Genomic DNA, 52,723 nt, shown 5'->3' with positions numbered 1-52,723 from the left:
GTCAGATGTGGATACTAGTACTTAAAAATTCTAAGGAACTTTTGGACAATTTGAAATCACAAGACTTTACAGAAAACAACAGTTTAAAAACTTACGACTTTTCAACTTTACACACAACAATTCCCCACGACAAATTAAAATCCAGGCTTTTTGACATCATTGACAGCTGCTTCTTCAATAAAAATGGAACTCGTAAATTTACATACCTCGTCATTGGTCATTTGAAAAATTATTTTGTAAAAGAGATTCTGATTGCACACATAAGTACTCCGAAGTTGACATCAAGAAGATGCTTGAGTTTCTGGTTGACAATATCTATGTGGTTTTTGGAGACCAGGTATTCCAACAATCTATTGGAATTCCCATGGGTACAAATTGCGCTCCGTTATTAGCAGATTTGTTTTTGTATTCATATGAAGCAGAATTTAGGCCATAATAAAAATATTCCTAGATTCTCATCCCCGCCCGCCCCGATTTTATACCCCCGCCTCGATTTTTTTTATTTCTGTTTTTCTTTGTCTTAATTCTGATCGGGATCAATATTCATCTACCATTCTGCTTTCGTTTTAAATCCCGCGAAAGTTGACGTGATTTTGACAGCTGAAAAGATGGTATTTGGTGTAATACATGCGTACATAGTTTATACATGTACAAGGGTCATTGGTTGAAAAAATAGTGATAGATGTGAAGTAAGAGATAATTGAACCTTTACTATGACTTTTATTTGGGTATTGTAGAAAAAAATTACACCGACTGACCAAGTCATTAAAAAATCTGCAAAATTGAAAAAATAAAAAATATAAAATATAAGCCGCCCACCCGCCCCGATTTTTAAAAAAATTCGGATGAGAATCTAGCAATTTATTTATTATGGCCTTATGCAAAATCTTATACGTGAAAAGAAAAAAACACTTGCTGTGGCCTTCAACTCGCAATTCAGATATATCGACGAAGTATTGTCAATTAATAATGATAATTTCCATTCCTACGTCGATACGATATATCCTGGTGAGCTTGAGATAAAAGATACCATAGAGTCCGACACTTCTGCTTCATACTTGGATATTTTACTTGAAAAAGACACTAATGGTAAACTAACAACCAAGCTATATGATAAACGTGATGACTTTAACTCTTCTATCGTCAACTTCCCTTACTTATGCAGCAATATACCTTCATCACCTGCATACGGAGTATATATATCTCAGTTGATTCGATACGCAACAGCATGCTCTACGTATGAACAATTTCTTAAACGATGTAAATTATTGACAAGCAAGTTGATGAAACAAGAATATCAACAATTTTGTTTAAAGTCATCATTTCGGAAGTTCTATAGTTAATTCAATGACCTTGTCAGCAAATACAATTTATCATTGAGTCAAATGCTGACTGACGTTTTTCATGCCAATTGTTAGTCCATTATTTATACACTGAATTGACGACGGATTTTTTCCGTTATTTCCTGATCATGACAACGAGCACACGGCGGGTGTGACCGGTCGGCAGGGGATGCCCACTCCTCCACGGCACCTGATCCCACCTCTGATGTTTCGGAAGTCCGTGTTTGCTTTGCTCTTATTTTGTATATTGTTTAATGGACTTTGAGATTGAATACTGTTCGTTATCTCCATATCCTTCCTTCATTGGATACCAATAACCTGACCCTTTGGCCTTGGAGATTTCTGTACTTGTGAAATAACTTTTACCTTGGCTAAAACTTTTGAAAAGTAAGTGCTAGGGTTTTCATACTTCACATATGTAATCCTTGTGATAAGCCCTTTCATTGGATATCAAGTCGTTTGACCTTTTGACAGTAAGAGATCGACCTACTTTTTACAAACTTTAACCTTGGCCATAACTTTTGAACGGTAAGGACCAACGCATTCATACTTCCCAAATGTAATCTTTGAGACATGGCCTTGTTCAGAAACCAATAACCATGAACTTTGACCTTGACCAGGGGTTTTGTTTTACCTTTAAAAACGTACCCTCCCGTTTTTTTTTGTGTGGGTGGGTGGGGTGGAGGTGGGGTATAATTAAGGCACGATATAATTGAGTATGACCCAAAGGAAAGCACTAGCTCCAATTATAGGAACCTCTTTGCAGTGACATTATCAAAGCAAAGATTTGCTATTGATAACTGTAATTAACAAGATTTTCTGTGAGCAGTGAGTGCGTTCTAATAATACCCCCGCCTCCCATAAAAATATAGTGGCAAAGTCAATGCTTTGCTATGGGAAACCCAGGATCACAAAGTTAAACAAGATGTTTTTGTCAGACACTGATACCCCTGTATGGCAACATAGCAAAGATTAAACTTTTCTTAGTGCAAATTTAATATATTTGTACCAAAAGAACGGTTTTCTCACTAAAAAAACAATTGTAAAATATTAAAGTAGGCCAAGATTAAAGTTTTTCACAAGTAGGGAATACTTCAAGGTCAAGGTCATTGATATCCAATGAAAGGCTTGCCACAAAAATACATATGTAAATTATGAAAGTCATAGACCTTACCTTTTAGGTGTTATGGCGAAGGTTAAAGATGCTAAAAAGTAGGTCAAACTCCAAAGTCAAAGGTCTTGCTATCGAATGAAACGCCCTGTCACAAGGATTAAATATGTAAAGTATGAAAGCACTTGGCCTAACCCTTCAAAAGAAATGGTTAAGGTTTACTTTTTAAAAGAAGGTCAAACTGCAAGGTCAAAGGGTCAAAGTTCATAGTATCCAATGAAGGATTACATAAGTGAAGTATGTTATCACTAGCCCTTACTGTTCAAAAGTCTTGTGACCTTGACTGTGACCTTTATGCTAAAAATATTTTTTTTTCTGCAAACTTTTACATTCGCCATAAATTCGCCATAAATTTTGAATCATAAGAGACTTCATATTTGGTATGCATACACCACTGGTTAAGCTCTTTTAAATGCCACCATGGCCAATGACCTTGTCACCTTAACTGTGACCTTCAGTGTATACGCTAAATAGTTTTTTGTCGGCAATTTTAACCTTTTAACTTTTTAAGCCATAACTTTTGAACGACGAAAGATAGATACACTATTTGGAATATATACTTCACTAATGAAGCACATTCACATGCTACCAAGGCCAATGACCTTGTGACCTTGACTGTGTCCTATATGCTAAAAATAACTCGTTTGGAACCATGAGAGCTAAAAACTTCATATTTAGTATGCATGCTTCACTATTCAAGTTCTTTGTGACCTTGACTGTGACCTATATACTATTAATATGTTTTTTTTAACTTTGTTGCCGCCGGGCGCATAGTGTTTCAAAAACGCATCTTGATCATAAGTATAAAAATCTCCATGGTCAAGGTCAAAAGGTCAAGGTAACTAGTATCCAATGTAATGTCTTGTCACATAGAATACATACTGAGTATGTAAAGGATGGAAGTTTTGGCCTTTACCTTTCAAAAGTTATGTACAAGGCTAACAAAATTAAAAGTAGGTCAAACTCCAAGGTCAAGGTCAAAAGGTCAAATTTGGTGGTACAAAAAGAAAAGTCTTGTTACACGGAGTACACACGTGAAATATGAAAGTCATAGCCCCATTAAATCAAAAGTTAAGGACAAGATTAAAGTTTTTCACGGCCAAACAGACAGAGATGCAACGGACGGACACGACAAAAACTATATACCCCGAAAACTTAGTTTACGGGGGCATAATGAGGTGCAAACTGGCAATATATAATAAAGATTCTGTGATGGACTCATATTTTTAACATCGAAACTTTGCACTTTTTAGAGGTAATAAGTTTTTTCAAACGTTAAACTTATGATGTGAACTTGTAAATAATATTACCGGTATATAATATAAAATGTATACATGTGCAAATATTTTCCATTAAAGTGAAAAATCTTATGCAAAAATAAAAGAGAATACTAGTAATCATTATGTAAACTGGTAAATAATATTTAATATAATATTTATACATAAGGAAATGTTTCCCATAGAAGTGAAACAAATTCTTATGCATAAAAGAAAAAGAAAATCTGGTAATCTTATTGTTTCTGTGGCCTTTCCAACTTTAAAAGGTCATTTGGGTTGAAGAAATAAGAAAAAAAAGGAATTAAAAAAAAATTAAAAATTAAAATGCACAAAGCCGGTGTCGAACTCACGGCTCTTTGCTTGTAAGGGATACGCTCTGAACACTACGTCAAGAGTTCCAACTTCCTGGTTGAACAAGATAGTAATCCGCACTAAATAGTTTTGAGAAATACGATTGGTGTATAATAAAATTGCAGATTTTCTCCAAAAACAAATTATTTCGATTTGCTTAAACTTGTTTAAACAAATCGAGTTAAAAATTGAAAGCCTAGGATACAATAGAACTGCCGTGTCTATACTTTGTTTACAAATTTGCGACAAATGTCGCGTTCAGTTTGACAGATTATGTTAAAGTTATAGGTGACAGTCATTAGATATGCATAAGCCTATAATAGCTGACCGTTTAACAATATACAATGATGAAAAACATCAAAGTTCAGGTTAGCTAACTGGACCCTTCCAGCCCCAAGGACCTTGCAGGAATCTGTCAAGGGATACCCCCTAAGGCCCCCTACCCACCCCCAGTGTTAGTTTGTTCAGGAGGCCGACAATGAATAAAATATGAATGCTAAAAATATGCCCCACGCACTTGGCACCACTTGGTGGTGCCACTACAGCCCCATTCTGAAAGTGGCAAATGATAGCCCTAGGGCCCCTCTACCTTACCCCAATAATCATTTGATGAACACTTCAAGGATAAGGCGTATAATGGCTGCCCTTTTCCCGTTTCCCAATGTACAATGATGAAAAACATCAAATTTCAGGTTAGCTAACTGGACCCTTCCAGCCCCTAGTACCTTGCAGGAATCTGTCAAGGGATACCCCCTAAGGCCCCCTACCCACCCCCAGTGTTAGTTTGTTCAGGAGGCCGACAATGAATAAAATATGAATGCTGGAATTATGCCCCACGCACTTGGCACCACCAAGTGGTGCCACTACAGCCCCATTCTGAAAGTGGCAAATGATAGCCCTAGGGCCCCTCTACCTTGCCCCAATAATCATTTGATGAACACTTCAAGGATAAGGCGTATAATAACTGCCCTTTTCCCGTTTCCCAATGTACAATGATGAAAAACATCAAAGTTCAGGTTAGCTAACTGGACCCTTCCAGCCCCTAGGACCTTGCAGGAATCTGTCAAGGGATACCCCCTAAGGTCCCCTACCCACCCCCAGTGTTAGTTTGTTCAGGAGGCCGACAATGAATAAAATATGAATGCTGGAAATATGCCCCACGCACTTGGCACCACCAAGTGGTGCCACTACAGCCCCATTCTGAAAGTGGCAAATGATAGCCCTAGGGCCCCTCTACCTTGCCCCAATAATCATTTGATGAACACTTCAAGGATAAGGCGTATAATAGCTGCCCTTTTCCCGTTTCCCAATGTACAATGATGAAAAACATCAAAGTTCAGGTTAGCTAACTGGACCCTTCCGGCCCTCAGGACCCTGCAGGAATCTGTCAGGGGGTACCCCCTAAGGCCCCTTACCCATCCCCAGTGTTAGTTTGTTCAGGAGGCCCACAATGAATAAAATATGAATGCTGGAAATATGCTCCACGCACTTGGCACCACCAAGTGGTGCCACTACAGCCCCATTCTGAAAGTGGGAAATGATAGCCCTAGGGCCCCTCTACCTTGCCCCAATAATCATTTGATGAACACTTCAAGGATAAGGCGTATAATAGCTGCCCTTTTCTCGTTTCCCAATGTACAATGATGAAAAACATCAAAGTTCAGGTTAGCTAACTGGACCCTTCCAACCCCTAGGACCTTGCAGGAATCTGTCAAGGGATACCCCCTAAGGCCCCCTACCCACCCCCAGTGTTAGTTTGTTCAGGAGGCCGACAATGAATAAAATATGAATGCTGGAAATATGCCCCACGCACTTGGCACCACCAAGTGGTGCCACTACAGCCCCATTCTGAAAGTGGCAAATGATAGCCCTAGGGCCCCTCTACCTTGCCCCAATAATCATTTGATGAACACTTCAAGGATAAGGCGTACAATAACTGCCCTTTTCCCGTTTCCCAATGTACAATGATGAAAAACATCAAAATTCAGGTTAGCTAACTGGACCCTTCCAGCCCCTAGGACCTTGCAGGAATCTGTCAAGGGATACCCCCTAAGGCCCCCTACCCACCCCCAGTGTTAGTTTGTTCAGGAGGCCGACAATGAATAAAATATGAATGCTGGAAATATGCCCCACGCACTTGGCACCACTAAGTGGTGCCACTACAGCCCCATTCTGAAAGTGGCAAATGATAGCCCTAGGGCCCCTCTACCTTGCCCCAATAATCATTTGATGAACACTTCAAGGATAAGGCGTATAATAGCTGCCCTTTTCCCGTTTCCCAATGTACAATGATGAAAAACATCAAAGTTCAGGTTAGCTAACTGGACCCTTCCAGCCCCTAGGACCTTGCAGGAATCTGTCAAGGGATACCCCCTAAGGCCCCCTACCCACCCCCAGTGTTAGTTTGTTAAGGAGGCCCACAAAGAAAAAAAAAAGAAAGCAGGAAATATGCCCCACGCACTTGGCACCACCGGGTGGTGCCACTACAGCCCCATTCTGAAAGTGGTAAATGATGGCCCTAGGGCCCCTCTACCTTGCCCCAATAATCATTTGATGAACACTTCAAGGATAAGGCGTATAATAGCTGCCCTTTTCCCGTTTCCCAATGTACAATGATGAAAAACATCAAAGTTCAGGTTAGCTAACTGGACCCTTCCAACCCCTAGGACCCTGCAGGAATCTGTCAAGGGATACCCCCTAATGCCCCCTACCCACCCCCAGTGTTAGTTTGTTCAGGAGGCCGACAATGAATAAAATATGAATGCTCGAAATATGCCCCACGCACTTGGCACCACCAAGTGGTGCCACTACAGCCCCATTCTGAAAGTGGCAAATGATAGCCCTAGGGCCCCTCTACCTTGCCCCAATAATCATTTGATGAACACTTCAAGGATAAGGCGTATAATAGCTGCCCTTTTCCCGTTTCCCAATGTACAATGATGAAAAACATCAAAGTTCAGGTTAGCTAACTGGACCCTTCCAGCCCCTAGGACCTTGCAGGAATCTGTCAAGGGATACCCCCTAAGGCCCCCTACCCACCCCCAGTGTTAGTTTGTTCAGGAGGCCGACAATGAATAAAATATGAATGCTGGAAATATGCCCCACGCACTTGGCACCACCAAGTGGTGCCACTACAGCCCCATTCTGAAAGTGGGAAATGATAGCCCTAGGGCCCCTCTACCTTGCCCCAATAATCATTTGATGAACACTTCAAGGATAAGGCGTATAATAGCTGCCCTTTTCCCGTTTCCCAATGTACAATGATGAAAAACATCAAAGTTCAGGTTAGCTAACTGGACCCTTCCAACCCCTAGAACCCTGCAGGAATCTGTCAAGGGATATCCCCTAAGGCCCCCTACCCACCCCCAGTGTTAGTTTGTTCAGGAGGCCGACAATGAATAAAATATGAATGCTGGAAATATGCCCCACGCACTTGGCACCACCAAGTGGTGCCACTACAGCCCCATTCTGAAAGTGGCAAATGATAGCCCTAGGGCCCCTCTACCTTGCCCCAATAATCATTTGATGAACACTTCAAGGATAAGGCGTATAATAGCTGCCCTTTTCCCCTTTCCCAAAGTACAATGATGAAAAACATCAAAGTTCAGGTTAGCTAACTGGACCCTTCCAGCCCCCAGGACCCTGCAGAAATCTGTCAAGGGATACCCCCTAAGGCCCCCTACCCACCCCCAGTGTTAGTTTGTTCAGGAGGCCGACAATGAATAAGATATAAATGCTGGAAATAAGCCCCACACACTTAGCGCCACTGGGTGGTGCCAATACAGCCCCATTTTGAAGGTGGGAAATGATAGCGCTAGGACCCCGCTACTTTGCCCCAATAATCATTTGATGAACACTTCAAAGATAAGGCGTATAATAGCTGATCTTTAATGGCGTTTTGGGATAAAATGCAAAACAGACAAAGTTCAGAGTAGATAACTGGCCCTTTCCGGTCCCTGGGACCTTTTGAAACGTTGACAAGGGATTCTCCCTAAGACCCTTAACTTAATCACGAATAATTGAGGACGAATGATTGCTTGAAATATGACCCATGCACTTGGCACCACCTGGTGGGACCACTAAAGCCCCTTCTGATAGCAGGAAATAATAATCCTTTGACCCTTCTATCTTGTCCTAGTAATGTTGATCACTTTATAAATCATGGGTATAATACCTGCCTGTAATATCAAAAATGCTTTTGGAATCACTTGGTTGCACCACCACCACCACTTATTACTGATAGTGGTAATTTACAGTCTTATAGATTCATTAAGTTGTCCCAGTAATAATGTTCGAAACATACTTCAACCTAATTTACACTTGTGCCGTATTTCGGTTTACATCGTTATAATATTAATCAAATTTCAGGTTAGCTTATTGGCCCTGTCATAATCTTTAGGTCCCTGAAGGAGTTTGAAAGGGGTTCTTCCTGAAGGAGTTAACCATTTCCTTGTGCTTGTTTGTTCAATTGGATAAAATTATAAAGTAATTTATTTATTTTTCGGTTTTAAAAAAGCAAAAAAAATTTGTTCAGGTGAGCCATACTGCCTCTGAGTATCTGATTTATTATGTAATTAATTGTTGCATTAATTTTCTAATCATTAACCATTAATTATCTGAAATACCGTATTAAAAACAGTACTGCGTCTGAGTACTCTCAGTTCTTTGATGAATTTCCTTATTGGCTGCTAGCTTCTTCGCGCTTAGTGGCTGCTGTTATTGGCTGCTAGCTTCAGCCTGGTATTTAATTGACAGTGAAGACCCACCTATCCAATTCTTAATTTACCCTATTAGTAAACAGTCTTTGAAAACCCTGGACCTATTCAACTTTTCCTTCCCTCTTCATCACCCCACAAAGGCTACTTACATCTCTAATTGTTATTTATAATTCTGCAGATGCAAATATGTTGCATACATGTATGTAATTTGCAATATTGTTGAATTTATATAGATATTTTTATTGCAACATGTATATGTACCAACCTTAAAATTTCTCTTTACATGTTTGATAGGAATATATTCAGGTCCAGTACAATCAATAGATTTAGCTACGTAGGTAGATTTTTAGAAATAAATAACTTTGGTTGCTAAATAAAGCTACATCAGGTAAGTAAATAAAGCTAACTAAGTACGGCGCATCCATTTACCCAAATGGACCCAAATGGAAACACAAATGGAAATCAAATGGAATATTAAATATGAATTATCGTATTTTTATACTTATTTAAAATGATGAAAATAAATGAACTTAGAGTTACAAATGGATTTTTTATTATTAATCTCTAATATTGTATTTTGAAATATGAAGTTTATATAGCATTCTATATACCAGCAAAATTATTTGGGGGTAGGCTTTGGGGTTGGCATGGCCGCCCCCAACCCCAAATCCTACGGCCAACTATCAAATACTTCAGTTTTGTATTCAATTATGTTCAATAGTTATTACAAATAGAATTAAATCGCATTTTAAAAAATACAATTGAAGAAAATAATGATATTAAAATATTCTCTTTCTTCTTTTGATTTCATTCTTTTCTATATTTAAATAAATAACAACTTGAGAATACGATATTATATATATATTTTATACTCCAAATGTTTCCAGAAACAGGACTTTACAGTATAAAAACCTCATATATTTTTTAGCCTTATTAGAAAAATATGATTTAAAAGTTGTACAATTTTCAATTTTTCACTAAATTATGTGTCCTGGTAGACAAAAAATGTTGTTTACATATGTAACTAAATACCCCTTCTTTAGTGAGAGAGGCACCTATTTTAGCAAAAATATTTCAATTTTGGAAAGAAAAACATTTTTTGTGTTAAATTAATCCTTTAAAGTTGTATTGATAAGTGATATCAATATTATAAATTTAAAAAAAGATCATTTCATAATCATTTAATTTCACAACAAAATGTCGCGCATTTAAAGCTCTGAAAATTGTCGTCACGCGCTAAATCCCCCATGGGAATTTTCAAAAGTTGGCATGTATGCATTTGGGTCCATTTTAGTTTCCATTTGGGTCCATTTGGGTAAATCGACGCACCCAACTAAGTAGGTATATCAAGCTACGTAGCTAAATCTAGTGATTGTACCAGATCTGATATTGTCTTGTAAAAAGTCTTCTCTTGTATATAATCAAGTCCCATCATCATTGTTAATTAATTAATTTTTTTTTTACATATCAATGTCTTTTTTATAATGTACATAGTATTATAAACCAAGATCCAACTACATGTACCTGTTTCACTTTCAAATTCAAACGTTGTTGATTCGGTATCATCATCACTACATCCGTCTCGCTACAAAATGAATGTTCGCTGTCAGAATCATATTCATCAAAATCAGAGCCAGAATCTGAAAACTCGTTGACAATCCATGCACCTGAACCTTTTTCCGAGGACGTACAAAACGTCGCAGAAGCCACAAGGTTAGCTTTTTTAAAACAAGAGGCCCATGGACCACATCGCTCACCTGAACACTAAGGATAGGAAAAAGTAGAAAATGGCTTTTTATTGTAAAGTTTAAATCCAAAAGTAGTCACATGACCAATCATGGATTTGCTATTTTTTAGAAAATGATTTTTAAAGAATTTTCCTATACATATCTTTAAAAACTTTGATCGGCCATTTTGGCCCCGCCCTACCCCTGGGGGGTCATGATTTGAACAAATTTGAATCTACACTACTTGAGCATGCTTCCAAATAAATATGATGAATTATAGCTTTGTCATTCTTGAGAAGAAGATTTTTAAAGAATTTTCCTATATATTTCTATGTAAAACTTTGGTCGGCCATTTCGGCCCCGCCCTACCCCGGGGGGTCATGATTTGAACAAACTTGAAACTACACTACACTGAGTATGCTTCCATATATATATATATGATGAATTATGGCTTTGTCATTCTTGAGAAGAAGATTTCTAAAGAATTTTCCTATATATTTCTATGTAAAACTTTGGTTGGCCATTTTGGCCCCACCCTACCCCCGGGGGTCATGATTTGAACAAATTTGAATCTACACTACCTGAGCATGCTTCCATATAAATATGATGAATTATGGCTTTGTCATTCTTGAGAAGAAGATTTTTAAAGAATTTTCCTATATATTTCTATGTAAAACTTTTGTTTTGGCCATTGTGGCCCGGCCGTACCCCCCGGGGGTCATGATTTGAACATACTTGAATCTACACCACCTGAACATGCTCCATATAAATATGATGAATTATGGCTGTGTCATTCTTGAGAAGAAGATTTTTAAAGAATTTTCCTATATATTTCTATGTAAAACTTTGGTCGGCCATTTTGGCCCCGCCCTACCCCCGGGGGTCATGATTTGAACAAACTTGAATCTACACTACCTGAGCATGCTTCCATATAAATATGATGAATTATGGCTTTGTCATTCTTGAGAAGAAGATTTTTAAAGAATTTTCCTATATATTTCTATGTAAAACTTTGGTCGGCCATTTTGGCCCCGCCCTACCCCCAGGGGTCATGATTTGAACAAACTTGAATCTACACTACCTGAGGATGTTTCTCCATAATTTCATCTTTCCTGGCACAGTGATTCTTGAGAAGAAGATTTTTAAAATATGCCACCAAATTTTCATTAATTCCCAATTATCTCCCCTTGAATGAGGGCGTGGCCCTTCATTTGAACAAACTTGAATCCCCTTCACCCAATAATACTTTGTGGCAAGTTTGGTTGAAATTGGCACACAGCGGTTCTTGAGAAGAAGTCGAAAATGTGAAAAGTTTACAGACAGACAGACAGACGCCGGACAAAATGTGATCAGAAAAGCTCACTTGAGCTTTTAGCTCAGGTGAGCTAAAAACTGAGAGTCAGCCACTGGAATACAGAAAGTTTCTTTCTTGTTTTGTAATGGTTTATGATTTGATCTATCATGTTGTGTTCCTTAATTGTAATAAATGCCATTGTAAGAAAAGTTGAGAAAAGTTGAATTCTTTTAATCGTTTTCTTATTTGTAACATAATGCTGTACATTTTTTTTTAATTCTGCATCGTGATCATTACAATAAATTCTCTTCAGCGCAGACATCAGAGAAAGTTTATCTTATACCGGTAAATGAACAAAAGCCAACATGGCAACTAAGATCACGTTAAATTCTATAAATATGATATAGATTATGATGAATAAAAGGAAGGTAGACTTTGTGTTAGATTGTTTTTAAATATTATTAAATGAAAGTTTTCATTTGTGCATTTCGAGGCAATGCATGATGTGTGTGTGTGTGTGTGTGTGTGTGGGGGGAGGCATACTGCATGTATATTTAATTCCATTTCTAAGTTTGAGCATATTTTCCATTTTAGTGTTATTAAGAATATAACTCTCCTAAGAAAAGAGTTGCTTTCAAAAAAGTAATGAACGCCACGGAAAACAATTTAAAATGGAAATTCAAAATATGCTTATACATGCAGTACGTATACATGTAGACAAAATGTTATTGATGATGTCTACCATCATAGCAAAACTATAGATTAAAAAACTGGAATCCATCCCCCCCTCTCTCCTTTCTTTGGGGGGAGTGTTGATCCTGTCTATAAATGAGCACAGTTCTCTCATCTATTGCATTTCCACTGTGGTCAATTTCTCACATGTGGGCGCGGTTCACGTGCACAAGCGGCACTTACACGTCTATCATCATGTAAATTATAAGAATTTACTGCCTTACGGTGGTCTTCTGATGTTTTCATAACTTCCATCATTATTGAGTGAGAAAGAAGAGAGATCTTTCTTTTTTTTTCTTATTTTGGGACCTTTGTGGCAAGGGGACTGATGTTGTGGCAACGTTTCCGACCCGTACAATGTCTTATGCAATATAAATGAATACTTGATCGAGGGAGTATTTTTAAACCCGCATCAGGCATCCAGAGGAATACACAATTTTTAAATCTTCATCCGGCTTGCAATGTTTTCGACTTTTCGGAATAAATGTACTTATCTTCTATCAGAAGCAATGAAATATTTTCATAGTATTTAAAAACTGATATTCCATCTAGAACCTGAACAGTCGAGAATAGACGAAGAACAATGCAGTCTATAAATAGATCGAGGTCGTGAGTGTGCGCACGCCCTCTAGTTGGAGAAAATTGTGCAAATCTTTTTCCCTGAATTCCGATTAACGTAAGCGCACTTGCAGTTTCATCCTAACGTAACTAGTCAGCCCGGGGGCTGTATAGCGAATAATACATACTTTACATATGGTTACAGAACCGTACATCGATCCCTATGGATTTCATAATATTTTATGTGGATTTTTTACTTAGGCCATTAGCATACTTGGTAATAAAATACAGATTCACAGTTGAAGGACAATTTTCATGCACAATAAACTACTTAATACAAAATTGTCTACTGAACGATTAAATTAGGTCAAAATTGCAAATAATAACATCTCTTCATCTGTATATACATAATCTTGATGGCTTGACCTTCTCTCACAGAAGGGTGCAAGTGAGTCTCTGGTCCCGAGATAACTAAGCAGATCTCTTGATTTCAAAACTAAAACCCTTGATCCCTCGAAGTCAAAATGCAGTCCCGTTGCTGTTTTTACCCTTGAAAAGTGGCTGTGTGTATACCAAGAATTTAAACTTTTGCCATAATTGTATATCTTGTGTCTGTCTGATAAATTCAAAATAACTTTTTATTAGTGGCTTCATATTTGTAAATATATGAAGTGCTTTCACAAAAGGACAATGATTAAAGTGACCTGTAAAAGTAAAACATACAAGCGCATCTTGTTTTTAATTCAAGGAATTAGTGGTCCCCCGTCTTGTCTGTCTGCAAACACTCTTTTAAATTTTAGTCTCATGTCAATATAACTTGGCACACAAGAAGACTATACTAAGATACATAATTGTGTGTTTTTGATAAGTACAAACCAGTAGAGCTACACCAGAGACTTCTGGTTATTTTTTCATATATTACATAATTAGTTTAAATTAATGCATAGTACTGAATAATTTATCATTTCAAGAGAAGAAAACTGTGTGACTTTAAAAGAAATCCAGTGAGATAAAATCATAGAAGTGTGATTCAGGATGTGGTCATTTGGTAAGTGGTAATTCATTCATGATTAGTATGTATATGACAATTGCCTTAAAAAAAAAGATTGTAAATTTTATTTAAATACTGAACTGTGGTATACTGTAAACCAACTTTTATTCGCGTGCGAGAAATTGCCATTCAAAAGTTATATTTCTCGGTAACAGGTTCTTAAAGTCAATGTGTCTATTAAAAGGGAACCCTAAATAGGCTTTTTTCGCGATTAATCTCCAAGGTCAACTTCAAAAGGTCAAGGTTGTTGTATCAGCTGTGAGCTACAAGAAGTTTTATGTAAAAGCTAGGGCTGAAACAATTTGCCCCATGTTAATTGCTATGATTGACATACATTTCTGAAACATATGAAAGTCCTAGAACCTGAATTGAACTACTGTTCTCCAAAAATTTGAATGGCAAAAAGAAAATGCTTATTAACTGTTTTTTAAAAGTAGGCCAAACTTCACACTAAAGGTCAAATATCAGGTAGTTTTATGAAGTTAGTGATCTGCCCATAGTTCTAGATTATGAAAAATGTTATTTTACAATTAGATTATTTTTAATAGATTAAATTATTTTAATTAGCCTTCTTTAAAAGGAAATTAATTATTTTCATATTTTTCCATGAAGTAAACAGCAATGCTGCCTAGTCCGTACCATTCAAATGAGTTATGGTCAATGTTAAAAAAGGCTTTTTTTTTATATGAAGTTCGGAAATCTCAAAGGTCAAGGTCAAAAGGTCAAAGTTGTTGGTATCCAATTTTGGTAAAGGTCTTGTATCAAAGAATATATATGTGAAATATAAAAGTCCTTAGTATTACGATTCAAAAGTTATTCTTAAGGCCAAAGTAAAAGTATGAAATTTTTTGTGCAAAAGTTGGTCAAACTTCAAGGTCAAGGTCAAAAGGTCAAATTTGGTGGTACCCACAGAAAGGTCTTATCACAAGGAATAAATATGTGAAATATGAAAGTCATAGCTCCACATAAATCAAAAGTTATGGGCAATATATGTAAAAAAAAAAAATAAAGTTTATATATACATTTGTGACGGATAAACGGACAGACTGAGCAGACATGCAATACCGGACAGACGGACAGACGAATGCAGCATATGATAATCATCATACCCTCGCTTTATTGCGAAAGCGTTCTGTGGACAAAAGTGTCTATCACCATTTCACTTTTCTGTGCGTCATTTGAAGCCTTTGAGATGATTTTATTACGATGTAACTTTTATGTCCCTGAGAGTCCAGAGTATATTTCTCCCCTGGTGGATTTTATATATTGTGGAGATAATATCTTAGAGATTTTTAAATGAACAAAATTTTGAAAAAGGGTAGAAGCGTCACTTTCTTGGTATGAGAAATATATCCTCAATGACATAATAAGGCTGACAAAAAATGATTCATTATCATTTCTTGGCACCATGCCAATATTTGTGCTCTTGGGGCAGCCTTTTATACAAGGGTATTACAACTTAATAATTTTGTATGAATATTGCAGTTCTGTGAGAAAACATTGTCCTTTTCTTCATATATTGTTTTTTTCTCTTTTACTTTTAAATATAGAAAAATACAGTCGTTTTTTCACCAACGTTTTTGCATTTTCCCTTTTACATGTAATAAATTTTTTTGTAGATTTTTAAAAGACCAAAATGAATTATTGGCTGTTACCCAGTAAAAATAGAAACAACCAATGCAAAAAAGTAAACAACAAATTTCTGACTCTCAATGGGTGTCCTTTCAGTTAATAATAAAAATTAGTTTGTTCTTCCATGGAAACCACTGCCATATTCCATATGGTTTTTTCTATATATCTGCATGGTTTTCTCCGTATAAGGAAACCTAAAGATCTTATCAGATATTTCATTTGTCAAATATTTTACGGAACTGATTTTAGCATAACTGAAAACAGAAATCATGCCACGAATAAGGAAAAAAACCTTTCCCAAAAGCTATTTCTGGATAGAAAAAGGAAGAAAAACAGGTATCTGATTCACACACAAAAAAAACTGAAACAGAAGATATTGTTCTTCATAATGAGTCATTTTATGGAGTATCTATTAATGATGTACTCAGTGGTGAAATGGACGTCCAGATGATGGATTTTGTATTACAAGTTTAAAAAGCACAGTTTATTTTCAGTGCTCTGATGGGTTATTACCACCTTCATATGTTTATGGTTTAGAAAAGTCTGGTAGAGAACATCCCAAAATTCCATGTCTCAAATTTGCTCCAGATTCACATTATACCAGGCCGTTACATGGTTTCTGCCCAAGTGAATGGAAATTGTTTGTATATGATAGTTTATACAACACCAGGCATTTGAATGTATTGCAACACGGCTAAAATTACTGTATGGTGCAGATAATATGATCAATAATGCATTTTATCCATACCCACAATCACAAGACTGTAGCAATTTACGTGCATTTTTGCTACTGCAAATGTGTTCAATTTACTTACTGGCAAGCAGTTGGAAAACATTACATTAAATGTGCACCAGATGAGGACTCATGTTAGAGTCTTTTATCAGGAAAATTTCAACCGTTTCCTATGCTGTCAAGAATGGACCAACTTGCTGTCAAAGCAGATTTAAATCAGATCCATTATATACAACATGAATGACAGGAATTCACAATGATCAACTAGAAATAAAATCTCAAAGGAGCATTCAAGAAAAGGAATTAACACCATTAGGAAAAGATTTCAACGGCAAAGGATATCCACAGACAAAAAGGAATTAATAAAAAGAAAAAACTAGAGGTACTGTGAGCAATGAGCTCACTAAATGATACCCCCGCCTCCCATAATGTCCATGGGCTGCTATATATTGTTTTACGGTAATGTGTAAAGAGGAATAACTCGTCCTATCAAATGTTATCCAGAAAAGATAAAGATAAGTGAAATGACAGAACCAGCCTGCTACAATCATATAGACCAGACATGGTAACAACTCATGAAGTAGTACAACTGTTGTTAAAAGATTTTTTCAGACAATTTAAGATGGATCCACATATGAGTGTTGTGTGTGCAATCGATTTTTATTCCTTGCTTCAGTAAAACGTGTAACAGATAATTAATTAATCAAGCATCAACAATTTTAAGTTTGAATAAAAGCCAATGGGCTTGTTTGTCATGTACCAACAGCTTTGCTAGAAAAAAATGCCATAACAAGCATCAGAGAATAATTTGAAAGTTATTGAAGTGCCTAAGATATTAAAATCAATAAGTTGTCTTCAAAAGCAACTGATTTCAAAAATCATTCCTTTCATGAAAATTCATTCTGTTCCAAAAGGAGCACAACACGGTTTGAAGGGACAAGTTGTTTAAGAGCCATGTATTGTTAAGCAGACAGTATCATCGCTACCTCGTAATAAATCAAAGGCTCAAATGATTGCTTTAAATCTCAAACAAAGTTTATCTGACAAGGATACTTTCTGCAAACAAACACACTGCCTCAGTATGTTAATGATGCCTTTGCATGACTACAAGAAGTGAACAAATGTTATGGAGATATCGCTGTTAACCCATAATGGACAACACAAAGCGAATGCCAAGACGAAGAACTCTGGAGGTCTGCATATACACCATTCTGCAGAAACTTCTACAATAAATGAAAGAAATGAACGTTATTGGTGACTCAGTAGGGCTTGAAAATGATGCTCATTTTCTTCACAAATCTGATAATCAAAATGAAGTGGACGAAGAAAAAACAGATTCAGAAGATGAAGTTGAACAAGATGTTCTTCAGCACATTGTTGCAGATTTAAACTACAAACCTCTTTAAACTCAGTGACCTGTGTCTGTTCCGAGGGAGGGCCTTCTGTTACAAGTGAAAAAAATAAAATATTGCTCCAGTTGAAGGGCAAATTCCAACATCTGTGTTTTATCAAAAGAATTGGGAAATATTAGCATTTCCAAACCTCTTTTCTGATGGTAGGAAAACATACCATGAAAGGAGAGCAGTGCAGATAAGCCCCAAGATATGTGAATGCAAGAATTTTATCAAGTGATTTTCGTTTTGCAGAATCGCCAGAATACACGTTTCAATGTCTCCATTGGATTGAATCTGTTTCAGTTCATGAAAGCATTACCATGTCATTGAAGAAATCAAGGCAAAAAGATATTTCTGTTGGACAGCTACAGCAACCAGAAATGCTCAAAGCATTCTTCAAAGATGATGAAATATTTGCTTCTTTCAAAAGAGTAAGAGGTACGCCACAGTACTGGATGCAAATGCAACAGGATATCTTGGAAAAATCCGTCTCTTTGGGCCATACACATCTGTTTCTTTCAGAATCCGCTCCTGATTTTCACTGGCCTGAATAGATTCAAATAAGGCCTAATAGCCAAACAAAAATACGGAAAGCAATTCAATATTGATTATATCGAAAATGAAATAGACAAAAAACAAAAAAAGGAACTGGTTGGCAAGAAATCCAGTTACTGATGCACGACACATCTGTTTCATCTTTAGGAAATTGTGGGGAAATGTTATCCTCTCTGGAGTTCATCCAATTGGACAAATATTGAACAATGACATAAGAAAAGAAATACAGAGTACAATGTTAATTTTACAAGAAATCAACGACTTTTCCCAGACATTCATTTTGGGCAAAACGGAAGCATTATTGAACAATCCAGTAGTCATACACACCTAGGGCTTCATTTTCAATCCGACTGTAGCTGGAATAATCATATCTATGATATTTACGAAAAAGTTTGGAAGAGATTAAATAATTTGAGACTATTTAAGAACACATTAGGTAAAATATATATTGTATAATGGCCAGTTTGTCAGCATTTGCGACATTTTATTTCTTATTTTGATGAGAATTTACCAAATTGGTGAATTCTACATTTTAAGCACGCGCTGACGGTAGTTTGGGGGAGTGCTTTGCCATTAGGAAGTTGGGAAATGTAAACGGAGCGATTTCCTATTAGGATCTTTGTAATTCTTCCCAGTCAATTTTATCTTCAGATAATCTTAGTCAAGTTTTTCTTGGGTACAATCGAGATATTTTGGAGAGAGTTATGTCTTTCGGACTTAGATAAATTCCAGTTACTAAGTATTTGCCGTTTCTGTTCATTTTCTTCGCAAAGAATGCACGTAATAAATTTAAAATTGGTATTCAAATTAATCTAGAATGTCTATCTAGGACGTTTTATTTTGGGTACGATCGAGCAATTTTGAACAGAGAAATGTCCCTAGAGCTAAGAAAATGTTTAATTATTTGCAGTTTCCGTTTATTTTCTTCGCAGAGGCTGCACATACGGAAATGAAATTTGGTATACAGATTTATATATATAATGTCATGACTTGTTATGCAAGGACTGGAGTATTTATCTCGGAGTTAACACAAAACAACGATGATAATTTATGATCTGTCTTTATTCTAACAATTTCACTTATAACATTAATGATTTTTAAGCACAATCAATACCATAAGCATTTGTTTGATTGTGACTATTTACAATCCAAAAAGTAATAAGCTTCATCTTATTTTATGTTTGAATTATTTATATATATTTTTTTAAAGTTCTACATGAACATTTACAATCAAATATGGTATTCATTAAATAATGTTTTTTATTTTGTTTTTTACAAAAATGTATGGAACTGTGCAAAAAGAAAGCAAATACAAAAATAAGATAATAAGGAAGTCTGCATTGCAAGTAAAATTTATAACACAAGAAGTTTGGGAAGACCTAACTTCGCTTCTTTAGTCATGATCATCCACAGGAGTCTGAAGTGTTTATCGTCAAAAATTATAAATAAATAGGATGAGATATGAAGGTGTTAAGGGGGGGTCATTCACGGCTCGAAGTCGTCAAGAAGGTTCGATTTTTTAACCGGAATAAATGGCACAAACACTCTGGATACTGAATTAGTCGCGAATTTTTTCTGACGATTTCTGTTTGTTCAGGTGGGTCCTCCCAAAACACGTTGCTATCCTGGTGTTTTTTAAGTTGAGGGGATTTTTTTTGGGGGGGGGGGGGCGATAAAAACTTCAGACTCCTATTGATCAGCCATTCTTCTTGCAAAACTTAGCCCATTAGGATATTTTTAAAATTTCGAAATGTGGTTGGAGTTCTTTGATAATTCAGCGAACGAAGTAGAAAAAAAATTGTAAATGACAGTACATATGTTTGGGCTTTTTAATTGAATCCAAAAGTATTAATATTTTGTGAAACTTAAAAAAAAATTACAAAAAAACTTATGTTATTTATAGTGTATGCATAGCATTGAGTATGTCGCAAAAATTGAGATTTCATTGCTTTTTATTGCAGGAAGAAATTCTAGGTTAACCAAAATTTCAAAATATTGATTATAAACATTTATCCTTTCTCCTCGATATATCGCTGTTTTACATTGTGTAATTTATTATATAAGATTCGAAATCATATAACATAAACAACGCAGCCTGTTTATAGCACTTGGTTATACATGTAGCAAGGATGAGCTTTTTCAGATAATCAATATAGCAAAGAAAATATTTGGGCAATGTTTAAATGAAACCAAGAGATATATATTATATTCATCCGCTGACGTAAGATGATAATGAAATAAGCATTTAGATCCCATAAATTCCTTTATATACATAAATACACATATGTTTTACAGCATAACATAGTGCTAGTTCGTGGAAAACAAAAAGAAAGTATTGTTTTGAATTGGAGGAAACAGACTGGAACTTCCCAGCTTTAAAAATAGTTGGTCTTTATTATTTGAATCAAACTGCGCAATTGTTTTGTGGTCATTTTGCTGTACCATCATTTTATAAGGTAAAATATTTAAATTGATTTTATAATTTAAAGAAAATGTCGTTCTGTAAAGTTTATTTTTAAATTCAAGTTGCTTCATAACCATTGTTTTAAAACTCGGTGAATACTTTTCTGGGATACTGCATGTATGATACTTACACCTATTATTAAATAATCATTTTGTGATTATCGGCGTTTTGTAAATATAAACTGTCAATATTCTCTAGAAAAGATTCCATAAACATTTTGACGAGATCATATTGATCGAAATATGGTAATGTACGACTATTTACGAGACGGTAAAGGGTGACGTCTTGCACGAGTTAAAAAATCTTTTGAACAATCAATATCTGAAGAGCAATTCAGTCTTGATTTTTTTCGCTGCCATGCATCTTAGCTAGCCAAGGTTGTCTGGTACTGTTAAATCACATATTTTAGTGGGTCAAATTTTCGAGAATAGGGGGGAAAATGTAAGGATTTAATTTCGTGGTTTGATAATTTTTTGTAGTACATGTAGTAATGGATATATTTTTTTCATTTTGTGGTGGTCATGAATCCCACAAGCACTTTTTTCGGAAATAATTTTTATCCCATAGTAAAATTATTATACTATGGGTTAAAAAAATATTTCCGAATCAAGAACTTTTTTTCTCTCAATACCTCAAAAACCGTGAAAATTACACCCATCCCATCCCCCCAAAAGTGATTTCACAGTTCGCTACTCTCCTCATAAACCCTTGATCTATATACATGTATAAATTTAGTGCTGTCGGGAGTTGTTTTCGCAGATTGCGTCATCGACAGAAATAAAGAAGTGTATTTAAAAAAGAATAATTAACAAGATATATAGTGTTGAGTTATGTTTTTGTTATTTAAAGTAAATACGTGCATCTTCATTGTAGATTCTTAATCACATATTTTGCACATACGGTAGCTTACGGAATTGGATGACTCAGTAGCTATTCATAGAATGAAATACGGATCATCGTTGACTTTCGTTTTTTATCCCCGAGATGAGAGACGAGATGCATCACGAACGCACATATCGCCACTTAAAAAAAAAACAATTGCTGATTGGATACAACTCGAGAAAAAAATCCTAATTTGTAGACCAAGGGTTTGTGAGGAGAGTAGTATATCAAAAACCTTGGCTATCATAGATGGCTGCTATGTACATGTACATGTACAAACAACAGTGGATAAGATTCACTTGAAATCTCTGCAAAAAATTATTCACTATGATGAAAGTTTTATTTAATATAAACTCTTCAAAAAAAGATACGAATAGTAGGAACAATGCCTTGAAAAATGTATAATGATGGTAGTTTTGCAATACCTATTTTTTTTAAATGGATATTACGCATTCGAGTGAAATGCCTGATTTTTTAAAGCAATTGTTAACTTTACAGCTATTCTACAAGTCTAACAGACAAAAAGACCTGATTTTGCAAAATTCCCCTAAAATTGTTTATCTCCATTATCATTTGTTGATTTCTGATGCACTTCCTTCGACTACAAAGGGGCTATCGAAAGCGGGGGTTCTCGATATTTTGAATCTGGTTTTATCTGAAAATAGTCCGAAGTATCTGACGTTTTCCTGCCTTTTTTACGATTTTGATATTTGAGGTGCCAGGAAAACGTCAGAACCGGCGCCATTACGAAAACTGGGAAATCGCCGCCTCCACCCAGAGGCGGCATTCTCGGGTTAATTTTAGATACTTGCGAAATGAATTAAACTCAAACATACAAGTTAATAAAACGTATAATACTTTTAGTACTTGCCAATATCGTTTTTTTATGATTCATTTATGAAATATACAATCCGATGAAAACATTTTATCAGACTTATGAGATTTGTTATCATTTCGCACATTTTAAAATCTTGAAGTCCTGTATCGAAGTGTAGAGTTATATTTTCTTTTCATCGATATTGGCGAGTATAAGAAACATTTTGTCATTGTTAAATTCTAATTTTGGCATTTAGTTCAGTTCGCAAGTATCGAAAATCAACTCCGGTTGGAGACGGCAAAATTTCTAGTTTTCGTACATATAATGGCGCCAGTTCTGACGTTTTCCTGGCGCAACAGTAAAATAGCCAGGAAAATGTCAGATATTGCGGACTAATCTAAAAATTGACGCTTTCTAAAAATGCTACATCTGAATGTTGCATAGCACAAAATGCAAAATGGGCGACTGGAAGTAGGGGTACCACAGTCTACAATTGCAAGATGTTTTAGTGTTACGCACAGCGCCCTATCTAAACTATTAAACATAAGCCATTAACATATAACACCCAATGATCGCAAAAAATATGGTAGACTACGTATAACATCATCAGCACAGCATCACTTCAGAGGATTACGTAAATTGCATGAATGTATCACAATGACGTCATCTAAAGCTTAGGCTCTCCCTGAATTGCATAGATCATCTAACAAGAGCATTTTCAGTTGACTACGAATTATTGCGAGAGGATTATTCATGCCATTGTTCCGACCCCACAACATCCCAAATATCGACATCTAAGATATCAGATCAACGGAGTATGACAATAGTATCATTATTAAACATTTCGGTTTAGCTACTAGGCCAGAATATTGATTGGAAATCCTCATATAAGTTGAAGAGTGCTAATGCTTTGTAATGAACTTTAGACAGATAACTGCCTCCAGGACGCTATAAAAATTGGTGGTGGTAGTGTACTGATATGAACAAGAGGCCCATGGGCCACATCGCTCACCTGAGCACTGTGGCTAGGAAAAGTAGAATTGGTTTATTATTGAAAAGTTTAAATCCAAAAGTAGTCCCATGACCAATTATGGCTTTGTTATTCTTGAGAAGAAGATTTTTAAAGAATTTTACTATATTATATTTCTATGTAAAACTTTGGTCGGCCATTGTGGCCCCGCCCTACCACCGGGGGTCATGATTTGAACAAACTTGAATCTACACTACCTGAGGATGCTTCCATATAAATATGAACAATTATGGCTTTGCTATTCTTGAGAAGAAGATTTTAAAGAATTCTACTATATATTTCTATGTAAAACTTTGGTCGGCATTTTGGCCCTGCCCTACCTCCGGGGGTCATGATTTGAACAAACTTGAATCTACACTACCTTAGGATGCTTCCATATAAATATCATCAATTATGGCTTTGTTATTCTTGAGAAGAAGATTTTTAAAGAATTTTACTATATATTTCTATGTAAAACTTTGTTCGACCATTGTGGCCCCGTCCTACCCCCGGGGGTCATGATTTGAACAAACTTGAATTTACACTACCTGAGGATGTTACCACATAAGTTTCATCTTTCCTGGCACAGTGGTTCTTGAGAAGAAGATTTTTAAAACATACCACTAAATTTAGTATTCCCAATTATCTCCCCTTGAATGAGGGCATGGCCCTTCATTTGAACAAACTTGAATCCCCTTCACCCAAGGATGCTTTGTGGCAAGTTTGGTTGGAATTGGCCCAGCGGTTCTTGAGAAGAAGTCAAAAATGTGAAAAGTTTACAGACGGACAGACAGACAGACAAAATGTGATCAGAAAAGCTCACTTGAGCTTTCAGCTCAGGTGAGCTAAAAAGGGTATTATATGAAAGTAAGAGTGATTTGGTTCGAATTCAAAGGACTTTGAAGGAAAAAGGTACTCTAATCACGTTCTACCTACACCTGCCTATTCAATTTTGCAGCATCCTAGAGCCTTATTACAATCTCTCAATACACAGCCACATACGGCTCGTTTGCCACTCCCATTCTTGCAAAGCAAAAGCAACCTGTTTCTGTCACAGTCATCTAAATCGCCAGATTTAAACCAAATTAAGCAGCATTGGATTGACATGATTTGCCAAAGACAATCGATTCCCCAGACTTTGTAACAGCTGACCAAAGCTCTACATTTAGAGTGGGAGAGTATTCCTATACATTTTTTTAATTACACACATTTGCTTCCAATAGATGCCGTTTGTGGCTATCATTTGTGTCTGCGGGGGGCATACCAGATATTGATCTTTTATGATCTTTTATGACCTTAAACTGACAATGATTTTAAAATTCTTGAGTAATTATGACATTTAGATAGTATTCCTGTTGTTAACCACATTTCTATTTTATCAAAACATCATTTTACTTCATAATCTTTATGTTCAATGTGTCACTAAAATTCTACTATGCGTTTCTTTTTTTGAAGAGTATAGTTAAAGAAATTGATAATAGCTTAGTTAAGTAAACTATAGTTAACTATCGTAAAGGAACACTTCTAGGTGAATATGTGCTTTGACCTATAGGACCGATATGTGTTTCAGCCTTTACAAAAACCTTATTGATATCCGTTCCGGTCGCTAAATGCATGTTTCTCATATATCGCTTTTGTTCTAGCCGTAGTCAACTATACAAACATTTCCCCGAGGAATAGCGTGCATCTACCTGCAGGATTTCTCCCACACAAGGCCACAAGTACCATTAAGGCAAATCCCTCACTAAAATTTTAGAGATTTCTGAAAGTATACTTAAATTAATTATATGTATCTTTGTAAAAATTAAGACTTGCAAATTTTGTTTCCTTTTCTGTAAATCGATCATTTCGTGAGATGCTTTATTATCGTCTAGAAAGAATGTAAAAAAAAAATTCAAAATGTAAAAACTTTCAAATCTTGTCTTTCATTGCCTAAAACCCATATCCCCCTTCCTCCAGTAACCACCTTTGACCAGCTTGGTTGCCTCCACTTTCCTTTGCCTCACTAAAAATGTAAGCCTAGTTACGGCCAGAGATGTTCTTAAAAGGCAAACTGCAGTAATTTTTGCTCGGCATGATTCACACCCTATTACCGGCAACTGCGACAACCGATGCAACTGTGACAACAGACGGCAAAGTAATCAATCGCTATAACAGAGACCTCATTGATATCATAATTTTGACTATCTATAACATTCATTTACTTTCTTTTTGTGGTTTACTACGGCGCCGCTGGAGGGCCAGGTAAAAAAATATTTTTATTTGTTCGGACAAATTAGAAATTCGTTCGGACGAATTAGTTATTTGTTCGGACGAATTAGATATTCGTTCGGACAAATTAGAAATTCGTTCGGACGAACTAGTTATTTGTTCGGACGAATTAGTTATTTGTTCGGACAAATTAGAAATTCGTTCGGACAAATTAGAAATTCGTTCGGACGAATTAGATATTCGTTCGGACGAATTAGTTATTTGTTCGGACGAATTAGATATTCGTTCGGACAAATTAGAAATTTGTTCGGACAAATAAGTTATTTGTTCGGACAAATTAGATATTTGTTCGGACAAATTAGAAATTCGTTCGGACAAATTAGTTATTTGTTCGGACGAATTAGATATTCGTTCGGACAAATTAGAAATTCGTTCGGACGAATTAGTTATTTGTTCGGACGAATTAGATATTCGTTCGGACAAATTAGAAATTCGTTCGGACGAATTAGTTATTTGTTCGGACGAATTAGATATTCGTTCGGACAAATTAGAAATTCGTTCGGACGAATCAGAAATTTGTTCGGACAAATTAGTTATTTGTTCGGACAAATTAGATATTTGTTCGGACAAATCAGAAATTCGTTCGGACAAATTAGTTATTTGTACGGACGAATTAGTAATTCGTTCGGACGAATTATTAAATTGTTCGGACAAATTAGAGAAAATGTGAACAACTGTCAAGACACCGCGATTAATGTGCGATAAAGCACCAAGACGTTACATCTTTGCAAAATAACTTTAATGAACAATATTATCAATAAATATTTTGAAGATAGGTCGTTTTAATGTTGATCTCTTTCTTATAATTTTTATGTACATATTCACTACCCTGCATTTATTAATCATGGCATGTGAATGATTGTTGAAATACATTTCTGATAAATATGTCGCCGATATGTGGCTGAAATATTGCCGATTCGGCGTAAAACATTCAATCAATCAATCAGGTACATATGCGGTGTATAAAATGAAGAAAAAAAAAATCCTCATTGAGTTTTTAATTAAATATTCCTGTTTGTTAATTTTAAGAAAAGTTTACAAAAATGAACCTGTTCGTATTGATATCAGGTTGCATAGGCGTAGTCACGGGGGGGGGGGCAGCGAGGGCACTAGCTCCCCCACTCTCAGATCGGGGGGGGGGGGGGGGCAAGAGTATGTCTGTGCCCACTCCCCACTTTTTAATGAAGAACAAAATCATAGCTATGTAGAAATAATATTAAACCTCATTTATGGCAATTTTTTTATTTTCAACAACTGAGTAAGCATTTCTCTTCAAGTAATTGCTGTCTAATATAGTAATGTAGTATAGTAATTAAATCTTTCAAGACCTCTTGTGTTCGCAAGTTTGGGATAGGGAGTGCGGGTCATAAATTTAAGTTTAGACGTTTCTGTTTCAATCAGCATCTGTTATCTAACAAAATTAAATGAAATTCACAAGCTACCCCTTGTGTTGACATATGAAAGTCATTATTTATTTGCTGCATCCCATTTCTTGTATAACACAGTCACAAAATAAGTTTTGTCAAACCTCCGGATTTTTAATTATTTAATTTTGCTGATTCTTTAGCACGCTTTTATTATACCCCCCGCATGAAAAGCGGGAGGGTATATAGTAATCGTTAATTCCGTCCGTCCGTCCGTCTGTTACGCTTTGGGGTACCCTTCTCTTATCCGCAACTCCTCTCATACCACTGAAGGAAATTTAATGAAACTTTCACAGATATTGCCATTGTGCACCTCCTATTTTACTTTTTGATCTGACATATTTTTTGGATTTTCCAGAGCAAAACGTGGACACCATTTTATTCATATGGGAGGCGGGGGTATCATTTAGTGAGCTCTTTGCTCACAGTACCTCTAGTTTTTACATATAGGTACTAGATAATTCTAGTCAATCCAAATCTCATCAAAATAAGTAATTTCTATAAGATAGCTGCAGTATTGGAGATTCTGATTTCGGTATACCTGTGATGAATGTCAACCAACTTTAAAAACACTATTTGAAATCCTCTCATTCAACTTAGACAGGGGTTTGATATCACTTTGGCTAGCTGGTTTAAGGGGGCGTGAGGGACGCACACCCTTAAAATTTTTAAAGTATGATATGATTAATATTATTAATGCCATACTTTGATACATATCTAACCAATGCCACTATTTTTGTTTCTGATTTTACTATTAGATTACACGAAAACTCAGGAGCTTCCAGGGACTTCGCTCCCTAGGCCCCACCATTCAAAGTATGATATGACTAATATTATTTCATGCCATACCCCGTATTACATATCCTGTATTCGCCCATGGTTATTACATGTTGTACATCTTAATATTTTTTTATTTAACACATGGCCTTAAAACTTTGGCATTGGGGGGGGGGGGGGGTTTGGAGGGTTGGCAATATATAGAATACTACAGAAAACTTAGGTACTGTATGCTGGTGCCCCCTCATTAAAGCCGTCTGATGACTTTCTTTTTTTGCTTGTCAAAGAATTTCTGGAGTTGAGCCCCCCCCCCCCCTTTTAGTTTGTGACTACGCCTCTGGGTTGTTCCTATGACTCGCGAGCCGGTGAATTAAGATGTCAACCGGTCAACCTGGTATATTCCCTATTCCATTGATTTACAGAGCATAATTATAGCCCCACCCCTTATTGGAGAGGTAGATGTAGTCGAACAAACTATTAAATTTCACTTTCAGCATTTCTTAATTTTGTTTATACGCTTTCTCAGTTGAGTACCAGTTCGAAGGTTTGATAGGCCAATGACTCACTAGAAAGGGGAATTATGAATCCAACCCCTTTTATGGGGAAAATAAATCATGAATGAATGAATGTCAAAATATTTTCAAGTAATACCCCCTCCCCTCCTCTATTTCAAAACGATCGATTGTCTTAATCATTGAGAAGCTTAACTTGCATGAAATTATGATGTGTTTTTAAATTTTACTGCACTTTCTAGGAACGTACATGTATTCATCTATTTTTTATCCTTTTCCCGGAAAGGGGCATGTTTGATCAATATTATACCTACATGTTTTAATTCATCGCTTTTCTGATATTTAAATATAAAATAAAATTTATATAGATACTTAATAATAGTTTTTAACGTTCTTAGAAAGAATCCATTGGAGATGGACATATGAGATTCTCTCTATTGTTCCTTCATCACAAAATACTTCAATGTGGGAACAGCGGTATAGAAGCAAAACTACAAATGTCCTAGCTACAGTAGTAAGCCCCATCTTAAGAAAATTAAGACCCATCGAATAAGAGGCTCGATATTTTGAGTCCGAAGTTTATTTAATATAATACAATACAGCCACGTAGCATCGTTTTTGAAAGTGGGGGGGGGGGGGGCTGAGAAAAAACATACTTACCTAAAAAGTTGACAAGCAAAAAAAAGGGGGGCAGAGGAAAAGTTGTCCAAAGTTGACAGTCCTATTTGGGGGGGGGGGGGGGGGGGGGGTACTTTTTCAATGCAAATTTTTCCCGTACCAATTGCCTGCAGTATGAATAAAACCTTAAGGAGTGGATCTCATCTTTTCAAAGAAGCGGTAACTGACCACTGACACCACAGCGTTACCAATTTAACACCAACAGCAAAAGTTGGTCTGGTAGAACTAGATGATGTTTATTTATGACAAATCGTGTGAGTGTGTCAGGGATGGGAGTGAAAAGATGGTTGATAAGAAGTAACTGACCCTTTGAATTTACTAGTGGGCTCTCAGATAATATACTTTTAGAATGGCAGACTTTAGGCCTATAATATATACCGGTATAGAACCATTATTTCCGACTACATGTATTTACAATCAACATACCCGACATTAATAGCACATGTCTAGTTGCAACGTGTGTATGTCATGGTCCAAAGAGCTATTTATGTATTAAAAAGGGATGAATCCTCCTGAATAGAGAAATTGTATATCTCTCTATACAAGATAATTTGTGCAAACATCTAATTTGTCCGAACAAATATCTAATTTAACCGAACAAATTTCTAATTTGTCCGAACGAATATCTAATTTGTCCGAACAAATAACTGATTTGTCCGAACAAATTTCTAATTCGTCCGAACGAATTTCTAATTTGTCCGAACAAATATCCAATTTGTCCGAACGAATATCTAATTTGTCTGAACAAATAACTTATTTGTCCGAACAAATTTCTAATTCGTCCGAACGAATTTCTAATTTGTCCGAACAAATATCCAATTTGTCCGAACGAATATCTAATTTGTCCGAACAAATAACTTATTTGTCCGAACAAATAACTAATTCGTCCGAACGAATTTCTAATTTGTCCGAACGAATATCTAATTCGTCCGAACAAATAACTAATTCGTCCGAACGAATTTTTAATTTGTCCGAACGAATATCTAATTCGTCCGAACAAATAACTAATTCGTCCGAACGAATTTCTAATTTGTCCGAACAAATAAAAATATTTTTTTACCTGGCCCTCCAGCGGCGCCGTAATAATGTACGGCGCCGCTGGAGGGCCAGGTAAAAAAATATTTTTATTTGTTCGGACGAATTAGAAAATCGTTCGGACGAATTAGTTATTTGTTCGGACGAATTAGATATTCGTTCGGACAAATTAGAAATTCGTTCGGACGAATTAGAAATTTGTTCGGACAAATTAGAAATTCGTTCGGACAAATAAGTTATTTGTACGGACGAATTAGAAATTCGTTCGGACGAATTAGTTATTTGTTCGGACGAATTAGATATTCGTTCGGACAAATTAGAAATTCGTTCGGACGAATAAGTTATTTGTTCGGACAAATTAGAGAAATTGTGAACAACTATCAGGACACCGCGAATAATGTGAGGTTTGCACCAAGATGTTTCATTTTATTTTGATTCTTTGCAAAATAACTTTAATGAACAACATTATCAATCAATATTTTGAAGATAAGTCGTTTTAATGTTAATTGATCTCTTTCTTATGATTTTTATGTACATATTCACTACCGTGCAGTTATTAATCATGACATGTGAATGATTTTTGAAATACATTTCTGATACATATGTCGCCGATTTGTCGCTGAAATATTGCCGATTCGGCGTAAAACATTCAATCAATCAATCTGGTACATATGCGGTGTAGAAAATGATTAAAAGGTCCTCATTGAGTTTTTAATAAAATATTCCTGTTTGCGAATTTAGAAAACTTCACAAAAATGAACCTGTTCGTATTGATCCCAGGTTGTTCATATGACTCGCGAGCCGGTGAATTACGAGGTCAACCGATCAATCTGGTATATACCCTAGTCCATTGATTTTCAGAGCATTAATTATAGCCCCCTCCCGTTATTGGAGAGGTACATGTAGTCGAACAAACTATTTAATTTCACTTTCGGCATTTCTTAATTTTGTTTATACGCTTTTACAGTTGAGTACTAGTTCGAAGGTTTGATAGGCCAATGACTCACATAGAAAGGAAAATTATGAAAGCAACCCCTTTTACGGGGAAAATAAATCATGAATGAATGTCAAAATATTTTCTAGTAACAACCCCCCCCCCCCCTCCTCTATTTAAAAAACGATCGATTGTCTTAATCATTGAGAACCTTAACTTACATTAAATTATGATGTGTTTTTAAATTTTACTGCACTTTCTAGGAACGTACATGTATTCATCTATTTTTTATCCTTTTCCCGCAAAGGGGCGTGTGTTTAATTTGGTCAATATTATACCTGCATGTTTTAATTCATACGCTTTTCTGATATTTAAATATAAAATAAAATTGATATAGATACTTAATAATAGTTTTTAACGATCTTAGAAAGAATCCATTGGAGATGGACTTATGAGATTCCCTCTTTTTGTTCCTTTATCACAAAATACTTAAATGTGGGAACAGCGGTATAGAAGCAAATTTACAAATGTCCTAGCTAGTAAGCCCCACCTTAAAAAATTAAGACCCTCGAATAAGAGGCTCGATATTTTGAGTCCGAAGTTTATTCAATATAATACAATGCATGCAGCCACGTAGCATCGTTTTTGAAAATGGGGGGGGGGGGGGGCTGAGAAAAAAATAGCTACCTGAAAAGTTGACAAGCAAAAAAAAAAAGGGGGGGGGTGACTTAAGAAAAGTTGCCCAAAGTTGACAGTCCTATTTCATGGGGTGGGGGGGGCTTACTTTTTCAATGCCAATTTTTTCCCGTACCAATTGCTTGCAGTAGGAGTAAAACCTTAAGGAGTGGATCTCATCTTTTCAAAGAAGCAGTAACTGACCACTGGCACCCCAGTGTTAGTCAGGGATGGGAGTGAAAAGATGTTTGATAAGAAGTAACTGACCCTTTGAATTTACTAGTGGGCTCTCAGAAAATATACTTTCAGAATGGCAGACTTTAGGCCTATAATATATACCGGTATAGATCCATTATTTCCGAATATTTACAATCAACATACCCGACTTTAATATCACATGTCTAGTTGCTACGTGTGTATGTCATGGTCCAAAGAGCTATTTATGTATTAAAAAAGGATGAATCCTCCTGAATAGATAAAGTGTATATCTCTCTTAACAGGATAATTTGTGCAAATATCTAATTTGCCCGAACGAATATCTAATTTGTCCGAACAAATAACTTATTTGTCCGAACAAATTTCTAATTCGTCCGAACGAATTTCTAATTTGTCCGAACGAATATCTAATTCGTCCGAACAAATAACTAATTCGTCCGAACGAATATCTAATTCGTCCGAACAAATAACTAATTCGTCCGAACGAATTTCTAATTTGTCCGAACGAATTTTTAATTTGTCCGAACGAATATCTAATTCGTCCGAACAAATAACTAATTCGTCCGAACGAATATCTAATTCGTCCGAACGAATTTCTAAATTTGTCCGAACGAATATCTAATTCGTCCGAACAAATAACTAATTCGTCCGAACGAATTTCTAATTTGTCCGAACAAATAAAAATATTTTTTTTACCTGGCCCTCCAGCGGCGCCGTAGTTTACCGTTTTGGTCTAACCTTAAACTATTTTTCTGTTAAATATAAAACTTTGATTCCTTATTGAAACAAAATAAGAACAAAATAAAGCTAAATTTCAATCGCTGTGCAGGAAAAATTGGTCAAATTGAGCTTATATGATAAAAACTGCTATTCTTTGCTCACATTTCTTGTTGGATATAATAAATTAAGACTTTTTGAGGCATAACTTCAAAATATGGATAATTTTTGTTGCTTAATAAAAGCGCCACAAGCGTTTAATTTTGTTTGGTGAAATCATTTTGGCTATCGTGTACAACAGACGAGGCAAACAATGCCAGCAGATTTAAAACGAAATACGTCAGTCAGAAACAGTGGATACAAAGTTGAATAAAGTATAAATTTGCTGTATCCTGGTAAGCATCGAATCTCCTCAAGACATATTTTGGCTGTTAATATTGGTCATATGTATGGTACTTGCTATCACAGGTATTTATGGACATGTATCCCTCCCCCACGAGATTTAAACAAAAACTCATCGTAAAGATCTATTTTTTTTAATTTTCCTATTATACACATGATGAATAAGTGTAATAAATATAATTTGTGGAAAAAATGTCCATTATGCCCTGGGTTTTTTTTTATCGGAGGGGGTGGGGTGTTCCTGTCCACAAGTACCTGTGGTTGTATACGACAGCAACTGAATCAAACTATTATTCGATAATCAACACAATATATTTTGTGCACCTTTGGGGAGAATTTCTCCACTTTCTAGCATTGGTCAATCATTTATCTTTCACTCCCTTATTCTAGGCATATTATTTAACTAATTTGTATGTTTTATCCATCTCCCAAACCCTTTATACTCGTCTCTTTAAGTGATAAACTCGCTTGATTAAAATTATTTGTTAGGTTGTTGAAAATTCACTTCAAGCAAGTTTATTGCCTGTAGAGACAACTATAAATGGTTGGGAGGTGAATAAAATATACATTTTGGCTACGAATATTTCAAGTATTGGGTAGTGAAAGGTAGTTGATTGACCAATGCTTGAAAGTGGAGAAATTTTCCCCAAAAGTGCGCAAAAAATATTGCGCCATAAATTGTACCTTTTTTGCATTACGGGATCTGTAGCGTTATGGTCAAAGACAAATATATAAAACCATAACGCTACAGATCTGCAGCTATTTTGATCGCAACATCGCAGCTAGCGACAATAATCTGCAAGAACACTCTTACTGTGTACAATTTTATGCTGAAGTCTGCATCAAACGTAACAGCTTCGTAAGGAATGCCCCTTTTAGCAATTTTATTAAAAAACCAAGTTAACTACTTAAAACTTTTACATAATGATTAATATTTTTATTATTTTTGAATACTTTACTTGTAGGTACTTTAGTGTGGTCCTTGATATTTCACAGTCCCAAATATCCATTCTTCGTTCCCTGTCGTTGGAAAGCAAAATTACGAACATTCACCAATGGACCGTCTTATTTAAACATGTTGATTATTGAATAATAGTTTGATTCAGTTGCTGTCGTACACAACCACAGGTACTTGTGGACAGGAACACCCCACCCCCTCCGATAAAAAAAACCCCAGGGCTTAATGGACATTTTTTTCCACAAATTATATTTATTACACTTATTCATCATGTGTATAATAGGAAAATTAAAAAAAATAGATCTTTACGATGAGTTTTTGTTTAAATCTCGTGGGGGAGGGATACATGTCCATAAATACCTGTGATAGCAAGTACCATACATATGACCAATATTAACAGCCAAAATATGTCTTGAGGAGATTTGATGCTTACCAGGATACAGCAAATTTATACTTTATTCAACTTTGTATCCACTGTTTCTGACTGACGTATTTCGTTTTAAATCTGCTGTCATTGTTTGTCTCGTCTGTTTTACACGATAGCCAAAATGATTTCACCAAACAAAATTAAACGTTTGTGGCGCTTTTATTAAGCAACAAAAATTATCCATATTTTGAAGTTATGCCTCAAAAAGTCTAAATTTATTATATCCAACAAGAAATGTGAGCAAAGAATAGCAGTTTTTATCATGTAAGCTCAATTTGACCAATTTTTCCTGCACAGCGATTGAAATTTAGCTTTATTTTGTTCTTATTTTGTTTCAATAAGGAATCAAAGTTTTATATTTAACAGAAAAATAGTTTAAGGTTAGACCAAAACGGTAAACCACAAAAAGAAAGTAAATGAATGTTATAAATAGTCAAAATTATGATATCAATGAGGTCTCAGTCATAGCGATTGATTACTTTGCCGTCTGTTGTCACAGTTGCATCGGTTGTCGCAGTTGCCGGTAATAGGGTGTGATGATTATTATGCTTAATTATACGTGTATCGAGTACATGTAACACAAAGTGAATGGTTCGGGTCCTCGAATAAAGTATGCCTTCACTGAAATCTAGTTCCGGTTGACTGCGTTAGGTTATAGAGAATGTATGGTCTGCACACATTGAAATGTCGTTTATATTTACAGAAAATAATATTAAAATGCAAAAGCCTGTAAAAATTAAATCAAATATACAAATGAAATGTTTGAAAAAAAAAATGTGCCAACTGATGGATTCACACTAGATCACTAAAAATGCTGGTGGTTCACGTCTGAAGCTTAATTTTCTGAGCTATAATGACTATGACAACAAACGTCATAAATATCAACCAGTATTAAAGAAATAGATTTTCGCATATTTTGTATGTTTTTCGAGAATTTCGACCCTAGGGCAGGGGTACCCCTAAAAAATCTTGTTTTTAACCATTCCTTAGATCAAAATCTATTAAAATTTCATAATTTAATTTAGAGGCAGGCCTGCCCTGAAGGACTTCTACGCCAAAATTTAAGCAAACATTGGTGCTTTAAAGGACAAAATGCTGCTTTGATCAACTTTTGAATTTAATTTCAAAGTTGCAAATAATAAATTTTAAGTTCAAAATGCTAATTTGAAAAATTTAGACAAATATACGATGGGAAACAACTAAAGAACAATAATTTTTAAAAGGGACTTTTATCCGGAAATTGATCTTATTCTTATAGGTCAAATCTTTTGAAACAACGAATACATCCTCTAGCAAGGGGAAAATCATTGAATAAAATATGAAAAAAGCAAACAGTAATCAAACTTTCAAAAGTTATTCAAACAAAAAATGAAGAGCAGAGAAGACTCGGACATCTGAAAGGATCAGAGTTGGGTTCAGGTGCCATGGAATAGGAAGTATTCCTCTAATGCGTTCCCACCGACCTTGTACTTGCAGGGAAAGCAAAAAAAAAATCCGTATACAGAAAGTAAATATTGTTTTTAAAATGCTGGTCGGCATTTGACTTTATGTAATTGTATTGACCACAGAACTTTCGAAATATTCGCTTTAAACGAAGCTATTAATTGACATCAATGTTTCTTCGCTTTGTTTGACAAAAGCAGCCCCATTTTAGAAATTGTTCATACGAACAACATGTTCCTGCATATTCAATCAACTTAGACTTATTAACTTCATAGGCAGGTGATAAGGGTATATCGCTACAAAAATAAAGCGTAGTAAAAAAACCGCTAGTATTATCTCTTTTTCATAAAGTTTGAAGTTTAATATGATGTATAAAACTCTGTGGTGTCTTTTTATCGAGCTTAAAAGGATATATCAAATCATCAAAAGTAAGTAAAATGAATATTGTTAGTTTCATTACTTGTATTATTACTTAACTTTGAATTCACATTTTTCACACTAAAGGAAACACTTCTGAAAACCTTATTACCAGAAAGTATGGCAAATATTTTACCAGAAGTGATAAAGGACATTGGACGATGCCGTGAGGTGGTTGATATTCTGTCACGTGAAGAAGTCCTGGCTATGGACTGTGAAGGAATATCCCTGGGTGCAGAAGGTCCCCTTACGTTGTTACAAATAGGCACATACTCGGGACAGGTCTACTTGTTTGATATACTTCTCAATCAAGATCTCCTGAAGAGAGGCAGACTGAGAGAACTTGTAGAATCGAAAAATATCGTCAAGGTTATAATTACTATCAAGTTAATGGGGGTTACTGACATTCATTTTCATGAAGTTTTCTTTTATCCTTTTGAAATATTGTGAAATGAAAGATTTTATAATTAAAGTATTGCTTATTACTGTTTTAGGTGATTCAGTCCTGCTCAAATGACAGTGCTGCTCTACATTTCCAATTTAATGTAACACTTCAGAATGTGTTCGACACACAGGTAATGTTTTCATATTATGTAAGGTCTTGTATAACTTTTTTTCATGAACAAATTTTTCAGGGTTTAAAAAATGCTTTAATTTACTGATAAAAAATCATACTTCTGAATGTAATTGTCTTTTCTTTTGACGCAACAATGAGTTCTTAACAATATATGAACTACACTTCACAGAAATACGAATTTTTAAATTTGCTCTCTCGAAATTTCATTTACACATGGACTTATAAGACTTTTTATGAATCCTATTGATATTGATGTTAATAAATGGTACAACATGAAGATACTTGAACTTCCACTTTTATATCCATAAACTATATGTATATTGTACGACGGCGTATTCGTGCCATATTGACAATGTAGAAAAAAAAATTGTTTGAACGATTTAGAAAATCGTTTGTACGATTTGATAAATCGTTTGTACGATTTTGTAAATCGTTTGTACGATTTTGTTAATCGTTTGAACAATATAGAAACTCGTTTGTACGATTTGTTAAATCGTTTGTACTATTTAGAAAATTGTTTGTACGGTTCAAAAAATCGTTTGAAGATTTAAATAATCGTTTGAACGATTTAGAAAATCGTTTGAATGTTTTTTTTCTTCTAATTCCGAACAGAAGCGTACTGGATAAAAAACCCTGGTAAAGCAATGGTATAGAGAAGTCCCTTCGCTGCTAACTATAACGGGTACAGAAACACTTATAATAAATTGTATCTTGTTAATTCAACTGACCATCTACGTGCCACAGTGGTGTAGCATCGTTTTTGAAAGTGGGGGGCCAGCCAGAGAAAATCTTTTTTACTTACCTGAAAAAAGTTGACAAGCACAAAAAAAAAAGGAAAAGCTTGCCAAAGTCGAAAATCCTATTTCGGGGCTGGGGAGGGGGGGGGGGGAGGGTAAACCTTTTTTTCAGTGTTAACTACTTTTAGTACCAAATCTAATACTACATTTTGGTACATAACTAAAAGTGGGGGGGGGGGGGGGGGACCAGGCTTTCAATTAATATTTCCTATAGTATAAGTAAGGTTGGGGAAAAAAAGTGGGGGGAGCCTCCCCCCCCCCCCCCTGTTGCTACGGCCCTGTGCCATACGTATTTTGGACTTTGTCAGTGTACAATCTTCGTCTTAATCTGTTTCTTTTCCTTAAACACTCCCTCCGGATCTTGTATAGAAAGAAAACATCGAATATCTTCTTGAGAAACGGTAAATCCTACCATAATAGCTTTCCAGTACAGCCACCTGTATCCATGCAATTGACCACATAACTCAAGTGTTTCCTCAGTGAAAAGAGTTACATCCCCTATGTCGGATTTGGTCTTACGTCTGAACAGTCCTAACTTAGCTGTTGTCCTTTTCAACATTCGTTCACTAACAAAGTATCGTTGAGTTTGCGAAAGAATCTGTGCAATTTCCGAAATAGTGAAACCCATCTTGAATTACCCCTTGATTAATTTTTCTCCGTCATTCATCGTGTCATTCATTAAAACTATGCGTAGTTACGTTGTCCTACTAATGCAAGGTTTCTTAATATGTTTCTTCTACGTGTAATAACCGGAAATATTAGCTAAAGCGTACAAACGATTTATTAAATCGTATAAACGATTTATAAAATCGTACAGACGATTTTAAAACAAATCGTACTGACGATTTTCTAAATCGCACTGACGATTTTCTTAATCGTTCAAACGATTTCTGAATCGTACAAACGATCTTAAAAATCGTACAAACGATTTTGAAAATCGTACAAAGGATATAAAAAAAATCGTACGAACGATTTTTTAAAATTTTCTCTACATTGTCAATATGGCACGAATACGCTGTCGTAATATTGTCTTATCAATCGAGGTAAAACTTCCACATAGACTTCCCTTGCCTATTAGTACAAATAACCCCTTAGATACATGTATGTACACATTTTTGGTTTGTAATTAAAGGTACATTAAATAAACATCTACTTTTCCTATCAAAATTAAAATTATTTATAATTTGCATTTACCAGGTAACAAGTAAATTCAAAGAAAGAAAATTTAGAATTTTGCTTCAATTTATTTCTTCCCCAAATAGGTAGCAAACCTTGTAATCCAAGAACATCAAGGACGTAAGATGGCTCCTCTTCTTAAATTGGATGCTATTTGTGAAAAATACAGTAGAAATAAAGCTGATTTAAGACAGAAAGAAGACGTGCAGGTACTGGTTATAAATAATTATGATTTAATGAAATGTTTTAAAGGAGTGAAAATTAAACTCGTAAAACATTCGATACACTGTACGCCCATAATTTGCTCTGCTCCAGATTTGAAAGCCTTGACTTTAAATATTTTTTGTTATCTCCATATATTTCGCAAAATAACATTTTTAACTAATTTGTAATGGCACTTGGTATTAAGACAGAATGGATGAAAGTCACAGGTGATCTTTGGGCAAAACGACCAATGACTGAAGAGATGATATTGTACGCAGCAGGTGACGTCACTGCTATTGTACCAGAAGTGTACGAAAACCAGAAAAAGTACTCTTTTTTTTTACACTTAATACAGACATGATGGTTTTTAATTTTGAATTGGTAATGATAAAGACCCCAAAAAAATTCACTAATTTATAAATCTTCACACTTTTGCAATTTATATCTCAAGGTATCTACTGGAGTACAACTTGTGGAGGAAATTTGAAGAGAGGGTTCATGAGGAAATTTATTACTTCATTGACCCAACACTAAAATTGAAAAGGAAGGAAAGAGTAGACGGAATCGTGAAAGAGATAATCGCTAAAATCAATGCAACAAGTCCAGCAAACATAGGCATTGATGATTTCGAAGAAGACCATGACGAGATAAGAGCTCTGAAAAGATTGAATTTTAGAGAAGCGTCTGCTATATCACCACTAATAAATCGGTTAAAAACAGAAATCCTGCAGAAAGATCTGAATGAGCTTTCAGAAAAACTAGATAAGGAAGGTGACACTTTTGTTGCAAATTGGAAATCAAAAGCTTGGATTTTTGATTCTGAGAAACACCCTGATGCATCAATCAGAGAAGCTGCTAAAAGAGTTCTGAAGAAGATGAATGATATCGCTTTGAAGGACGTTTGTAGCAAATACAACATGAACACAAAGCTGAGTCATGTTCGTGATATGGAAAAAGAAACACTGCGCTCACTACGGCCGAATGGTACCAGCGACCCGAATATTCATCCAGTGGCCCTCCGTCTTCATTGGATGTTGATGGAAGATGATTTGGATAAAAAAATCTCAGAGTTCCAAGCCAAACGTCTGGAATTCAAAATGACCGAGGGATTTTATAGGAAAATGAAGTTTTACATCGCCAAGAACACCCGTGTACCTCCAATCATCAAAAGAAAATCGAAGATGTTCAAGGATGAACTTGATTTAACTTTTGGACGTGATGTTATTCCTACATAAGTGACAGAACGGTGGCCTTTCGAGTTTATAGAATTTTACAGAATGTATACATGTATGTGAAATGTACAAGTGTGATTTCACTTATCAGTGAAACATTTTTTTTTAATTTTTTTTTTTTATTTTTTTTATTTTTGTTGTTGTTGCAAAAATATATTTTTAAAACGATTTTGGCCATGCACCATTTACTTAATTCTGATTTTACTTGCTATATTACTTGTATATATATAAGCATGGTTTTTATTATAAATTATTAAAACTTGCTAATGCTTTGCTTTATATTGAATTGTTTGAGTCAGTCGTTCTTACATCCAAATAAAAACAAGTTGGGGTAATGGGTCACATGCTTATTAGTGCGCATAAATACATTGCCACCCCGAGAACCGGGCACTACTTTTACTACGAACGTAAGCAAATCGACTGGTGCTAAAACACAATGTCGCATTCGATTTATTGATTGTATATTGTTTACCTCCCACTCGAGAATTTTTCACTCAAATGGAGACGTAACCGTTTGCCGGTGAAGGGCTTCAAATTTGGACCTATACTCGGCACTCAGGGCCATTGAGCAATGAGAGTTCTTTATCGTGCCAACACATACCGTGACACGGGACCTACATTTTTAAGGTCATATCCAAAAGACCCGTGACTTTGACTTGTAGTGCCGAGCGTTGGCAAAGGAATAGACACTACCTATGTTTAGGTCTTTGGCATGACGCGGCGCCACGAACGAGAATCGAACCCCGGCCTCCCGATCACGATGCGAACGCGCTACCACTAGGCTACCGAGACCGGTATGTCGCATTAGAAAAAAAATTTGAACTTGATTAAAATCTGTGCAAAACAAACTATTTTTAATTAACAAGAATTTTTTGTGCAATTATCAAAATACACATTTGCTTTCAACCCCCTTGCAAGACATAACTATCATGGCTGAGTTTGGCAATGTTGATATCGGTGATGACGACCCGTTTCTGTCCCTTTTCTTTGATTATGATATCCTGGCCGCATTGGATCTCTTTTTAGCTCACCTGAGCCGAAGGCTCAAGTGAGCTTTTTTGATTAAAAGTTGTCCGTCGTTGTTGTCGTCGTCAACTTTTCACATTTTCATCTTCTTCTCAATAACCACTGGGCCAATTTCAACCAAACTTGTCACAATGTATCTTTATGTGAAGGGGATTCAAGTTTGTTCAAATGAAGGGCCATCCCCTCTTCCAAGGGGAGATACTTATGAATTATGAAAAATTAACGGCATCTTTTAAAAATATTCTCTTAATGAGCCATTTGGCCAGGAAAGATAAAACTCATGTGGAATCATCCTCAGGTAGCAAAGATTCAAGTTTGTTCAAATCATGACCCCGGGGGGTAGGGAGGAGCCACAATGGGGTATGAAAGTTTAACATAAGAATACAAAGGGGAAAACTTTTAAAATCTTTTTCTGCAGAACCACTGGGCCAGGAAAGATGAAACTCATGTGGAATGATCCTAAAGTAGGGAAGATTCAAGTTTATTCAAATCATGGCCCCCGGGGGACTAGAATGTGGCCCCAATGGGGTATTAAGTTTAACATAAGAATACAAAGGGAAAATCTTTAAAAATCTTCTTCATAACCACTGGGCCTGGAAAGATGAAACTCATGTAGAACTAGATATCATTGAGATGGTTGCCATCTCAAAGGGCCCCGCTTTTAGCAATGAACATGAAAATGTAAGGTAGCTGAAAAGGGTTAATTTTGAAGGTGTTTGAGATTAAAGGGAAGTTCAACATAAGAACAAAAAGGGAAAATCTTTAGAAATCTTCTCCAGACCACTGGGCAAGGAAAGATGAAACTCATGTGGAATCATTCTCAGGTAGGAAAGATTCAAGTTAGTTCAAGTCATGATCCCTTGGGCAAGGGTGTGGCCACAATGGGTGATCAAGTTTTTACATAGGAATGCATGGTAAAAATCGTTAAAATTCTTCACAAAGCCATTATAATCATCAATTTAAAAGAATAAAAAAGGTAATGTAGATTTGACATTCAGGAGAATAGAGGAGTCATAAGGTGGACGAATGTGTATACAAAGGCTATATCAGTAAAGATTTTCATCTTATAAACAACAGAACCATGTGCCACAAAAGCATTCTAAGGAAGTGTAGATTTAAGTTTGTTTAAATATCCCCTCCCCAGAAACCATTTTTATAATAAATTTAAACTTTTCAATACTTAACTAATTTTTGCTTTTACCTAGCCAGTTGCTCAGGTGAGCGATTTGGCCCCTAGGCCTCTTGTTTAGAGCTCCAGCAGGCGTTGAAGAGGTCGAGGAGGAGCTGAAGATGTCTAACATGAAGGCACTTTCTAGCCCTAATATGCCCCTCCCTTTCTAAGAGAGTTGAGTCAACGTCAGTTTGAGGACTCCAGGCAATCCCTTAAAAATATTCAAGGGGAACTGTGAAACCCTTTTAAGGTACATATGTACAAACATATAAATCATTGTAAATTAGTCAAATGCATGTTCTACGAGTACACTAGTATATCACTTTGCTTCATACAAGGATGTATAGTACCAAGTTTGGTTAAAATTGGCTTATTTGTTCTTTAAAACCAGAAGTCTCTGTCGAGACTGAAGCTCTACTGGTTTGAACTTATAGCAAAGAAAGAGAAAAGTACTTAAGCAGCTGGGATTTGAAACTAAATAGAATAATGATCGTTGATAAAGTCTCTTTATGTTCTTAGTGTAGTCTACTTGTGTGCCAGGTTATACTGAAATCAGACCAAAACTGTAGGAGGAGTAGCATTTTGAAACAATTTTACAGACATTTCTATTTTTAGTAACCACGGCAACACCGTTCATCAAAATTAAAATTCGATACACAGAATTATGTATCTTAGTGTATTCTACTTATGTGCCAAGTTATATTGAAATCAGACCAAAACTGTAGGAGGAGTAGCATTTTGAAACAATTTTACAGATATTTCTATTTTTAGTAACCACGGCAACACCGTTCATCGAAATCAAAAACCGATAAACAGAATTATGTTTCTTAGTGTATTCTACTTGTGTGCCAAGTTATAATGAAATCAAATCAAAACTGTAGGAGGAGTAGCATTTTGAAAGAATTTCACAGAAATTTCTATTTTTAGTAACCACGGCAACACCGTTCATCAAAATCAAAAACCGATACACAGAATTATGTATCTTAGTGTAGTCTACTTGTTTGCCAAGTAATACTGAAATCAAACCAAAACTGTAGGAGGAGTAGCATTTTGAAAGAATTTCACAGAAATTTCTATTTTTAGTAACCACGGCAACACCGTTCATTGAAATCAAAAACCGATACACAGAATTATGTATCTTAGTGTAGTCTACTTGTGTGCCAAGTTATAATGAAATCTAACCAAAACTGTAGGAGGAGTAGCATTTTGAAAGAATTTCACAGAAATTTCTATTTTTAGTAACCACGGCAACACCGTTCATCAAAATCAAAAACCGATACACAGAATTATGTATCTTAGTGTAGTCTACTTGTGTGCCAAGTTATACTGAAATCAGATCAAAACTGTAGGAGGAGTAGCGTTTTGAAAGAATTTCACAGAAATTTCTACTTTTAATAACCACGGCAACACCGTTCATCGAAATCAAAAACCGATACACAGAATTATGTATCTTAGTGTAGTCTACTTGTGTGCCAAGTTATATTGAAATTAGACCAAAACTGTAGGAGGAGTAGCATTTTGAAAAATTGTTTACAGACAGACGGACAGACGGACAGACAGACAGACAGACGGACAGACGGACGGACGCCGGACGCATTACTATCGCATAAGCTCTTCTGGTCTCTGACCAGTAGAGCTAAAAATGAAAATGTGAAAAGTTGACAGAAGGACAGCTAGAAGGACGGACAGCTGACGAACAATGAGTGATCAGAAAAGCTTATCTTCAATATATGCTTGTAAACTTTTTGACTTGTGATAAAAAGGTTAAACGGGACATATTTTCTTCCCTTGCATTATTGAATGCATATGGTTTCGCGACAATTGCTGTTGTTCCCGATTGGTATTATTTTCCTTACTAATTTAAATAATCAATTATTGTTTATCTTATGATTTATTCATTTAATAATAATTTTCTTTATATCATTATGGCATTTTTCGATAAAATAAAATATAGATACTTCAGATGATTTTAAATATTTAGGCTGAATATTTATCTTGATAATGTGACTTCAAAACAAAATTACGAGACTGACCTCCAGTGGCTGTTGGACTACTTTAATGAGAAAAAAAGAGTGCAGAAAAGTTGTAGTTTACTGCTGGTGACTTTAAAAAGTTATAAAATGCAGATACCTTCACCCCCCTTGAATTAAGGAAATAAAAAAAATAAAACGTTTGCTTCCATCTGTGAAGTTTGAACGGGACGGAGGGGGGGGGGGGGGAGTGATATTGCCTTCTCAAAGTTTTAATATGTTAACTGCATAAACATCACACTATGACTTTTTAAAATTTCGCTTTATTTGTTAAAATCATTTCTTCACATACACCCCCTTCCTACACACAGTTGCTTCTAACGTGACTGTTTAATTAACCACATTTCCAAATTCTATATCAATCAGCATCACAGTTCTGCTGAATGTGCAGTTTAAGGATGGTTTACCTGATGGAATGGTTGATGTGTACCATCGCTCTATCGATGAGCATATTAAGACGATGATAATGGAATCGTTTAAAAAAACGATAGCTGTATGTGGTGTCTTTTTGCCAACATAGTCTTTGACATGAACATTCAAATTAAAGACATTCGAACCGTTATTCATTGAGGGGTGGGGGATTATGCTTGTCTTAATTATTGGCAGGAGATTGGAAGTACTGGTCGAGATGGCCAGCAGTCTACTGCAATCTTGTTATGCGATCACTCACAAAACATATAGATGCTGTCATGAGACAGTAATACCCGCACTAAGGTGTTTGCCTCTAAATGCACACTTCTTCATATTGGGCTTTACCAAGGGAAAAGTCAATATAATTCAATAATTTACATAATACATGTATTCATCAAATTGAGCATAATATGCTCAAGTGACCATGTAGCTGCAGATCTGCAGCGTTATGGTTTTATATATTTGACTTTGACCATAACGCTACAGATCCCCATATGCAAAAAAGGTGCAATTTACGGCGCAATATTTTTTGCGCACTCTTGGGCAGTTTTTCTCCACTTTCTAGCATTGGTCAATCAACTACCTTTCACTCCCTAATTTTAGACACATTCTGTAGCCAATATGTATATTTTGTCCACCTCCCAGCCATTTAATGATTTATAGTCATCTCTACAGGCAAAAAACTCGCTTGATGTGAATTTTCAGCAATCTAACAAATAATTTTAATCAAGCGAGTTTATCACGTGTAGAGACGACTATAAAAGGATTGGAGATGGATAAAATATACAGATTAGTTAAACAATGTGCCTAGAATTAGGGAGTGAAAGGTAGTAAATTAACCGATGCTGGAAAGTGGAGAAATTCTCCCCAGAAGTGCGCAAAACATATTGCGCCGTAAATTGCACCTTTTTTGCATTAAAGGGATCTGTAGCTTTATGGTCAAAGACTAATACATGTATATAAAACCATAACGCTACAGATCTGCAGCTAGTGACCATGTGACCCATGGGACTCCATCTTATTGGTATTTCATATTCATAATTGATTACCAATCGGAAATTAAACAACAGAATTAAATTAATGATGTAAATTAGGTTTGATAAAGGGGAGGGGGGTGTATAAATTTTTGGCACATACTGTATAAGTGGAAATTTTAGCGAAACGCAAATTTAGCGATTTCTACCTAAAATCTGGTATTTTATTTTTAGCGAGAAGTAATTTTAGCGATTTTAAAATGCTAATTCAAGAAGCTTTTACAAATGATAAGCAATTAATTTTCAGTGGTATTCAATTTTAGCGATGTCAGCACCCTCGCTAATAATGCCAAAATTAAATCCTCGCTAAAAATTCTACTTGTACGGTAATTGGACCTTTTTAAATCTATTTTCTAATATAGATTAACAAAAAATAATATTATTCAAATTAGTGGAAAGCGTTTTTGATGAATTTTTCAAAATGTGCAAAGTTTATTTATATTTGATTAGGCAGAAACTTCTTGAAAGCTGCCATATACACAATCAATTTAGTCAACCCCACCCCTCTCCCATCAACACACACACACAAACACACCTTATTTGCCTGTTTTTGGAAATAGGCCTAGATGGCAAAGTTAAAATAAAACATCTTTTGTAAATGATAATTTTCAATTTGTTCTTGCACTATACATGTATCTGAACACCTGCATCACATTGGGCTTGCGTCACGTTCCCAACTTAAGTACTAGTTTTACCATTGGCATTATCATTTTAGATTTCACTGCACGCGCAGTAGGCTACTAGTGTGCATCATTGCATAGGCCTATATGTCAGTAGGAATTATTTCATTTTGTGTTTTAACTGGATTATATTTCATGAAGATGACAAGGCCTAATTAATGACAATCGGTAAGTACAAGTTTAGGTATAGATTTGGGTATAATAGTCTGAAATGCAAACGGTTAAGTTCAAGTTTAAAGGATCAAAGGTCATCCGATGCTACAATAAACGAATTTCACATTCTGAAGAGTTATCCCCCGTTATCAACGTTACATTCAGTTACAAGATCCAGAATTTTTTTTCTGGGAGGGAGGGGGGGGGGGGGGGGGGGCCAGACCAGAATTTCCTGAGAAGCAAAAAAAAAGAAGTTATGGTTGGGTCTGTTTTCTAGAGTGGAGGGACACTTAGGGCATTCAAAGTCATTTTTATTTCCTCCAGTATATACTATAGTCCTGCAAATTCCAGGGGGGGGGGGGGGGTTTGAGGGGACGATCTCCCAATCCCTGTCCCTGTAATGACAAATGATCATGTGACTCCTAAATAGTAGGAAACTTTTTCCATTTGACTATACATAATTTTGTTACTTGTGTTATTATGTTATGTAAATTTAATGGTATAAATGTTATGAACCCCTAGAGGTCATCCCCACATTCCTAATGAGCTGGAAATGTTCACAATATGACTGCATTAAATTAAATAAAAGTGCATCAATGATAATTTAAGATTACTTGACATTTTATTCATGAATTTGTGTCAACCTATCTTCCTAGAATTAGGAATGAAAATCATTCAGAGATGGACCACATTAAACTGTTTGTATAAACATTTTTTTAATGTAAAAACAAGTAGTAGTTTGCATACATGAACAAACAGGGGTCTGGGAAGGGGTGAGGGGAAGGATCGAGTTAATATTTCTTTACGCCTTAATGGTTGAAAACTCCTAAAATGAATGTTGACCTCAAATCTAATTTGTCCTCATTATTTTTCAAGTGGTGGTGTCTCCATATGAGTGAAAAATTCCTGAGAGGGATGTTTAACAACAAGCAAAATGACATAAAAACACAATATTGATTTGCGTTAAGAAACATGCAGGGGATTTTTTCCATCATAAATCTTCTTCTCAAGAACAGCAAGGGCATTATTGTCCCCCATTTTGGGGAAAGGGAGGGGACATTAAATCTCATTTGTCTGTCAGTCTGTCCATCTTATTGACAGCTAGTATGTGCATCTGTCACAATAAATTTAACCTTGGTCATAACTTTTGAATAATAAGAGATAGTGCTTTCATATTTCACATGTACATTACTACAAAACTTTTAAATATACTATGATTTTTTAACCCAAGTGAGACCTTGACCTTAAAGTTTTACCTACTTTCCAAAAAATAACAATTTTAATTGATCATTTTGAAAGAAAAAAGAAAGGGCATTCAAATTATACATGTTTATTACATGTGAAAAAACTTTTCTTAATATATCATGACTTTTGACTCTGTGACCTTGACCTAGAAGTTTAACCTACTTTTCAAAAATATTATATTGTATATATAACTTTTGATTCAAAAGAGATAGGACTTTCATATTTGACATGTACAACAAAATGTTTCAGAGCATGCTATGATTTTTCCCCTTTGACCCAATTTTCAAAAATTGATATATGATAGGGGTGCATATTTGACACACAATCTGCCATAAATTATAGCATCCCATTCACTAAAACACAGAAAGCAGAGGACCACAATTCTTTGAATTTGCTTGTATAATCTTGATAGATGGAAACATCCTCATATAATGTAGATTCAAGTTTTTTATGCCACACCATGATTAGGAATGCATGTATAGTTTTGTCATGTCCGTCCTCCACCCTTCCATCTGTCTTTCCATTGGGCTCAAAGAAACTTTCTAGATATTTTTATCAAAATTCATATGTTGATGCATACTGATGTAAATATCCAACTGCAGCAATATTTTTTGACTTTGACCTTTAATTACAATTAATTTGTTTATGACAGTAGGTCAAACTTCAAGGTCATGGGTAATAAAAATTATAGTGTATTTAGAATGGTATTGTCCCATTAAATACTAATACACATGTTTAATATAAAAGTCCCGTCTCTTCTCATTCAAAATATATGACCATGATGACCAAGGTTAAATTTATTGTGACAGATGGACAGACTTACAAACAAATGAGATTTAATGTCCCCTACCTTTAGCAAAAATGGGGGACAATAAATGTCCTTGCTGTTCTTGAGATGAAGATTTATGTTGGAAAACGTCCCCTGCATATTTACATGTAAATTGGTTGAAATTGGCTCAGTGGTTCTTAAGAAGTTAAGAATGTGAAAAGTTTGCAGACAAACAGATGGACGACAGAAAACAGTACATTTCAGAAAACAGTATGCTTGTAAATAGTTAATCAAGGTGCTTTGGGTAGCAAAATAAAGCTAAACTGTTACATCTAATTCATCCGCAGAGCTTAGTATATTTTAATATGCACAACCTTTTCAACTCTTATAATAAATATTTTTAAAATATTTATATCACCATGTCTGATTCAAGGGAGAACTTGAGATATGACCAGAAGTATATCTTTTGAATATAAAATATGTACATGTATACTGTGTTTTTTTAGTAATTTGTTTGTTTGTTGTGACAGCAACTGTTATGGCAGCTTTTGGCAAAGGTTGAAGTTTCTCAAATGTAAGTCAAACTCCAAGGTCAAGGTCAAAGGGTCAAAATTGTTGGTATCAAAGGGAAAGTCTTGTCACAAGGAATACACATGTGAAATAAGAGAGAAATTCCTAGTACTTCCTCACCTGTTCAAAAGTCATTGCCAAGGTTAAAGTTAACTTGGGTTCAACTCTAGGGTCAAGGATATTTATACCTGTTGAAAGTTCACAATGATTACACATGTTAAGCATGAAAGTCCTAGCACCAACTATTCAAAACTTAAATTAGGCCAAGTTTAAGGTATTTTTCTTGTAAAAGTGGGTCAAACTCCAAGGTCAAGAGATCAAGAGGTCAAAATTGGTGGTACCCATTAAAAGGTTTTGCCAAAAGAAATTTACCTATGAAATGTGGAAGCCATGTGTATAGCCCAATCCACTTAAAACTAAAATATGGGCAAGGTTAAAGTTTCTGTGAACAGACAAACAGACATACACACAGGAAACAAAATATGTATATATAGTCAAATGGAAAAATTTTCTACTATTATGGAGTCATAAGATCAATTGTCATTTCAGGTTACAGGGTGTCAGTGGCTAGGGAGATCAGACACCCCCCCCCCCCCCCTTGAATTTGCAGTTATTTAAATAAGACTATTTACTGAAGAGAATAAAAATGACTTTGGACATCCTCCCCCTTAGAAAACAGGGACCCCACCATCATTGTTTTTATTATTATTTTTTATTTGCTTCTCGGGAAATCATGGGCTGGATTTTTTTTTGACTGAGGTGTGACATCCCACCCTCCCCCCATTCCGAAAAAAAAATTCTGGATCTACGCCTGTAATAGTGTATATACTGACTGTCGGCAACGGGAGATAACTTGACAATGTGAAATTTGTCGACTGTGGCATGCGATGATCTTTGACCCTTTTTGAACTTCAACCTAACCATTTGTATTTATTTATTTTTATCCAATCTATATTAAATCTTGTACTTACCGAATGTCATAGGTCGTGACAACGAATTCATGAAATATAATCCATATAATTCAATTAAAACACAAATGATTTTAACTGACCACACTGCATCGTCAGCATACATGTGCTAAATAATCTCATATTCCGTCGCCTTCATTAGATGAAGTATGAATCGGCCGAGGTGTGCCGAGTGGACATCTAAAAATATGATAATGGGTGACGCAAACCCAATGTGAATGTAGAAATTTTCAATAAGATGTTCACACGTAAAACTGTTTAGTACACGAACAAATTCCAAACTATCATAATAAACGATGTTTTAAAATAACTTTGCCATCTAGGTCTATTTTTAAAAAAATGTGTGAGAGAGTGAGAGAGTGTGTGTGTGTGTGTGATGGTGAGGGGGAGGGGGGGGATAGGCATTTACAAATCATTGGGCTGTATTTTCAATGGGTTTTTTTTTTCCTAAAATAATATTTTATGTGGTTGAGAAAGTAAATTTAAAAAGTTCCAAATTATGGGCAAAATATTTATCAGAATCTAATTCAGTAATTTACTTTATTGATTAAATTCTGTTATTTCAGACTGGTAATGAATTAAGTATACAAAATACATCTATGAGGCTCATAGATCATATGGTCACCTGAAAATTTTATGCTCAATTTGACGAATACATGTACGGAGATAATTATAGAATTATTTTGACTTTTTCCTTGGAAAGTCCAATATGAAGGAGTAAGTATTTAGAGGCAAACACCTTAGTGCGGGTATTACTGTCTCATGACAGCACCAGTGTTTTTCATGTTGTTCCATACCCTGGTAATACAGGTACAGATCGACATTGTCCCGATAACGTTACTTACTTACGAAGGACAGAGTGGGGAAAATGAGCGTTACGCCGAGAACGGGAGATAACTTTTAGGAATGTGACATTCGTCTATTGGAGAAGTTGTTTAAATCAGATTTAGGTATTTAAGAAATTCAATGGAACCTTCGGAAAAGGTCACAAAAATTTACAGATTATCAATAACAAAAAAGTAACAACTTTTCAACTCTAAAAGTTAATACAATACAATCATTCCCGAATAAATTAAAACCCAGGTTCTAGACATCATTGACAGCTGCTTTTTCAATAAAAATGGAACTCGTTAATTAATTTACTAACCTTATCATTGGTCGTTTGCAAATTCATTTTGTTTAAAATAATCTGACTGCAGAAAAAGTACTCTGAAGTTCATATTAAAAAGAAGCTCAGTGACAACGTCTAACGTATGTGGTTTTGGGAGACCAGTGGCCCTTTACAAAAAAAAATCTCACAACTAAATATAAAAATTATTACTTAAACAATTCTTTTCTAAATTATTTTTTTACTATTTTATCTTAAAATTTTAATATAATGTAATACAAAAATAATTTTTCGCAGCTTTGACACTTGTTATACGGTAGAATGGGGGATTTTAGTTTTAATCGTAAGATTTCTTGTGAAGAAGGCCACAGGTCTCACAACAAAATAAGGGTGATCCAATCTCTGTTTTATAGGTCATTGTTGTCTCTGCTAATTTGTATTGTTTGAGTGAACTTCAGCTTGAATACTGATTTTTCATTTTACGGAAGAGCTTTCGAAACGGATTACTATGAATTAAAATTTAAATAAAATTATGAAATTAATTTTAATGAGAAATACATACATATGTATGGTGTCTTCTAGCTATTCCCACTTTTTAAAAATCTCAATTCCACCTATTCCCACTTGCAAATAACAATAGATGTTTGGAGTTACCTGTATTTTGTACATTTAAAGACAGGAAATAATGAATACATCTATGAGAAAATATGATTTATTTTGGATTTTTGAAATAATAAAAAGATCTTACAAGAAATAGCAACTTAGTACCTAAATTTAAAAACATAGTTAATTATTTGTTTACAGAAAATTCCACCTACTCCTACGTGAAATTTCACCTTTTTCTACCCGATTTTCAGAAAGTGGGAATAGCTTGCATAAACCATATGTATATCTATTTATTTTATTAGCAGTTTATACAATATTTTTAACAGTTTACGTATTTTTAAAGAAATTTTAAGTTAAAATGAGTAGACTCAC

The 52,723-nt window shown here is 35.4% G+C and overlaps 1 protein-coding gene across 1 annotated transcript; it reads left to right on the top strand.

The window, feature by feature from the left end:
* Positions 1-20,842: 20,842 nt before the first annotated feature.
* LOC134235324 (uncharacterized) lies at positions 20,843-40,632 on the top strand. Its single transcript, XM_062717457.1, has 6 exons — positions 20,843-20,992; positions 36,682-36,963; positions 37,089-37,169; positions 39,231-39,353; positions 39,554-39,675; positions 39,800-40,632. Exons 2-6 carry the CDS (start codon positions 36,715-36,717, stop codon positions 40,581-40,583), a joined length of 1,359 nt encoding a protein of 452 aa, XP_062573441.1. The 5' UTR covers positions 20,843-20,992; positions 36,682-36,714; the 3' UTR covers positions 40,584-40,632.
* Positions 40,633-52,723: the final 12,091 nt, after the last annotated feature.

This window comes from Saccostrea cucullata, unplaced genomic scaffold (assembly GCF_032062105.1).
Source record: "Saccostrea cucullata isolate Sc308-1 unplaced genomic scaffold, CSIRO_AGI_Scuc_v1 ctg3540, whole genome shotgun sequence".
NCBI lineage: Eukaryota > Metazoa > Mollusca > Bivalvia > Ostreida > Ostreidae > Saccostrea > Saccostrea cuccullata.
This window is presented reverse-complemented; position numbering and strand designations above follow the sequence as displayed.

Bases quoted from the DNA above. Each gene is read 5' to 3' on its own strand.
- LOC134235324 (XM_062717457.1), top strand. From the start codon at position 36,715: ATGGCAAATATTTTACCAGAAGTGATAAAGGACATTGGACGATGCCGT. The intron at 37,170-39,230 runs GTAATGTTTTCA...TTCCCCAAATAG, and splicing joins AGAATGTGTTCGACACACAG to GTAGCAAACCTTGTAATCCA. The intron at 39,676-39,799 runs GTACTCTTTTTT...TTATATCTCAAG, and splicing joins GTGTACGAAAACCAGAAAAA to GTATCTACTGGAGTACAACT.